Source organism: Nerophis lumbriciformis, linkage group LG25, assembly GCF_033978685.3.
Source record: "Nerophis lumbriciformis linkage group LG25, RoL_Nlum_v2.1, whole genome shotgun sequence".
In the NCBI taxonomy this organism is placed as follows: domain Eukaryota; kingdom Metazoa; phylum Chordata; class Actinopteri; order Syngnathiformes; family Syngnathidae; genus Nerophis; species Nerophis lumbriciformis.
Window position 1 is genome coordinate 15618130 of NC_084572.2, and position 61871 is coordinate 15680000.

Below are 61871 nucleotides of genomic sequence, written 5' to 3' on the forward strand. Positions count from 1 at the left end.
ACGTTTTGGGTTGCCGACCCCTGGGATAGGGAATGTCAATGCGACTTAGAGCATGTCGAAAAATGAAATTGGATTGTCACCTAAAGAGTTAAGCAAAAGCTGAAACGAATAGAAAACATTCTGTCCCAGAAGCAGTGACTCATGGAAGGAGTTCTAACTCACCAGCAGAGGTCATCATCTGCTCTTAAACTACACCAGAGCCTTGTACAGGGGTCTTCAATTACATTTGTCTATTTTTTTCTAAAGCCTGTGAAGGCCAACTTGTATTGTTGAAGAATAATAAGTACATATTAAAAAATCCTATGTACAGATTAAGTACATAGGAAGGTCTAAACATTTAGTGGTAATATAAATCTAGCCACAACTTTTACATTCTTTTCTATTGATGTTGTAAACCTAGCTACAGATAACAGAAGAAATAACCAATGCAATAGATGGCAAACGGTGTGCAGCTGGATCTAATAAAAGCATTTGACACAATTAGTTCACACCAAAGAGTTCAATCGTTGTCTCATCAGACCAGATAATTTTGTTTCTCATGGTCTGAGAGTCTTTCAGGTGCATTTTTGCAAACTCCAGGCGGGCTGTCATGTGCTTTTTACCAAGGAATGGCCTTTGTCTGGCCTGGACGTTTCTCCTCTCTCCACAGGGAAATGTTGTAGCTCTGACAGAATGACCATTGGGTTATTGGTCACCTCCCTGACTAGGGCCCTTCTTCCCCAATTGTTCGGTTTAGACGCCTGGCCAGTTCAAGGAAGAGTCCTGGTGGTTCCAAACGTCTTCCGTTTAGGAGGATGGAGGCCACTATGCTCATTTGGACCTTCAAGGCATCAGATATTTTTCTGTACCCTTCCCCAGATTTGTGCCTTAAGAAATCCAGTTTTGGAGGTCTGCAGACAATTCCTTCAACTTCATTCTTGGTTTGTGCTCTGCCATGCTCTGTCAAGTAGGGATGATGTTTGATAAGAAATTATCGAATGCGAGCCTATTATCGAATCCTCTTATCGAACCGATTCCTAATCGATTCTCTTATCGAGTACAGATAGGTTGTTGTATATGGAAAAAACCACACAATATTTGGTTTAACAAAAGCTCACTTTTATTATATAAGAAAAAAATAAAATCTAATAAATAAATAAATATTGACTGTTCCCCCCTTAAAAAAATAAAATAAAATAAATAGATATTGACTGTTGTTACCCAAAGTATATTAAGTGTTTGATTTTTCCAGAAAAACAAATATATACAGTAACACAAAAACAACCTGTCTCTGTGATCACTATAGGTGTATAAACAATAATATAGTGTTAAATAAAATCAGTCCCTTGGGCACACAACTGAAAATAATACAGCTCTTCAAAAAGTGCACTTCTGCTGCTATTTGACATAACTGTTTGTTATGATGCTTTGACATTTTTGCACTTTACGTCTTTATTGAAAGAAAATTCTATGAAGAGAAACGTTGTTTGCAAATGTGGTTACAATGCTAAAAAATGAAAAGTTAAAGCTAAAAAAAGAAATAGACTTTATTGAGTTAACATTATTTCTTTATAGGGGGAAAGATGTGATGTTATGAGCTAGGGAAAATAACAACTACACTACCCAGCATGCAACGGGAGTGTTGTTGCATGTCGCCACCCGGCAGCTAAGAATGAGGTTTTGAGCACGCTGTGAAAGTAAAAGTCAAGAACTCAGCCAACACGCCTCGTCTGCATTATTTTGGTAGAGTGGCCGTGCCAGCAATCGGAAGGTTGCTGGTTACTGGGGTTCAATCCCCGCCTTCTACCATCCTGGTCGCGTCCGTTGTGTCCTTGGGCAGGCCACTTCACCCCTTGCTTCTGATGGCTGCTGGTTAGCGCCTTGCATGGCAGCTCCCGCCATCAGTGTGTGAATGTGTGTGTGACTGGGTGAATGTGGAAATACTGTCAAAGCGCTTTGAGTACCTTGAAGGTAGAAAAGCGCTATACAAGTACAACCCATTTACATTTACATTTAGTTATAATATCTTAATCAACAAATTAGAGTGCTATGGCATTGTGGATTAGTCCTGAACAGGGAAAGCAGCTACTTAACCTACAGGACACAATATTTAAAGATAATTGAAAATAGGTCAACAGAGCTAGAAATATCTTGCTTCGTACCCGAGGGATCAATACTTGGACCAACATTGTTCAATCTTTATATAATCGATATTTGTAAAGTTACAAAGGACTAATAGGTAGTACTATTTGCGGATGGCACGACAGAATTTTGTTCAGGAGAGAACACGCAGAAGCTAATACACATAACAGAATAAATTCATAAATTAAAGAGTCGGTTTGACAAAAACAGACTATTCTTTCATCTCAGAAAAAATAAAATAAATGCTATTTGGTAACAGAAAAGAAAGTCAAATACATATACAAATAGAGTAGATATTGATAGAGTAAAAGAAAACTACATTATTGGTTGTTATAATACATGATAAAATGAACTGGAAATCTCAAAGAAAAGTGCCTGCTATTGAACCTTTTGCTCTAGTCAAGTGGAGCCATCTAAACACAATCAAATTTGCAGTGACCACTTTGTCAATGTCTGTAGGATCTTTAAGATAAAGTGTAAGTCTTATGATCTACTTCTTACTCTAGTTAAAATTTGATATGAGCAGTTTTCTTGAGGAAACTTCAACATGGAATTGATTTGTGTGTTCAAGAAAACCTTTCTAAATAATAATAAAAGTACATTCATAATTCTATATGTAACAACGTACGTAAGGTTTATGGAACCTCAACTCTTCAAGGGCTTAATGATCTTGCGTGACTGGTTGTAAAATACTGCATAGGACAGAAAATATGGCCAAATATTGTATAACACAATCTCAATAGGAAATTTTGTTTTGAAGTATGAACAAATCGGAAATTGATCAGCATTACACGACAAATCCAGTTGGAAGTTTATAATCAAGAATCAGGTTTCTCACATTTTCTTAAAATGGAAAAAAGCCCAAGAAACAACAGGGGCCATGCAATTTTCCTTGGGACAAAGGATTGGAGAACTGGGTGAAAAGCTTACAAGCTTCCAAAAAAAGGGTTTCCCGCTCTTTATTAAGGTCGTCCCTATGGAGGCTTGGGCCGGAGGGCATTATAAGGGGTGGTAGCACCTGCAGCCTGAATGCGGGAACCAGCTCTTAAACCTCTAAGAAGCGGTTGGTCACCACGGGAACGGCGGCAGGCCGTGATCGGCCTTCTCTATCCCTGCTGTGTCCAAGAGCAACTCTGTCAATCGTTTGATGACACGCACAGCCACAGTTTTACAATGTTAGAAAATCCACAAAAAATAGGACTACAGAATACATTGATTGTGCAATTTAGCATTTTATAATTAGAGCTCTTAAAAACTTTACTCTCACTCGCTTTCAGTCATTTCCCAGCTAAAGCACCCTACTCAAGATCCCCTGTAGTGACTTAAACAATTAGGCTATGTGAGGAAGACACTAACGACTCTCTCTTGTCTTTTAGGTTAACTGCAGTAGGAGGGGCAGAAGTGGGTAACATCTTGTTGGGGGGGTCAGATTGTTGTGTATTAGGCCAGGCAGAGGACACAATGTTATTGCCCTGAATAAAGACTGTATGTGTGTTGGGATTGCCTCAGGTGAGATGTGTGCTTACAGAAGTGATTATGAGAAGTGATGCTTTTACCAGCTTCATCAGCCTAGTACTAACAATTAAGTGTTACATGTTACCCGCTCTCTGTCAACGCCAAGATTGTAAAGCACTGCTTTAATCACCTCCAAGTTGTTGAGGCGCAAATGATTTAATGCCAAATATGAAGACTAACATTTTAGGACAAAGAAAACGACAAAGTAATGTCATTGTTAAAAACCCGGTTTCAAGAATTTCTATTTTCAACTCAGGTTGTTGGCTGTGATAAAGGGAAACAGACTGTGTACATTAAAAGCATATGGTGTATACTGGAGTCTTGTTTTTAAATTTGCAGGATTTTGGGAGTTTTTTATGTGGAGTGACTTTCTTGATATGATCCCACATTTATCTGGAATAAGGACCTTTAACTGAGATAGCTACAGTAGATGAACGTGTACCACAGCACTTACAGTGCCTTCATAGGCAATTGTGGATGCTAATAGTATAACTAAACTAAATGAAGAGTGGTTGTAACAATAAAAAGTACACAAGAAATACAATACATGGAAATTAAGCCTTGTCAGACTATTTCGAAATTCCAACTACAAGTTACAACCGTCTTTCTAAAACCATGATCACAGACTTGGGTTTTCCAATCATGGCAGTAGTTTATCCAACATCAATGTTCTCCTGCTGGTTTGAAAGTGTGAAGTCAGTCAAGTGACAAGTGTGCCTCACATTTTGATGACCCAGGGTCAGTGTGAGGCCACCGCTCTGTGTTTACATTTGAGGTGACGGCACACGCCTCTATCCCTTTGAAATGTGACAGGGTGAGAGGAATGACAAGATAATCTCCGATTTACGAGGTACAGTAGCTCTGAGTGGGGTGGGAATTGCCTGGTGAGACAACAATACAGACGGCGAAGTTACTGCAGCCATTTTAAAATTACATGCTAGGTAATTTGTGATAGTACTTTTTATGGGAGTTGGATATACAGTTCTTTGAATACGAGATCAACCAAACTCTGAATTGGTCATTTAGTCATTGACTTAACCTACTACTTTCCAGAGTACAGGATTGGCCTCAGGCAGGTAGAGAGGGAGGCAGGACCAGTCCAAACAACAACAAGAGTCCTGCAGCATGAATCATGGTGAGGTGTCAATGGTCAGTTAACTCTTCTGCTCTGACGGATTGGTGGCTTCTCTTTCATTCACTGAAATATTAACGGCTTATCTGGGGAATCAACATTTTGATGTCATTCGTTGTCTCCGTCAGCATGTCATCATAACGTGTATGGAGGAGTGTTCAAGTGCAAACCTGCAAGTCTCTAGATTCTTCTGCAACCATGGCAGAATGTGTTCAACCCAAATGAGACGGACACCAGAAACAACTTGCTAATATAATCACACTGGATGATTCAAGACACCCCTAAGAGATGTTCAACTCTTAAATTAATATCTCAAGACTTTGATTAATATATCAAAGCTTACAAGCCGTCTTCGTCTAGATACTATATCTTAATTTAATTTAATTAGTTTTTTTATTTGAAGCTCTGAAGCTCAAGATCAGAGCGCGATGTCTGCTGGTTTTACGACATCTTGTATTTGAGTTTGTTAATAGGGTTAGGCGAAATAAGTGTTTAACTTCAGCCTAAACCCTGTCAAACTGTAAAATTGTCAATTTATGAACTCATGGATTATTTTGTTGACCACTGACAGAATAAATAATAAATTAAACTATTTGTTTTATCTTGTAGGGTCCAACAAGGTACTATGCAAATGCCATGTATTATAATCTTACCGTTGAGCACCAATAAAGAACCCTTGACCTTGACCTTAACCTTAACACTTGTTCCTGTTTGTGTCAAGGTTTAGAACTCATGTTCAGTTATAGCAACGCAGTTCCTCATAAAAAAAGACTATGTTCCTCATACGGTATTTACTACCACTATTCCTTTCAGCAGAATAGTGTATGTATAGCCACAATGATTAAGACTACATCAAAACAACTACTGCAAGTAAAAAATGTACCAGATAGAAACTGTTTCAAATTCCAAATGAATGATTTGACTTAAAAAGGGTCTATTTTGTCCAGAAAGAATGTGTGCTACAAGTTAAAGTGACTCCTCCTCTCTCTTCTGGCAGCTTCCCCTCCCCCATTCTGTGTAAAAACAAATCTCCTTTTCTGCTCTGAGCCCGAAACTATTGAGTCAACAAATGTCACAGCAAGCAAGGCAGTGGCTGGTAGAGAAGAGGAGGGGTCTGCATCTGAGCTCAAGCTGCATCCAAAGGCCAATTATTTTCTAACCCACCTGTTAGTAGTGGCAATTCAGTAATTGCAAACAACTAGAGTGTTGGTACTTTTTTTTTTAAATGTTCTGTTGTGTGTTTATTTACTGTATGTTAAACATCAACAGAAGCTGCAACCATTGTTCAGACAATCTTAGGTCGTAGTACTTGCTCGACTGTAGCATATTTAGTAACATAGTACGGGGATTTGAAGTTTTTGGAAATATACACGGCGGTGTTTCCTCTCGGCTGTCTATCTTTTGCAAGTCCACGTGGCCAGTGTCAACAGGAGGAGGGTCTTGGCAGGCGCACTGAGCAAAAAATGCAGCCAACATGAGGGCCGGAGAGTTGTCTTACGCCCCACTCTAAAAATGAGCCAGCCAGCCAGCCGAGGCATACCAAAATAAGACACAGCCGGTGGAAATGAGTCTATTGGCAAACTGGTCACACTCCAAACTGGCCTGGTATCTGATTGTTACTGCAATGCTCTCAAAACATTGGCACTGTTACACTGTGAAAGGAAAAAAATTGCGTAACTGGTGGCTGATACGAGACAGAAAATGGAAGGAAGTCAATGCACTTAGAGTGAAAAAGGAGGGGGAAAAAAGCCGCTAGGTTTCCTCCCCGAGAGAGAAGAGGGGAGGAGACATCTACGCTGCCACAGTTAGACAGTTGAGACCAGTGCAATATTTAACAAATCGTGGGGTGTGGAGTCCTGTCCTGAATCCACTCCATTGCTTGAGGGCAGCCATCATAGTGTTCACTATTGTGTGCGGCTGAGGGAAGAAGAAAAAGAGAGGAGGGAGCACAAGGGGGGAAAGAAAACCTGTCCCTTTGTGTGGGAAAGACTCAGCAGGAAAGTGAATTGGTGACTATTTGAGTTTGCCGGCAAAGCAAGGATCTTCCCCATGACCTGCATGCACATTTTTGCCAACTCTGCGTTCCACGACTGCCTTAAACCCGAGTCGCATAGACTGCGATTCTCTGGCCGGCAAACAGCGACACCCGGCTTCTCCTGATGATGAGAGCAGACGTCAGACTGGTTTGCATGAATATTGATGTAGAGGATAGTCTGTTTCATAGAAGAACAGAAGGAGGCAAGATGGCTGCCCTTTAGGATTTGTAAAAGAGGAGATCCAGACGGTTTGTTGGAATTTCTACATAGTGGAAGGACGCAAAATAAGGTGAGGATTTGCCAAGAGGGTTAATGCACTGCTTAACCTTTTTTTCTTTAAACAGGGTGTATTTTATTTAGGAGCTTTTGCGAGCCGGGCTAGAAACAGCTAACGTCCCCCACCGCAAAAGCAAGAGCCAGCATAATAAGGAGGGGATTTTAGATTAAGCTACTTCAACATGGCTGACATTTTTCTTTCTTTTTTTTGCTTGCTTAGACTGAGAGACACGTTTCTTATTTTCTTTTGCTCACCACATTCAAAGTGTTTGGTGATTTTGAACACAATGGAACATTTGTATTCTTCAGACTGCTTGTTGTTAAGTTTTTCCATTAGCTCACACGGCTTTCTGTCGCCGGTCTTTCTGAGCATTTAATTTTTAAAGGTATGTTTCAGAGGGGGTGTATTGTATTCTGTTTGCATTTGGTATATAATAGAACATTTTTCAACAGATTGACAACTGCCCTTATACTATGTTAAATCAAGTTATCTGAAGCTTTCTTTGCATATCTCTGAGTATGTGTTTGTTAGCACAGTTTTGTGTACAGACTACGTCAGGGAGTAAAAGTCCAAGCCGGACTGTAGTAACTAGCAAATACCTTCTAGTTTTGTGCATCTCAGTGAATCAGCTTTCATTGCATTCACCGTTGAATGACAAGCAGACACAAAGGCAAATCCCTTAGAGAGGCAAGAGAAAGGACACTTTTGGAGGCAAAGAGTGCAGTGGAGCCAGGGAAGGTCAGAAAGCTGTGGCCTGTAGAAACTCTATCCGAATACACCATTAACTTAAGGCAACAGGAACTTTCCGGCTTGTTTTTCTTTTTCTAAATTTAAGATAGTAGTAAGATTTCTTTAGAAATGTATCCCAAGACACACAATTTTTACAATATAGGTTTGTATATGTATAAATCTACTTTAAAGTGTCTGTACTTATTAGCAATTGCTTACTAAAACAGCATTTGTGCTCAAGTAATAATGGTTTGCATTGCAATTAGTACTTACGATAACATGTAAATCCAAATTTGTTAACCAGTGCTAAGCCTGGCATTAACAGCAACTAGCTAATTGGTTGTTATTTATTCTGCATTCGCTAAGTGCCACTTAATGATTAACATCTGAATGACTCATTAGAATATTACAGATCTCCCTCTGGTTTGTGTATTAGGCTTGTGTATTCAGGCTACAGTTGAAATGTTACCATAATGTGCCTCGGGGAAAAAAATGCTGATGCATACTTTCTGCAAGGTAGAACATTCTGACTGATTCTAGGGCAATTTTTACAAAATTGGTTATTAAAATATTAATGTAGTAAACACATGAAGTCTTCCAGCAATGCTAAATGTAGTCCACTATCTACAGGATAGTTGACACTATCCTGTAGATAGCAACACAAGGTGCTTTTGAATGGGTGTTGGTATTTTAAGGATGTTGTGACTGCACAAAATAATATGAATGCATTTGCATTGTGATCTCTTTGACCCATTTATAGTAAATTGAAATATTATCATAAAAACCTGGCTCAGGATTTGGATTTGGCACTTCAAATGCTTTGAAACTTAAAATCCTTTAAGTAATGAAGACACGGTTATGTAGTATCTCCACAATTGGCTCCCTTTTAGGCAATAACCAAATGTGTATAATTTCCATAGTAGCCCATTTTACTTTGTTTTGTGGCATTGTGCACATTTGTATCATCAGATCCCATATTACTCGTGTCTTCATGAGATGCTGCATTGCTGCTGTTACATCAGCACCTGAAAAGGAACTGAGAGCATGAGTAGGCCAACTGGGGGCTGAAGAAGGGGGAAGGGCCAAGTAGATCAATCACATTCACATTGCGACTCTCATCTATCCACACCTAGAGATAAAGCTGTGCAGTTGGATTGCTTCTTCGTCATGGCTGCAAGTCCCCTTTATGTCACTCCCACGGCAAAGACAATATCTCCTTAAGGAAAGAATGACCAGTTGCCATAGTGTTCCACAACAATGCTGGCCACTGACAATACCCAAGCACTCACCCAGGCCTTCACCTCTGACCCTGCTATGTCCAGCCCACGCATCATATTTCCACCCAGAGGTTGTTGCACAAATAACAGAAAATCAAGCCCAGTGGCAGGTTAGACATTTCAGATCGCACTTCTTGGTGGCTGGTCAAAGCTTGACTGCTTCCCTGAGACAAAATGGCGATACAGAATGCAGTATTGATTTCTTTACTATCAATTTTCTTAGTGTGCAATTGGGGGGTTGTTTTACTGGATGGAAGAACAATACTTAAAAGTGTACGTTTTTAGAAAAGGAACTGTAATGTGTCATGCTTAAACCTATCAGACCTCCATACCACAACATGTAAAACCTGCAGCAAATCGGAGATTGGTGAATAATTAACAATAATGCATAGCAAGTGAAACTGAATGTGTGAATCATTTCTAACGAGGCTTCCTTTTATTTAAAAGTCTTAAAACACTTCTGGCTATAAAACAATTAAGACACAATATTAAGTCAACTTAGGCACAACTGTAATTACGGAGTTGAAGGTGATCAGGGTCAGGGTGAGTTACACAGGCCGTGTAAGCATGTATCGATGTACGGGTGTGAGTTAAGACAGCGAGGGCAGTGACGCAAAACCCTCCTCCGCATGAGCGCATGCACGTGGCCGCTCTGTTTACAAACACTTTCCTCACGTTTGGTAGTGCAGCAAGTGGGTGGTTACGTAACCATCCTAATTTAAACACTATCTTGACTCGCCCGTAACTAAGCTTCAACGATTCTTAAGCATAATGTTTTGACTATTTTGGTTATCTGAAGCTGGGTTTGAAAAAGTACAGTTTCGCTATCTGGATAAGAAATAGCTCTACACAGAAACCCATACAAAAAGAACCAAGTCATATAAAAAAATGTGCAAACATTGGGCTTTGCAAGAAGTAAAATCCTTAGGACCTAATTAAAAAAAAATCACAAGCATGTCAGCGATTTCATACATATGGCAATTTCAATGCTGCCCACGGAAACCTTAACAACTGTATGGGTAGGCTGTTTGTCCTTTCCCAAATGTCTGTCAGATATAGAGGGTTTCACTACTGGAAGCTGTCATTGAAAAGGTTAGGCCCCCATGCCCCCCTGTTGTCCATACATGAAGCACAAAAAAGACAGCTGGTACTCAATGGCATTCAGAAGTGTAACACAACCAAAAGCTCTGACTGACATCATCCACTACTTCGGTCAACCTTCAAGCTGTTCATATATGAGATTGGTATATTATTATTTGGATTGCCCAAAGTAAATGGCAGTGATTTTGCCTTCATGTGACATGCTCAGGCTTTGAACTCTGCTGAAGGGATTCTGCGACAACATATTTTCTTACAATGACACATAATAAATCGTGTAGCTCCTCGATGTTTGCCATTTCTGATCATAAGACTGATTCAAAGACCAGGCTATTGTTAGACATGTATCAGTGGTTTCCAGGGAGCTGTTTGAATAATCCATTCAACTCTAATGTGAGACCAAACATATTTAATAACTTTGCCAATGAAAATAGGAAACAGTCACAATTTGGAATACATGAAATAAGGAATTCAGAATGTTTAAATTAAAAATTGTCACTATGCAAAAGCGATTTTTTTGCTGGAAATTTATAGAGTAGCTCAAATATTTCATTCAGAAAAAATGTCTGGCATGTGTGCTGGGTGCCATGTTTATATTTTCCTTCCATAATATTTTAATTTCCTGTTTATATTGAAACTGGCAGTGCAAACAAATTTGCAAAATAAACACACTCATGAGTGTATCACATCTGTACACTTGAAGGCTTCTGCCTCGTGGATGAAGTAACACTAAAAGCTGAATTTGTGAATCGCTTTGCTTTGTGTACAAATGTTCTACTCTTGTTTGCAGGGAAAATGAATAGGGTCTTTATGAAGACCTGTCTTTGTTCCTATTCGTTTTCCATCAAACAACTAAGCAAATACATGTACATTTGTAAAGGTGTATATTTGGCACTCTTTGTTTTATCACGATGATTAATGTATCAAACACATGTGCACACCACAGCAAACACGCCTATTCTGCAAGTCAGTAGCGCTGGGGTAATATTTAGACCAGATGGTCTTTGGAGCACTCATAAGATGGTAACCATGGCTACCATGCAGTCTGAAATAAATTAACTTTTCTCTGTGCACAGTTCATCAAATTAGTCAGATATATTGACTGTTGCATACACAAAGAGGTTGGAGGACAAGAAGACAAGCACCTTGGAAGGGGACATGCAGTTTTGTATGGGGTTTGGGGTATGGATGCAGCATAGGTCTTAATCAGAGTATCCATGAGATAAAGCTTTAAGACAGAGGAAAAGTATTTAGCATGCATGCTTTGAAAAGAGGGGTTAATATTCATGGCATTGGTTATCTTTTATGAAAGGTGTCTTCCAGATTCAGCTGACTAAACAAGAAAGATCCAAGACAAACTGATTAATAGAGTTAGATATAGGCTAAGGTTCAACTGCAGTTTACTATCAGAAATGACCTCCTCTGGAGAACAGTAATTTTTTGGTTTGAATCTAAATAAATAAAAATCTGACTTAAGAGATGTTCTCATGCATTCTTAAAGGGGAACTGCACTTTTTTGGGGAATTTTTCCTATCGTTCACAATCATTATGAGAGACAAAAAGACAGATGTATTTTTTTGATGCATTCTAACTCGCAAATAAGTGTAAATAAACGTCTGCTTACAATGAAATCAATGGAAGGTCCTCTATTATGCCCTCTAAATAACCATCCTAAAACCGCCAACAATGCACCAATTACATTTAGTGACCTGAATATTAACCAAGTATTAGCAATGGAGACAATCTATTTATATTGGCAGCAATATTGACATCCTCGGCTGGTGACCGGCTTTCTCGCCTCGGAGCTCGTGGAAGTTTATTCTAGATAAAAAATGATGTATCTCACCTTGATTGTAGAAGGATTACAACATAATCCGACAAATCGGTCAACTTTGTCATCCAATTTATACCCGAAAAAGGCGGGAAAGACACAAAAGGCGCTTGGTTCCACCCCGTTTACTTCACGAGGATTATGAGCCTTTCGTCATTTAAACGTGAATATATCAACATCGTAACAGTCAACATCCCACTGACAGCAGATATTATACAGTAAGTGATGTTTTTCATGTTTGTTGGCTCTCAAAGTCTGCAGTTAGTAGTAATCAGTGATGTTGTCGCAGGAAAACGTGAACATTGTGATGCATTTGTGAAATTAATGTGCAAATTTTGCTCCATATGCTTAAAATTTCTATGTTACTACATTACATATATACTTACAGCATGAATATAAAACCTTAATTGAGGTGTTTGGATGTTTTTTAAAGTGTTTTATCGGCAGAATAGAGTGACTCCCGTAGGCTCTGTTGTAAGCAGACTTTTGCTCGCATTTATTTACTACTCAGAATGCATAAAAAAAAGAAAAACATGTGTGCTAGTCTTATATAAGGATGAGATAATAGATAATTATGAGCAAAATTCCAAAAAAGTGCAGTTCCCCTTGAACAGTAGTGACTTTAATGGGCTCAGATTTGGTGAAAACTCTACAACACAGCTAAAATAACTAAACAATAATTTAAAAAATAACTCTCTATGATATATAGCCGGCTTCTTTGGAACCCTAATTCTAAACATACAAGTAATACAATAAACATGATTAATTTGTCGAGTGTATTGGTTTTTTTAACCTTTCTAGCAGCAACTTTTTCAAAATTATTATTGTTATGAAAGCTTGGTCGAACCTACTTGTCTAAGTTTAAAGCTGTTAGCAGTTTAGCCTGTTCAGCTGGTTCAGGCAATTCAGCCTCGCCCCTGACAGGCACTAAAACTACTCGTCCTTGCGTCTTTACAAGGTTAAAACAAAATCAATTACCACCAAATCCACAGTGTTTTTTTTTTTTAATCAATGAGAGTAATGTCTCTGAACCTCATCTACCAAATTTTACAAAACCCAGAATTTCCTAGGGGACCAATATAATATGCAGCAAACCATTAAAATGATTTGACGAAATTGATGGTTAGCTGTACAAAGGTTTCCTTTTCTGAAAGGGGCCACCCTAAATTATTCCACATACATTTTACAAAGGGTAGTTTGCAGTAGTAGTGATGATTCTGTTTACTAACAAACACTTTATCTTAGCGTTGAATACTATGTGTAGAATAGCAAAAACGTGTGTTGCAAAACTATAAGAACTGACTAAAAACACATTTTCTGAACAAAATAATTACACAATGAAATAGTACAAATCAGCATTTATGATATAAAACCAAACAATTAACCGTGCTGGCTGTAAAGATATATATATATATATATATATATATATATATAAATATACACACACACACACACAAACTATATTGCCAAAAGTATTTGACCACCTGCCTTGACTCACATATGAACTTGAAGTGCCATCGACATTCAATATGATGTTGGTCCACCTTTTGCAGCTATTACAGCTTCATTTCTTCTGGGAAGGCTGTCCACAAGGTTGTGGAGTGTGTTTATAGGAATTTTCGACCAATCTTCCAAAAGCACATTGGTGAGGTCACACACTGATTTTGGTCGAGAAGGCCTGGCTCTCAGTCTCCGTTCTAATTCATCCCAAAAGTGTTCTATCGGGTTTAGGTCAGGACTCTGTGCAGGCCAGTCAAGTTCAACCATACCAGACTATGTCATCCATGTCTTTATGGACCTTGCTTTGTGCACTGGTGCACAGTAATGTTGGAAGAGGAAGGGGCCCGCTTCAATCTGTTCCCACAAGGTTGGGAGCATGGAATTGTTCAAAATATTTTAGTATCCTGGAGCATTCAAAGTTCCTTTCACTGGAACTAAGGGGCCATTCATCACTCCAGAGAAGGCGTCTCCACTGCTCTAGAGTCCAGTGGCGACGTGCTTAACACCACTGCATCCGACGCTTTGCATTGGACTTGGTCATGTATGGCTTAGAGAGACAGCTGCTCGGCCATGGAAACCCATTCCATGAAGCTCTCTGCGTACTGTACGTGGGCTAATTGGAAGGTCACATGAAGTTTGGAGCATTCTGTAGCAACGGGCTGTGCAGCAAGTCGGTGACCTATTTACACTATGCGCTTCAGCATCCGCTGACCCCTCTCTGTCAGTTTACATGGCCTACCACTTCGTGGCTGAGTTGCTGTTGTTCCCAAACTCTTCCATTTTCTTATAATAATGCCGAAAGTTGACTTTGGAATATTTAGGAGTGAGGAAATTTCACGACCGGATTTGTTGCACAGGTAGCATCCTATGACAGTTCCATGCTGGAAATCACTGAGCTCCTGAGAGCGGCTCATTCTTTCACAAATATTTTTAAAAACAGTCTCCATGCCTAAGTGCTTGATTTTATACACCTGTGGCCGGGCCAAGTGATTAGGACACCTGATTCTCATCATTTGGATGGATGGCCAAATACTTTTGACAATATAGTGTATATACACATACACATATTAATATATATATATATGTATACACATATATATATATATATATATATATATATGTATATATATATATATATATATATATATATATATATATATATATATATATATATATATATATATATACATATACAAACCCCGTTTCCATATGAGTTGGGAAATTGTGTTAGATGTAAATATCAATCAATCAATCAATCTTTATTTATATAGCCCTAAATCACAAGTGTCTCAAAGGGCTGCACAAGCCACAACAACATCCTCGGTACAAAGCCCACATACGGGCAAGGAAAAACTCACCCCAGTGGGACGTCGATGTGAATGACTATGAGAAACCTTGGAGAGGACCGCATATGTGGGTAACCCCCCCCCTCTAGGGGAGACCGAAAGCAATGGATGTCGAGTGGGTCTGACATAATATTGTGAGAGTCCAGTCCATAGTGGATCCAACATAATAGTAAGAGTCCAGTCCATAGTGGGGCCAGCAGGACACCATCCCGAGCGGAGACGGGTCAGCAGCGCAGAATATAAACGGAATACAATGATTTGCAAATAATTTTCAACCCATATTCAATTGAATGCACTACAAAGACAAGATATTTGATGTTCAAACTCATAAACCTTTTTTTTTTTTGCAAATAATAATGAACACGTGCCAAAGTAGTTGGGAAAGGGCATGTTCACCACTGTGTTACATCACCTTTTCTTTTAACAACACTCAATAAATGATTGGGAACTGAGGAAACTAATTGTTGAAGCTTTGAAAGTGGAATTCTTTCCCATTCTTGTTTTATGTAGAGCTTCAGTCGTTCAACAGTCCGGGGTCTCCACTGTCGTATTTTACGTTTCATAATGCGCCACACATTTTCGATGGGAGACAGGTCTGGACTGCAGGCGGGCCAGGAAAGTACCCGCACTCTTTTTTTACGAAGCCACGCTGTTGTAACACGTGCTGAATGTGGCTTGGCGTTGTCTTGCTGAAAAAGACGGCGCTTAGATGGCAGCATATGTTGTTCCAAAACCTGTATGTACCTTTCAGCATTAATGGTGCCTTCACAGATGTGTAAGTTACCCATGTCTTGGGCACTAATGCACCCCCATACCATCACAGATGCTGGCTTTTGAACTTTGCGTCGATAACAGTCTGGATGGTTCGCTTCCCCTTTGGTCCGGATGACACGATGTCGAATATTTCCAAAAACAATTTGAAATGTGGACTCGTCAGACCACAAAACACTTTTCCACTTTGCATGAGTCCATCTTAGGTGATCTCGGGCCCAGAGAAGCCGGCGGCGTTTCTGGATGTTGTTGATAAATGGCTTTCGCTTTGCATAGTAGAGCTTTAACTTGCACTTACAGATGTAGCGACCAACTGTATTTAGTGACAGTGGTTTTCTGAAGTCTTCCTGAGCCCATGTGGTGATATCCTTTAGAGATTGATGTCGGTTTTTGATACAGTGCCGTCTGAGGGATCGAAGGTCACGGTCATTCAATGTTGGTTTCCGGCCATGCCGCTTACGTGGAGTGATTTCTCCAGATTCTCTGAACCTTTTGATGATATTATGGACCGTAGATGTTGAAATCTCTAAATTTCTTGCAATTGCACTTTGAGAAACGTTGTTCTTAAACTGTTTGACTATTTGCTCACGCAGTTGTGGACAAAGGGGTGTACCTCGTCCCATACTTTCTTGTGAAAGATTGAGCATTTTTTGGGAAGCTGTTTTTATACCCAATCATGGCACCCACCTGTTCCCAATTAGCCTGCACACCTGTGGGAGGTTCCAAATAAGTGTTTGATGAGCATTCTTCAACTTTATCAGTATTTATTGCCACCTTTCCCAACTTCTTTGTCACGTGTTGCTGGCATCAAATTCTAAAGTTAATGATTATTTGCAAAAAAAAAAAGTTTATCAGTTTGAACATCAAATATGTTGTCTTTGTAGCATATTCAACTGAATATGGGTTGAAAATTATTTGCAAATCATTGTATTCCGTTTATATTTACATCTAACACAATTTCCCAACTCATATGGAAACGGGGTTTGTATATACACATACACATATATACAGATACACACACACATACATACATACAGTACATATATATATATATATATATACATATATATATATATATATATATATATATATATATATATATATATATATATATATATATATACATACATACATATATACACATACACACATACATATATACACATACACACATACATACACACATATATATATAGAATACATACATATATATATATATATACATATATATACACACACATACTGTATGTACATACATATATATAAACATAAAAACATACAGGTGTATATATACACACGTATATACAAATATATACACCCATATATACACAAATAAACATGTATATACATATACATACATACACATGCGTATATACATATATACTGTACACATGCATGTATACACATAAATACACAGATATATACCTATATCAACATATATACACACAAACACAAATATATATAGACACATATACAGACACATTCACACATATATATATATATATACATATATATATACATACATACATATTTATACTGTGTATATATATATTTATGTATGTTTATATATATATATATATATATATATATAGATATATATATATATATATATATATATATATATGTATGTACAGTTTGTATGTATGTATGTTTATATATATATATATATATATATATATATATATATATATATATATATATATATATATACAGTATATATATATATATTTATATATATATATATATTAGGGGTGTAACGGTACGGGGTACGTGTATTTGTATCGAACCGTTCGGTACGGGGTTCAATGCCGGGCTCGGGATCTTTCTGTGTGGAGTTTGCATGTCCTCCCCGTGACTGCGTGGGTTCCCTCCGGGTACTCCGGCTTCCTCCCACTTCCAAAGACATGCACCTGGGGATAAGTTGATTGGCAACACTAAATTGGCCCTAGTGTGTGGATGTGAGTGTGAATGTTGTCTGTCTATCTGTGTTGGCCCTGCGAAGAGGTGGCGACTTGTCCAGGGTGTACCCCGCCTTCCGCCCGATTGTAGCTGAGATAGACTCCAGCGCCCCCCGCGACCTCAAAGGGAATAAGCGGTAGAAAATGGATGGATGGATGGACGTTCGGTACGGGGGTTTCGGTTCGGTGCGGAGGTGAACCGAAAGAGTTTCCACACGGACATATTAAGTAGCGTACTGCACATTGTGTAAACAATACTCAAAATGCTGGACATTTGAGGCATTTAAGAAACTCCACCCGGACAGCTCTGCAAAAGAGGACATGTCCGGTGAAAAGAGGACATATGGTCAGTCTATCGTAGCCAGTTAGCTGCTAGCAAAAGAGGACTTTTACCGGACATGTCCTCTTTTGCGGGGCTGTCCGGGCGGAGTTTCTTAAATGCCTCAAATGTCCGGCATTTTGAGTTATGGTTACGTGTATTAATGTACTTTCAGGGTTAAGAAGGGGTTAAAAACAAAACAAATTGTGCGTGCAGCAGCATTCGTGAGGGAGGGGCAAAGACAGAATGAGAGAGTTATGATAAACGCGCATGCGTCGCCAGGCTCTGCTTTTTATCTATAGACTTATCAGATTTAATTGTTTATTATCTATAGCAGGGCTGTCAAAAGTGTGCTCTGGAGGCCATTTGCGGCCCACAGCTAATGTTTTAAAGGCCCACGGCACATTCTAAAAATACTATTAAAATAAACAAAAACATAACAAAAGTGAAATAAAAAAGCTTAAAGGTGAAATGTAATTTAGAAAAAGTTGCAATGTTGACTAATAAAACAAAGCTGTTTTTTTTCTTTCAAACTGTCCTTGCTCAAAACATAATAGTGAATCAAAATCAATATTATGAATTATTGACCTATCCAAGGTTCCGATTACTTCACATCAAATATTCCACTAAGAAAAATATTTTTGGTGGAAGATTTTGCAAATTTGGTAAATAAATAACCACAAAATGTATATTTTGTTGTTTTCTTACTGTACCGAAAATGAACCGAACCGTGACCTCTAAACCGAGGTACGTATCGAACCGACATTTTTGTGTACCGTTACACCCCTAATATATGTACATATATATATATATATATATATATATACACACACACACACACACACATATACGTATATACACACACATATACAGTATAGGCCAAAAGTTTGGACACACGTTCTCTTCATTCAATGCGTTTTCTTTATTTTCATGACTATTTACACTCTTGGCGTTCTCTCGATGATCTTCAAGCACATCTGTGAAGTGAAAACTATTTCAGGTGACTACCTCTTGAAGCTCAACTAGAGAATGCCAAGAATGTGCGAAAAAGTAATCAGAGCAAAGGGTGGCTATTTTGAAGAAACAAGAATATAAAACATGTTTTCAGTTATTTCACCTTTTTTTGTTAAGTTCATAACTCCACATGTGTTCATTCATAGTTTTGATGCCGTCAGTGACAATCTACAACGTAAATAGTCATGAAAATAAAGAAAACGCATTGAATGAGAAAGTGTGTCCAAACTTTTGGCCTGTACTGTATGTATACAAACCCCAAAACCAGTGAAGTTGGCACGTTGCGTAAATCGTAAAAAAAATTTAAAATACGATTTGCAAATCCTTTTCAAACTATATTCAAATAAATACACTGCAAAGACAAAATACTTAATTTTCGAACGGGAACATTGTTATTTTTTGCAAATATTAGCTCATTTGGTATTTGATGCCTGCAACATGTTCCAAAAAAGCTGGCACAAGTGGCAAAAAAGACTGAGAAAGTTGAGGAATGCTCATCAAACACTTATTTGGAACATACCACAGTTGAACAGGCTAATGGGAACAAGTGGGTGCCATAAATTGGGTATAAAAGCAGCTTCCATTAAATGCTCAGTCATTCACAAACAAGGATGGGGCGAGGGTCACCACTTTTACAACAAATACGTGAGCAAATTGTCGAACAGTTTAAGAACAACATTTCTCAAACAACTATTGCAAGGAATTTAGGGATTTCACCATCTACGCATCAAAAGGTTCAGAGAATTTAGAGAAATCACTGCACGTAAGCGATGATATTAAAGTTAAAAAAATTAAAGTTAAAGTACCACTGATAGTCACACACACACTAGGTGTGGTGAAATTAACCTGTGCATTTGACCCATCCCCATGTTCACCCCCTGGGAAGTGATGGGAGCAGTGAGCAGCAGCAGTGGCCGCGCTCTGGAATAATTTTGGTGATTTGACCCCCAATTCCAACCCTTGATGCTGAGTGCCAAGCAGGGATCCCTCAGGCGGTACTGCATCAAAAAGCGACATCAGTGTGTAAAGGATATCACCACATAGGCTCAGGAACACTTCAGAAAATCACTGTCAGTAACTACAGTTTGTCGCTACATCTGTAAGTGCAAGTTAAAACTCTACTATGCAAAGTGAAAGTCATTCATCAACAACACCCAGAAACGCTGCCGGCTACCCTGGGCCTGAGCTCATCTAAGATGGACTGATGCAAAGTGGAAAGGTGTTCTGTGGTCTGACGAGTCCACATTTCAAATTGTTTTTGGAAACTGTGGACGTTGTGTCCTCCGGACCAAAGAGGAAAATAACCATCCGGACTGTTATAGGCACAAAGTTAAAAAGCCAGCATCTGTGATGGTATGGGGTGTATTAGTGCCCAAGGCATGGGTAACTTACACTTCTGTGAAGGCACCATTAATGCTGAAAGGTCCATACAGGTATTGGAGCAACATATGTTGCCATCCAAGCAACGTTATCATGGACGCCCCTGCTTATTTCAGCAAGACAATACCAAGCCAAGTGTTACAACAGCGTGGCCTCATAGTAAAAGAGTGCGGGTGCTAGACTGGCCTGCCTGTAGTCCAGACCTGTCTCCCATTGAAAATGTGTGGCGCATTATGAAGCCTAAAATACCACAACGGAGACCCCCGGACTGTTGAACAACTTAAGCTGCACATCAAGCAAGAATGGGAAAGAATTCCACCTGAAAAGCTTAAAAAATTGGTTTCCTCAGATCACAAACATTTACTGAGTGCTGTTAAAAGGAAAGGCCATGTAACACAGTGGTAAAAATGCCCCTGTGCCAACTTTTCTGCAATGTGTTGTTGCCATTAAATTCTAAGTTAATGATTATATGCAAAAAAAAAAAAAAGTTTCTCAGTTCGAACATTAAATATCTGGTCTTTGCAGTGTATTCAATTGAATATAAGTTGAAAAGGATTTGCAAATCATTGTATTCGGTTTTCATTTACAAATTACAAAACGTGCCAACTTCACTGGTTTTGTGTATGTATATATATATATATATATATATATATATAAATATATATATATATATATATATATATACACACACACATACAGTCGCGATCAAAAGTTTACATACACTTGTAAAGAACATAATGTCATGGCTGTCTTGAGTTTCCAATCATTTCTACAACTCTTATTTTTTGTGATAGAGTGATTGGAGCACATGTTTGTCACAAAAAACATTCATGAAGTTTGGTTCTTTTATGAATTTATTATGGGTCTACTGAAAATGTGACCAAATCTGCTGGGTCAAAAGTATACATACAGCAATGTTAATATTTGGTTACATGTCCCTTGGCAAGTTTCCCTGCAATAAGGCACTTTTGGTAGTCATCCACAAGCTTCTGGTTGAATTTTTGACTACTCCTCTTGACAAAATTGATGCAATTCAGCTACATTTGTTGGTTTTCTGACATAGACTTGTTTCTTCAGTATTGTCCACGTTCTCAATGGGATTTAAGTCAGGACTTTGGGAAGGCCATTCTAAAACCTTAATTCTAGCCTGATTTAGCCATTCCTTTACCACTTTTGACATGTGTTTGGGGTCATTGTCCTGTTGGAACACCCAACTGCGCCCAAGACCCAACCTCCGGGCTGATGATTTTAGGTTGTCCTGAAGAATTTGGAGGTAATCCTCCTTTTTCATTGTCCCATTTACTCTCTGTACAGCACCAGTTCTATTGGCCTCACCTTTTCTTCTCCAAACATATTGCTGGGTATTGTGGCCAAACAGCTCAATTTTTGTTTCATCTGACCACAGAACTTTCATCCAGAAGGTCTTATCTTTGTCCATGTGATCAGCAGCAAACTTTAGACGAGCCTGGAGGTGTCGCTTCTGGAGAAAGTCTCAGTCCATGGCAATGCAAAACACGCTTGACTGTGGACACTGACACCTGTGTTCCAGCAGCTTCTAATTCATTGCAAGCTCTTGGGACCTTCAGCTGCTTTGAAATGGCTCCAAGTGACTTTCCTGACTTGTTCAAGTCAATGATTCATTTTTCAGAGCTGTACTGAGTTCCTTTAAATTTCCCATTGTCGCGTTTGTAACCGAGTCTAATGACTGCATCATATGAGCCCTATTTAAATGGGCTCAGAGAAGTCAACAGGTGTCGTCAATCATAATCACTCACAGGGGCGTGGCTAAGAGGGGAGGAGTATATTTACAGCTAGAATTCACCAAGTCAAGTATTTCATATATATATATATATATATATATATATATATATATATATATATATATATATATATATATATACACACACAGGTAAAAGCCAGTAAATTAGAATATTTTGAAAAACTTGATTTATTTCAGTAATTGCATTCAAAAGGTGTAACTTGTACATTATATGTATTCATTGCACACAGACTGAAGCATTCAAATGTTTATTTCATTTAATTTTGATGATTTGAAGTGGCAACAAATGAAAATCCAAAATTCCGTGTGTCACAAAATTAGAATATTACTTAAGGCTAATACAAAAAAGGGATTTTTAGAAATTGAAAAGTATGAAAATGAAAAATATGAGCATGTGCAATACTCAATACTTGGTTGGAGCTCCTTTTGCCTCAACTACTGCGTTAATGCGGCGTGGCATGGAGTCGATGAGTTTCTGGCACTGCTCAGGTGTTATGAGAGCCCAGGTTGCTCTGATAGTGGCCTTCAACTCTTCTGCGTTTTTGGGTCTGGCATTCTGCATCTTCCTTTTCACAATACCCCACAGATTTTCTATGGGGCTAAGGTCGGGGGAGTTGGCGGGCCAATTTAGAACAGAAATACCATGGTCCGTAAACCAGGCACGGGTAGATTTTGCGCTGTGTGCAGGCGCCAAGTCCTGTTGGAACTTGAAATCTCCATCTCCATAGAGCAGGTCAGCAGCAGGAAGCATGAAGTGCTCTAAAACTTGCTGGTAGACGGCTGCGTTGACCCTGGATCTCAGGAAACAGAGTGGACCGACACCAGCAGATGACATGGCACCCCAAACCATCACTGATGGTGGAAACTTTACACTAGACTTCAGGCAACGTGGATCCTGTGCCTCTCCTGTCTTCCTCCAGACTCTGGGACCTCGATTTCCAAAGGAAATGCAAAATTTGCATGGTTGGGTGATGGTTTGGGGTGCCATGTCATCTGCTGGTGTCGGTCCACTCTGTTTCCTGAGATCCAGGGTCAACGCAGCCGTCTACCAGCAAGTTTTAGAGCACTTCATGCTTCCTGCTGCTGACCTGCTCTATGGAGATGGAGATTTCAAGTTCCAACAGGACTTGGCGCCTGCACACAGCGCAAAATCTACCCGTGCCTGGTTTACGGACCATGGTATTTCTGTTCTAAATTGGCCCGCCAACTCCCCTGACCTTAGCCCCATAGAAAATCTGTGGGGTATTGTGAAAAGGAAGATGCAGAATGCCAGACCCAAAAACGCAGAAGAGTTGAAGGCCACTATCAGAGCAACTTGGGCTCTCATAACACCTGAGCAGTGCCAGAAACTCATCGACTCCATGCCACGCCGCATTAACGCAGTAATTGAGGCAAAAGGAGCTCCAACCAAGTATTGAGTATTGTACATGCTCATATTTTTCATTTTCATACTTTTCAGTTGGCCAACATTTCTAAAAATCCCTTTTTTGTATTAGCCTTACACAATATTCTAATTTTGTGACACACGGAATTTTGGATTTTCATTTGTTGCCACTTCAAATCATCAAAATTAAATGAAATAAACATTTGAATGCATCAGTCTGTGTGCAATGAATAAATATAATGTACAAGTTACACCTTTTGAATGCAATTACTGAAATAAATCAAGTTTTTCAAAATATTCTAATTTACTGGCTTTTACCTGTATATATATATATATATATAAGAAATACTTGACTTTCAGTGAATTCTAGTTATAAATATATATTTATTTTATTGTATTTATATATATATATATATATATATATATATATATATATATATATATATATATATAAAAGAAATACTTGAATTTCAGTGTTCATTTATTCACACATATACTTGTTGAGTTAAGGATTGAATTGTCCATCCTTGTTCTATTCTCTGTCACTATTTTTCTAACCATGCTGAACACCCTCTCTGATGATGCATTGCTGTGTGGCACGCACAAAAATGCTTTCATCAAATGCACTAGATGGCAGTATTGTCCTGTTTAAGAGTGTCACAACATTGCTGTTTACGGCAGACAAACTGCTTTACGGTAGAATAAAACATGACTGCTGTTGTTGTGTGTTGTTACCGCGCTGAAAGGACGTTAATGAAACTGCCTAACAATAAACCCACATAAGAAACCAAGAACTCGCCCTCGATCATTCTACAGTTATAACGTCATTGGGCAGGCACACCGTTTATATTGTGGGAAAGCGGACTCAGGTCCGCATGGACCTGAGTCCGGGAGATAATTTGTCCTGGGAGGTTTTCGGGAGAGGCGCTGAATTTCGGGAGTCTCCCAGAAAATCCGGGAGGGTTGGCAAGTATGCCAAAACTGATCATGTATGTTGCTGTATGTATACTTTTGACCAAGCACATTTGTCACATTTTCAGTAGACCCATAATAAATTCATAAAAGAACCAAACTTCATGAATGTTTTTTGTGACAAACAAGTATGTGCTCCAATCACTCTATCACAATAAAATAAATAAGAGTTGTAGAAACTATTGGAAACTCAAGACAGCCATGACATTATGTTCTTTACAAGTGTATGTAAACTTTTGACCACTACTGTATACACACATATATTAATGTGTGTGTGTGTGTGTGTGTGTGTGTGTGTGTGTGTGTGTGTGTGTGTGTGTGTGTGTGTGTGTGTGTGTGTGTGTGTGTGTGTGTGTGTGTGTGTGTGTGTGTGTGTGTGTGTGTGTGTGTGTGTGTGTGTGTGTGTGTATAAACACAAATGCAATGGACAAAAAGCAGCAGAAGGACAAAGACCACAAAAAGGAATCTCCCCGCCAAGTGAACTACATCTGTTTTGCATTAGACATAAAGAACAATGTCTTTCCCTTTTTTGGAGGAAGAGGAGGTTCTCCAGGGAGCAAATTACAAACAGCCTCAGCCTTAAGACTGCATACTATCAGACAATTATTCTTGTATGCAAATTGTAAGAAGAAAATGAGCATGATCAATGTGTGTATCTGGTATTTACATAATACCACACATTTATTTTTATGGTTGTTAAAATAGATACAGAACAGCCAATGTGAGATTTGAAAATATTCCAAGTTATGATTTCTCACTTACAAAAAATTCTAATAACATCTTAAGCCCGACCAGTTATCTTTATTTTTTTATTCCATTTAGCAAAATCAAAGACATACATGATATTAAAAACAGACCTGAATTTTCTTCAAGTTCAATACTTTTAGCAAGCGCTCACATAACAGTTAAAGACAGAAAAACACCATAAACAAAGAAGCTTCAGGCTATCACATGGCCAAGCTACTGTTGCATCACAATGTTAAAATTAGGCAGGTGCAATATTTGAGAAGAAACTGTTTTAGTGTACCTGACTGCAATTGTAAACCTGAGGATGTTCATGAGTCACATTTCCTCTTCCTTGGCTGTTTGTAAAGGAAACCAACAACCTGAACATCTGCCTTCCAGACCTCCCCATTAGTCTGTATCACATTGCTTGGAAACAAGGTAATCTCATCTCCAAATAGGAAATAAAAAAGCTACTAGTTACTCAACATAAAAACTAAAAGTGGTTGATCCAAATGGAAATATAAATCTCACTCCCAAGAAGCTTGGACCATGTCTTCAAAGGGGAAGAAAAAAAAAATTGAGTAACAAGTCTTTGACGAAAAATTCCCAACATTCCAACACAACTGTTGTAGATACACTTCTACCTAAAGGATAAACACATGCTGTGTTTACATGTATAAGAAATAAGGAAGAATAATCCTCAACTACAGAGTCAAATATCATAATACTGGCCCTTATTACTAAATTAAGAATGATCTATTACGGTATTACATTTAACTGTTTATTACACAAGTTATACCAAGTATATACACCAGTACATTATACAACTCCTGTACTTATTAGTATTTATTCCTTTAAACTTTTTAAGGGTATTGTATATTCTGTAGTCATTTATCACAGAGCAATGTTTCTTTCTTTTTTTTAAACACATTTAACTATTTATTTATATTTAATCGATTCCCCTGTAATAGCTACCTACAAACTGTCCACTCCAATAATACCGTATTTTCCAGACAACAGAGCGCACCAGAATACAAGGCGTACCCACAAAATTTTAGAATAAAAAAATATATGTTCCATATATTTGCCGCACCGGACTATACGCCCAAGATATGTACATTGTGAAAAAAGTTATTCATGAAGAAATATATTTTTAATGTTTATTTACATGCCTTAATTGTTTCCAAACGGTGCCTGTTACACGGGAGTAAAACGGCTGATCAAACTAAACAGAAGTCATCGTCATAGACCCACTAGCGGCAGAAGCTAGCTCTCCAATCAGCTAAACAGACTTAACTCCACAGTGACGTTTCAATTTACGAAACTGAAACAATATAAACAGAATATCATTGTAAGTTAATAATACTAACAGACACTGATACATGTGTTAGCCTATTAACTAATGCTAACGACGCTAGCTTAACTACATTATGTACAAATATGCATGAAAACTCTCCTACATCACACATGAGACAGTTTCGTAAGTGTCAATAGTTTTAGTTATATTGTAAAACTTACACACATTGCTTGGAGTGATGAAGAATTCATACAAGTAGGAACGCTATGGACGAAACAGCACTTGTATTTCCGGTTTAAAACACCAAACAAAAGAAAGTACTGTCGACGCTCACCTCGCAGAACCTGCAGTAAGTAAACTTGTCCAAAAGATGGTGCCATAGCACAACAAATAACACCTTTTCAGTGTCTGGTGAAAACTATTTCAATTCAAAACATTATAGCCGTTAGCGGAAAAAAAATCCATAAATTAGCCGCATCGTTTTATAAGCCGCAGGGTTCAAAGCATAGGAAAAAATTAACTGCTTATATTCAAGAATTTACAGTAAATATATAGAACATTTCCTTTTATCATTAGAGAAAATAGTAATTGGTATTCATTGAACATAGGAAATGAAATGTAATTGTTGTGATACCTATTTAATTAATTACTTTTTGAGCATCTTGACGTGTGTAACTGTAAACATGAAATGTACTCCAATGTAATGTAACCTTGTATGCCTGTTGGAAATAAACCAACATCATTACCTTAGAGAAATAGACATAGACGACAGGCAAGAAATTGGAAAAAAATACAGAAATCTTGGCCAAACGCGCTATTTATTTGGGATAACGCTATCATGTTTCATTAATTTAATTTCAGTTATGAATTTCTACTCCACAATATTTATTTTGACGACTGAAAGGATAGTAACTGTAGATAGAGCAGCCTTTTGTTCCCTAATAACTGCTGAGGGTATCATATGTTCATACCAACAGCAACTGACTCTGTGAGGTCCACTGTAAAGCAACAGTGTGCCATGTGACACAAATCACAAGTGTGAGCGGCCTGACCAAGTAAATTGGCGAGATGTGCAGTATGAATGATCATCTGTCCTTGCATGCCTGACTAGCAGTTGACTATCAATAAGCACAAAGGGTGACAACAGTTCTCTGTGAACTGCGACTGAGTTTGTACTCTTAAGCTGTCAAACAACTGACTTTCCTCCAAATTCTTAACACTGTGTAGACCTTATGAGCCTTGGTTTTTGTTACTAAAGTGTCATGCTACACCGCCAATCATCACATACTGTAGGTCATAATATTTAAAACCCATGCAAAAATGTGTACAGCAACTGTTTGGAGGAATCATAGCTATATATGCGTGGCCATCTGGTTCAACGTGCTAATGGAATAAAGGGTAGTGTGTAGAGATAAAGTTTGCATTGTCAGCTGGAATGCCAAGTTGTGCAAACGTTGTCATAGGTTGTGTGGTTTGTAGTCCATCTCTATATTTAGGGGAGGGATACAAAGGGGTCATATTATGATTGTCTTCCCTTGTGGTCTGCAAAACATGTAATGGTGGTGATTCAGTCCAAATGTTGTATATATTTTGTTTTACAGTCTGTCTTCAAGCTGCTTTTTGACTGTCTCTTCAGAATGCGACACTTTTGGAGCGGTCTTATGCCAAGCCACCTTTGACATCTCCGCCTCATTAGCCATGTTGTAGTTTTTAGTGCTTCCATATCAATATCAATTAGAAATATACGCTACAGCGGAGGTTTTAGAATGTATACTGGTGCTCGTTTGTGGTTTTTAATGTTTTTATGTTTTATATGATTTGGGTTTGCTTGTTCCATTCTACGTTGTCGCTAAATTACACGTCTGCACAATGATTTTACCTCCAGGGACCATTAAAGAAACCTTGACTACAAATACAAGTTAGACTGCTCCACAACAAGAGGATAGATAAAATAAGGAACTTATTGACTACATCTTTGTAAAAAATGTTGAATGTGCACAAAGGTCTTCAGGTAAACCTCTACTATATATGGAGACATCCACTGACGTAACTAAAGCAAAATATGTCACCAAAGTCTTAAATTACCAACGGCTTGTTTGGAGCAAGTTTGGAAAAAGGGAAGATTGTTCAATAAATATCTGCGCCATAGTTTGATTCACAATTTTCTGGACGTATGGGTATCCCAAATACACAAAAACAGGTAACACCAGGTAAAACAAAATTTGGGTTTTGCATAATAGGGGCACTTTTAACGGGTCACATTATGATTTTTGATTTTCTACATTTAAAACACTTCCTTGTGGTCTACATAACATGTATTAGTGGTTCGTTGATCAAAATGTCGCATGGATTATGTTTTACAGACCGTTTTCAAGTTGCTTTCTGACCATCTCTTCAGAATGCGCCATTTTTTGGGCGATCTTATTTCTGTGACTCCACTTTGATGGCGGGATGAGAATCAGAACCTCAGAGTCCGAGTCCATGGTTCTTGCTTGGAAAAGGGTGGAGTGCTACTTCAGGGTTGAGAAGAATTTACCCCAAATGGAGGAGTTCAATTACCTTGTAGTATTGTGTCAACGAGTGAGGGAAGAGTGGATCATGAGATTGACAGGCGGATCGGTGTGGTGTCTGCAGTGATGCAGAACCTGTATCGATCCGTCATGGTGAAGAAATAGCTGAGTCGGAAGGCAAAGCTATCAATTTACCAGTTGATCTATGTTCCTATCCTCGGCTATAGTCATGAGCTTTGGGTTGTGAATGAAAGGACAAGATCATGAATACATGCGGCCAAAATGGGTTTCCTCCGTTGGGTGGCAGGGCACTACCATAGAGATAGGGTGAGAAGCTCCATCATTCAGGACGAGCTCAGAGTAAAGCAGCTGCTCCTCCACATCGAGAGGAGCCAGAAGAGGTGGTTCAGGCATCTTGTCGGGATGCCCCTCGAACGCCTCCATGCGGAGGTGTTTAGGGGACATCTGACTGGTAGGAGGCCACGGGGAAGACCCAGGACACGTTGGCGATAATATGTCTCTCAGCTGCCGGGGAACGCCTAGGGATCACCCCGGAGAAGCTGGACAAAGTGGCTGGGGAGAGGGAAGTGTGAGCTTCTTTGCTTAGGCTGCTGCCCCGCGACTTGACCTTGAATAAGCGGAAGAAGATGGGTGGATGGCACTTGGACGCGGTCTTTTCCAGGCCATCTTTGTTGTAGTTTTTAGTGCTTCTATAGCTACTGAGAGATATAAGTTAGTTCAATACACTAATTTGTATTAGAAATGGCAACATTGGAGGATGCATGTGCATGTATGATGCAGTCTGCCCCACAACATGAGGATCGCACAAAAGAAGGAGCCTTTTAACCACACCGCGTACTACAATGGCGGACCTGCGCAAGGCACACTGTGTACATTTACACCAAATATACATAATACAGAGACATTTTTTTCCAACTGTCACAGGTTGTGCAAATTCTAAATGGCTCATTTGGCAGAAGTAAGAAGGAAGGCAAGATTGCTTTATAAATATTTTCGCAAGGTTTGGTTTGAAATTTTTGAGACTTTTGCTGATCCCAATTACACAACAGCAGGTACCAATAGGGAAGAAAAGTGGGTTTTGCATAATAGGGCCCCTTTAAAAAACTACAAATAAGATTACCTAATTTCATCTGCATAAGTTATTTAGGATGTGATTACACTGGCACACAAGATAAGATGATATACTCATGCCATAGAACGTATTCAAAGAGAGAATGTTGTCGGCCAAATGCACACTCACTTTCAAGTATAGTAAAATGTCCTGCATAAACATTTTGCATATTTTTGGACTATGTCCAAAAGGAGCATGAAGACTTGACAAGTGTTTGATTAATCATGTTGCTTTGAAACGCCAAGAATTTTCTTCAGCAGAAGTGCTCTTTAGCATTATGCTGCCAAGGTCTAAACCTGAATGATAGGGACTGGCGTCTCCGAGCAGCTGTTGTGAGGGGTGAATGTCACATACGGCTGCCATGTCAAGGCAAATAGCATCAACTATGGACACTCATATTTCACTGTATCTGTTAGGGAAAAACAAAAACAGAGTGTGTCTCGAATAATACACTGTTATTGATGTGCATGATGTATTAAAAGACTTTATTTGAATAAAGACTAACGATCAGATTATTGTGTTCCCTCCTAAATAGTTATACAGGATGATAAAATGGATGGAAATTGTTATATTTTTTTCAACAAGCTTTATAAATGCATAGTTATTTTAATTCAAACATGGTATAACAATTATCTGAATAATACTGATATTGCATTATTTCCCAAAAGCGATCACGCAGCGTCCAAGACTCCAACACTTACTTTGAAGGCTTTAGGCCAGGGGTGTCAGACACGCGGCCTGCGAGCCAATTGCGGTCCGCGAGACGTTATTTTGCGGCCCGCACTTTGATATGAAAATTGAATGTTAGTGCGGCCCGCAAGTTTTATATGAATGCCGCTTGACAGCGTCATACTTGCCAACCCTCCCGATTTTTCCGGGAGACTCCCGAATTTCAGGGCAACCATTTTCTCGAATGTCCGTTGATTTTCACCCAAACAATACTAAGGGTGTGCCGTGATGGCACTGCCGTTAGCGCCCTCTACAACCTGTACAAACAGCGTGCCAGCCAAGTTACATGTTTTATGAGGCTTCTGCAGACACACGTAAGTGACTGCAAGACATACTTGATCAACAGCCATACAGGTCACACTGAGGGTGGCCGTACAAACAACTTTAACACTGTTACAAATATGCGCCACACTGTGAACCCACACCAAACAAGAATGACAAACACATTTCGGGAGAACATCCGCACAGTAACAAAACATAAACACAACAGAACAAATACCCAGAATCCCATGCATACCTAACTCTTCCGGGTTACATTATACACCCCCGCTACCACCAAACCCCGCCCCCCCAAACATCAACCCCCCCCCCCCCCCCCCCCTCCGTGCGTCGGTTGAGGTGGGCGGGGTTTGATGGTAGCGGGGGTGTATAATGTAGCCCGGAAGAGTTAGGGCTGCAAGGTGTTCTGGGTATTTGCTCTGTTGTTTTTATGTTGTGTTACGGTGCGGATGTTCTCATTCTTCTTTGGTGTGGGTTCACAGTGTGGCGCATATTAGTAACAGTGTTAAAGTTGTTTATACGGCCACCCTCAGTGTGACCTGTATGGCTGTTGATCAAGTATGTCTTGCAGTCACTTACGTGTGTCTGCAGAAGCCTCATACAACATGTGACTGGGCCGGCACGCTGTTTGTATGGTGAAAAAGCGGATGCGAAGACAGGTTGTAGAGGACGTTAAAGGCAGTGCTATCACGGCACGCCCTTAATATTGTTGTCCGGGTGAAAATCGGGACAAATTCGGGAGAATGTTTACCCTGGGAGATTGTCGGGAGGGGCATTGAAATTCGGGAGTCTCCCGGAAAAATCGGGAGGGTTGGCAAGTATGTTGTTAGGGCGGGATAGCCATTCAAAGAAGGTGAATTCATTAAAAAGTGCATGTTTGATTTTTTTAAGCAATCTTTTCTTGTGGACCAGCCTCACCCAGTTTCTGCATCCAGTGGCCCCCAGGTAAATTGAGTTTGAGACCCCTGCTTTAGGCACTAAAGTAAATGACTATCTATTAAGTAAAACTAAACCTTACTATACAGAGGCTACAACCAGTCCCATTTTCAATAACAGCTAGGTTATAACTGCATTAGCTACAGTAGATCGCAGGTTCACTTGGAGGGAAGCAGATAAATGACAAATAAAACACCGCAATCTGTTGTGTAGTTACATGACAAGAGAGAGGAGGTACAAAAAACAGTGCTAAAGACAAAGGTACTGACTTCTGGAGACAAACAGCCTATTACAAGCCAAGAAAGTTGAACAATTTCACTTTGTTAATATTTCTATGTGAAAAACATCTGAATCAAAGTTAACTTCCTACAGGCACCTGATCTAATCATTACTATGTCACTAAATTAGTTTAAAGTTCTACTCTATGACAACACAATGATCACCCTGATTTTAATCAATATAATAAAAAAATCAAAAGGGTGTTTCCACCAAACCATATAATACTAAAAATGTATTTAAGTAAACTGTCAAAGCAAAAAGTCAGTGAGACATACTGTATTTGTGGGTGTAATGCCAGGGTACTTTAGTATGTATGTGTGCAAAAAGGCCCTCTTTCAGCTGGGATCGCTGGCTTTGTCCTAGGTTCACAAAGATTATTATTTTTTTGGTTGTCAGAGTGGGTGTACCCAACTGTGACACGCTGCTTGGTTCCTCTCGGTGCTTTGTAAACCCTGGAGTGTCTCGCAGGAATGGAGCTGCACTCAATGCAGCCCAGTGTTTACCTCTTGATTTAGTAGCTGATTTACAGAGCACCAGACAAAACAAAACAAAGGGAGTCACCTGGGGTTGGGAAGTGGTAGTCATCCAAATACTTAATTTTTAGTGTTATCTATATCTATCTAAATATCTATCATATCCATCATATATATATATATATATATATATATATATATATATATATATATATATATATATATATACATACACACACACACACACATACATATATATATATATATATATATATATATATATATATATATATATATATATATATATATATATAGAATAGAATAGAAAGTACTTTATTGATCCCTGGGGGAAATATATACACACACACACATATATATATGTATATACATATCGATGTGTGTGTGTGTGTGTATATACATGTATAATATATAGACATGTATAATATATTTATATATATATACATATATACACATATATATACATATATATACATAAATATACATATACAAGTATATATGTATATACATATACATACATACATATACATACATATATATATGCATATATACACATATACATATATATACATATACATACATATATATATACATACATATATATACACATAAATATATATATATATATATATATACATATGTGTATATATATATATACATATGTGTATGTATATATATATATATATATACATATACACATATACATACATATACAAATATACATATATATACATATAAACATATATATATACATATATATACACATATGTACATATACATATATATACATATACATATATATGTATATACACATATATATATATATACACATATATACGTATATATACATATATGCATACATATATTGACATACATATATATACACATATATACATATATATACACACATATATACAATATATATATACACATATGTATATACATACATATATACACATACATATATGTATATATATATATATACGTGTGTATATATATATATATATACATGTGTATATATATATATATATACATATGTATATATATATATGTATTTACATATGTGTATATACTGTATATGTATATACATATGTATATAAATATATGTATGTGTATATATATATTTATATGTATGTATATATATATATATATATATATATATATATATATATATATATATATATATATATGTATGTATGTATGTATATATATATATATATATATATATATGTATGTATGTATATATATATATGTATATATATATAAATATATATATATATATATATATATATATATATATATATATATATATATGTATGTATGTATATATATATATGTATATATATAAATATATATATATATATATATATATATAAATATATATATATATATATATATATATATATATATATATATATATATATATATATACACAATGTTCTATATTATGTACTGTATGTATATTAAAATGAAGCGTTCTACTTTGCACATTTACCACTGATTGAATATGAAAAAAAAAAAAAAATCCAGGTGACTAAATTTTTTATTTTGAATTTTTTTCTTTAGGACACATAAAGGGCAGCCTGTGAATGGACTCTGAGCAGGCCAGATGGAAACGGACCAGACCAGACATGAGACGGAAGAAAGTCTGACATTAAAACAATTTGGGACACACCACAACATCTCCAACAAACTGCAGAATGGAGGCTCATTTTCAGAAGGAGACTCTCTGCAAAACACTGACAACACAAACTGGAACAATCACAAGCCCAACACAGTTGCCAACTCCATGAAGAGACCAAACGAAAACTGCAATGACTCTGAATCCGTGCAAGGGCTGTTGGATCATGGATCCTTTATAATGAATGGAGTGCTGATGAATGGAGAGCAATTACTCACTGAACCGTCGTTCCAGCCCAGCCAGCCCAAGAAATTTAGAGCAGATTCAGAGATTGCTGAATTAAAAAACAAAACTGAATTTCAATGCAGTGCTCAGTCAGAGACAAAATTAGGGAACAGGAACTGTACAATTCTTAATGGAGATGTTTATCATCTGCCAAGAAATAAGCATGCTTTAATCACTAATGGTGCTGTCCTGACGACTTCTACAATAGAAAGCACACCAGGTGATCTTTTAGAGAAAACTTTGTCTCAATATTATCCTGAGCAGGTATCAATTGCACCACAGAGATCTGGTCCACAAGATGCTATGAAAAGTTCTCTCACAAAAAAACTGCCTGGTGAGGATATTTTACCTCCTGCTTTGACCTCAGAGTTTCCAAATTCAGCTCAGATGCTTAACTCACAAACACGGAAACCTGCGGTATCTGGTACTCTGGAGGGAGGCAACAATTACAACTCTGTTAACTATATAGTAAATGGATATGCAAACCATCATGAAACCGTTTACCAGCAGAAAAAACAACCGCCTCAACAACTGTCACCATCTAGCCACCAAGGATCTCTTCAACTCCCTGGCATGGCCCCACCACCAAATACTGCCAACTCATTGCAACAACATAAAAATGGCCCAGGGTGCTTTCCAAACAACACAAATCCTCAACGTACATATGAAAATGGAAGCCACAATTTTGATCACAAAGAGCATAATACTCACCCCCAGGGAACTAAGGCAGTATTGGACAAATATGGACCATCAAACTTTGGGATACAGAACATTGTGCAGTATGAGGAACCTGAGTCTGGTCATGCTCAACAGTTTGGGATTCAACCCAAGAATTTTCAGCGGACTCCAGGACACACACATGGAGCTGATAACATAGGTATGATGGGACCCATTATACAGCAGCCAAATCAGGCTGGATTAGAAAATAGCCTGGATAACACATCCCAGCAGACAGAGAATTTCATGTGTTCAAACTGGATGGAACAGAACCCTCTACAGCAGCAAACACATGTTCTGTCATCCTTGGCAAAGCAGGAAAACAGGGACTTCTCTATCAAGCCTTTGCTAGAGCAACAGAAAGCTAACCTCCAAGTTCATGGTCAATTTTTGGAGAAAAACCATGTACAAAGGTTTGAGTCACCTGGAATGTTTAAAGAAAACATTCATGGGTCCAACAGCATACAGCAGCAGCAACTCTCAGGCCAAACACACTGTGCTTCAGCCCAAAACAACAATAGTCCTGACTGGCAGCATGGAAGTGCTAAGGTTTCTTTAGTGCAACAGTCTCAACCCCAGATAAAGCATGATCAACAAAATGTGTTGCAAAGCCAGCAGGCAAGGGGACATTATCATACACCCATGCAGTCAGAGCACTTACGTGAACACTCTGAAGTGCAGGATGTATTGTCACCTGAGTTTTTCACAACACAACAGCAGCACTGTAATCTTCCACGCCCACTGTCCCACCCAACACAATCTGAAGAACAGCAACTTAAGTCTCCCATTTATCGACCTCACAGTCAGCCTCAGCCAGGTCAGGTTAAACTTAATCAGCAACATAGAAACAACTACTTCAGCTACAATAACACAACAGATGCTCATATACATCATCAAAGCCAGTATTCGCCAAACTCGGGCACCAGTGATTTCAGGCAATTTCAACCGCAGAGACCGAGTAACCAAATAGACTTACCACAAACGTCTACACAGTCACAGCCTCTTTCTCCACAATTTTCATTAAACCAACAGACATCAACACATATGTATCCCAAAGCTGAACTCCAGCTAAACCCATGTTCCCAGGTCCAAAGGGGATCTCAGCTTCCTCTGGCATCGGGCCTATCACTGTCAGACTTTCAAAAGCATGCTGCCCTGCGTAATCATCTGTTACAAAGGCAAGAGAGACAGGGCCCTCTCTATTGCGCTCAAAGCACTAATGATATTAAACACAGCCTGAAAAATGTAAAAATTGACAATGGACCCAGATTTCACTTGCCTGGCTCGCAGGAGCAAATGGGTGGATTGCAAATCAAGCAGGAGAAACATCAGTCCTTATGTGACAATAATAAGAAGCAAGACAACATCCTGGCCTCCATGGAACAAAGTCTAAAACAGTACCATCTTTCCCCTGTGTTTGAGAAGAAATCTTTTGTCATCAATCCAAATAAAGTCAAGGTAGAATCTTCCGGACCTGTGACAATACTCTCAACCAACACTGACATGTGTAAAATGGAAGCACCTGGAGCTGTCACCTCCAGTCCAACTTTGAAAAAAACACCCGAATCCACACCCAAAAAAGAACAACTCTTACAGAGGTTTATGGATTCCCCAATGAAGCTGTTGGATACCCCAATAAAAAGTCTCCTGGATATGCCTATGAAAACACAATATGACATTGCATCATGCCACTGTGTTGGTGAGTCACCTATCCATCCAGCCACCCATCCATTTTTCTACCGCTTAATATTGGTTATATTACTGATTAAAGTGGTGTGAACATATTAAAAAAAAACATTCCTTTATTTAGAACAAATCAGCGAAAAAGATGAAGGCCCGTACTATACTCACTTGGGTTCTGCACCTACGGTTGCTGGTATACGGGAGATGATGGAAAAAAGGTAAACAACACTTTTACAGTTAAACTGTGTTGGATGAATACAAGCACATTGATATCGCTTTTTCAATTAAAGGTCTAGTTTCAATGGTCGAGCCATTAGGATAGAGAAAGTGGTGTACACAGGCAAGGAAGGCAAAAGTACACAAGGGTGCCCTATCGCAAAATGGGTAGGCACTATTTTTGCTGTTTATTTTAATAAGGTTAATCGAGAAAGCACATTTCTTAACATATCTGTATATAAACAAATATTTTGTGCATCACGCTTCAGGTGATCCGCCGAGCCAGTGTGGAAGAAAAGCTACTGGTGTTGGTTCGAGAACGCACTGGCCACAAATGTGATACAGCCTGCCTAATCGTTGCGATCCTGGTCTGGGAGGGCATCCAACCCAGCCTGGCTGACAAACTCTACCTCGAGCTAAGCGATACTCTAACTAGGCATGGAGCACTCACCCAGAGACGGTGCGCTCTTAATGAAGAGTAAGTAAAAGGAGAATCCTCCAAAATACTAATTTCCTGCCGTGTACCTGCAATAACATTAGTGACAATTGCATATTTGTCTGCCCAACATGTTTCCTATATTACTTGTATGTAATCAATAGATAGCGGCCCCTAAACTATTTCCTTTATTGAAGGAGGACTTGCGCATGTCAGGGATTAAATCCAGATGCCTGTGGGGCATCGTTCTCTTTTGGCTGCTCGTGGAGCATGTACTACAACGGCTGCAAATTTGCAAGGAGTAAAATTCCAAGAAAATTTAAACTACTAGGAGACGACGTGAGAGAGGTATTTCTTTTTAATATATTCATAATGGAAATTGTGTTAAGTTTTTTAGCTTTTTTTAATAATGGCAATCATGTCAAATACTGTTTTTTAGGAAGAAAGGCTAGAGCAAAACCTTCAGAATCTGGCCACCTTACTGGGACCCTTGTACAAAAATATGGCACCTGAAGCTTATGGAAACCAGGTGAGGACATTTGGACACAATAGCCTACATGTCTATCAACAAAGATACATCTAAATGAACTAATTGTTACTTTTATTAATTTAAAAACAGGTGGAACATGAACACAGAGCCCCTGACTGTCGTCTGGGTAAAAAGGAGGGACGTCCCTTCTCTGGGGTGACAGCTTGTCTAGACTTCTGTGCTCATGCTCACAGAGACCTTCACAACATGCTTGGAGGCAGCACCGTCGTAAGTAGCACATACCTTTTGTAGATGTGTTTCATTTGACACACTAAACATACATGCAAAACTTAAAGGGGACTTTTGATGATTGTAATCTACATTTACCACACAGATCTAGATAGTATGTCTTGGGTATGCTTTGGTGTAAATTTGGGGCACATTTTGCTCCACAGTCACATTGATAACCTACTTTCTGAATATGTCTACCTACAAACAGTGTGGAGGCTCTCCCTTTGGATTAAAATGAAACCTTCCACATCCCACCCCCTGCAAAAGAATCAGAATATATCTTTTGAAAATGTATAGTTAATTGTAGAGTAACATCACACTTTTTTTTCTTCAGTCATGGTTGTTTTGAATTTTTTTAACAGTGAGTCAAAATTAGGTAAACCTTGTGTGACCTGCAATTCCACTCTAAAAAAAAAATCTGTAGTTAGCAGCATTTATCTCACTGCACGTCAGTGTTATGTGCACATTCCACATCCATCCATCCATTTTCTACCGCTTATTCCCTTCGGGGTTGCGGGGGGCGCTGGAGCCTATCTCAGCTACAATCGGGCGGAAGGCAGGGTACACCCTGGACAAGTCGCCATCTCATCGCAGGGCCAACACAGATAGACAACATTCACACTTACATTCACACACTAGGGCCAATTTAGTGTTGCCAATCAACCTATCCCCAGGTGCATGTCTTCAATTAGATGAAAATAATACTATATGCTATGATTCTTACCTTATTTTGTGAAGTCTTTGGTTCCTAAAACCAAGTAGTTATGCTCAATTGTGGCATCTTTTTCAGAGTTTAGCAGCTAATACAGCTTTGAACTATGTTGACAAAACAGTAACGTGTAAAATATAGCAGATTCTAGAATGCCTACATAAGTACGTCCGTCAATGTGTGACCTCACAAATTGCCTATTGTAAAAAATAAAAATAAAAGACTGCAAAACACAGCGTTCAGAGGCATCCAAAACTGCATGCAAGCTCACACCCAAATGCATGAACTTTATGCTTTGACGCTTTGGCATTGTTTAACAAGAATAGCCAACATTATAACAACATTTAGGAGTCAGAAAAAAGGAAAATTAAAATAGGTCCCCTTTAAAACCCTACCATGAATGTGCCGACACATTTTTGTATGACATCCCCATGAAGCAGCTGACTCATTCTGTTTCCCAGGTGTGCACATTAACAAGGGAAGACAACCGGGAGATTGGAAGGATACCAGAGGATGAGCAGCTCCACGTTTTGCCACTGTATAAGGCTTCCAACACAGATGAATTTGGCAGTGAGGAGGGTCAACAAGAAAAAATTAAGTCAGGTGCTATTGAAGTCCTCAGTGCCTTCCGCCGCCAGGTGCGCATGCTTGCAGAGCCCGCCAAGTCCTGCCGCCAAAAGAAGTTGGATGCTAAGAAGGCAGCTGCTGTTAAGAATGCCATGCTGGACAACGCTCATGATAAGGCAGAGAAAGTCACCCCATCCAAGTCAAAAGTGATGACTTGTGAAAACATCAGTCAAAGCACTCATATGGCAGGTAAAAACAGTTGTGCTTGGGTCACACATAAAAAAAAATGTTTTTAGAGGGCACGCTTCTACAGTAAGTTTGAATCTGCTTTCATTTTTCTTAGGTTTTATTCCAGGTGCTATTGGAGCCTCCCAGCATCCAATTCAACCAACGCATCACTTTGGAAACCATCCCCGGCAATTGCAGCAACAACAGCACGAAAACATACTTACCTCCTTTCCGGGTGCAGCAAATGCTGCCAGATACCCAAGGTTCCCTAGCCACCAAGGATCTTTCGCAAGCACTTCAAAGCCAGGGAGCATATTTCCACCTCAACTGTCAACACCAGCAAGCCCTTACCCTGCCCCAATCCATGCACCAACTTCATACATTGATGGATCTAATCGTTCGTACGTTGGTTATCAATGTAATGGAGGAATGCCTCTTGACAACTACCATTCATACTATGCTTCAAACCAAAAGCACCTCAGCATGTATCAACAGCAACAACAACAAGCCTTTTACTCAGAGCAGCAGTATACAGTACATCCACGTTTTGAGGTCAATTATCCACCAAATTTTGGTGATCCAGGTTTACAAATCAATGGTTATAATGCATGCAGCATGAGGCCAGTTCACCCCATGAGAGCCTTCAGCCCCTGTGGTCCTAATGGAGCCACAGACCCACATTTTATGGACCCCCTGTCAAGAGCGCCCTCTGTCCATGGAGGTCTTAACTACACTGCTGCTGGAAGCAACAGCAATCAGTTTGGAAGATCCCCAAATCCATATCTCTCACAAAGTCCCCAAATGTTCCACCCAGGCCAACAACCATTCCATATGCAAATTAAGCAAGAAATCAGTATTGCTAGCCCAAAGATGCTTGGCGCTCAATTAACTGGTGTGGGTTTAAACCCTGAAACACAGACAGGACTGGGTAGCCACATGCTATCAGGTATTAAGCAAGAACCCGGAACCCCCCAGACACCCACAACCCCGCAAAAGCCAGAAATGTGGTCAGACAATGAGCACAACTTCTTGGACCCTGACATCGGTGGGGTGGCCGTGGCACCTACACACGGCTCAGTCCTCATTGAGTGTGCAAAACGGGAGCTCCATGCCACAACCCCGCTTAAAAACCCAGATCGTCACCACCCCACACGCATCTCCTTGGTGTTTTACCAGCACAAAAACTTGAATGAGGCAAAGCATGGACTCGTTCTGTGGGAGGCAAAGATGGCAGAAAAAGCTCGAGAAAAGGAGGAGGATGCAGAGAGAAACGGTGGTGAGGGGACACCAAGCAAGAGCCACAAGAAAGGGACAAAGCGTGAGCATCCAGAGACATTGGAATCCCTTGGGGATCCCCCTTATAAGCGTTTTATACAGGCACTCATTGAAGGATCCTCGTCATGCACAACCAACACTTACGTCAGTACATCCCCGTATGCCTTCACTAAGGTCACAGGACCTTATAGTCACTTTGCATAAAAGACCATCAAGAAAAAATGAAGGTGCTTTATTTATGACAAGGACTACATGCAGCACTGGTCTCAAAAACACTCCTAACCTGTTCAGGTCTTTTATCTTTTTGACAACTGAGCTTTACATGTTGACCCTTGTAAGGATGTATTTATTCTTGTTTTGCAATTATTGCAGATACACACTGTTCAACCATCTGGTGCTCTCAATCTTACATGCAGGACTTTTTTTTTTTACTGGAAACAAAGTTTAATCTTTGGTGGCTTTATTTTTCTTAAAAGTTTTTGAAACACTTAAACTTGGCATGCAATGCCAATTTTAAAAACAGCAACACAACATTTAAGGTGCTAAGTCTGTGTCTTTTTTTATATTCAAATGCCATGATACCATGATTGAGACTAACTGTAGATGGCATGAAACAGGAAATGCTATAACTGGGAAATAATCTGTAAAATCATGAGCCTCAAAATGGTATGAGGCAAGTGTGTTATGAGCACTTCTTGATTACAACAATTGAATGTATTGGTATATAGGTGATGACATTGACCTTTTTCTTGAATTTAGCGCAATTTCTAAATATCCCCGAAAGAAATCTAAATAATTGCAACATTTTCAATATTATTTTGTTGGTGCTTCTTTGGCCTAAAAATTACATGTATTAAATACACGAGCCATTCAAATTGTGTATTTTTAACATTTTAAAATGAGGAAAATGATCTGAGTTTTACTGTCTGCAAATGTTCCTTTTATAAGGTTCATTGAACTACCCTGAATTGTGAAAATTACGTGTAGTTTTTTTTTGTCTGTGGTGCTTAGTTGATGTGCTTTTATTACACTGAGGAGCATGAGACAGGGTAAGCTTGGTGTCAATTTCATAGGGCAGCTGGCTTGCTGTGGGTTCTTTAATTATTGCAATCTAACTGTAAGATACAGGTAAGACATGTACAGTAACTTAAATTCCCTTTTTGGAAATACTGCTATAAATTGTGATTGTTGTAAAGAAAACTAAAAGCCTAATTCCTTGTAAATATTTGTTTCAATAGATTTGATTTCATTGGGTGCTATTCAGCCTGTTAAAAAGTACGATGTGAGACTCTAGGCAGTGAGAAGGCTTTTACAATAATGTACAGTACCAACATGTCATATACCTCAAAACCAGTTTGGGCAATAGGAAAACATATCATTCTTTTGTTTAAATATTTTTTTTCTAAATTGTTGGTTACAGTCTAACTGCATACGACCTACAAAGGCGGAGAAGTTAATTTCCTACTTTCTTACCTGCTCAGCAAGTATTACTTGAACTTGAGTTTTTAATGTTACTGTATAATCAGGGACATTTAAAAAAATAGTTTTGCTTGCATTTATTATGTTTTTTTTCCATTCAGGGACATGCAATTGCATTGTGTCCTAATACAACTTTTCTCAAATACGTCACACAAAATAATGCGGGGTGGGGTAGAGGAAAAAGTGTTTTTTTCACATTTATTTTAACCCTTTTTAGCTAGTAAAACTGTGATTTCTTAACGAAACACAAAGTATATGCACTGATGTGACTAAAGGGAAAGTATGCTTATGACTATATTAAGGGCGATGTATTTGCTTTTGCTATGAGGCAAGACCAAGGCAGTGATTATCGTTTTTGTGCCTGTGTATAAGTTCAATTTATTTATAACCACTAAGGAATTGTATGATTTTTCTCTTTATTTTTTAATTAATGTGATATATAATGGAATGACTGTAATGTTATTTGTAATAATAATTCACCCACTCTTCTTTAACAAATTTGTTTTCTGAAAGCACTTCAAATTTTTTCATGAAAAAAAATTGTTTATGTAATAAAGTACAACATGTTTTATTTAAAAATGGGTGTAAATGTGTTTCAGAAACATAAAAAAAATGTCACAATATACAGTGCATAGCAAGGTTTTACATTTCAGGACAAACTTCTAGTGAAGTCAAACTGGGCTATAAAGTAACTAAGTAAAGTAAACCAACATACTTAAACATATTTTAAATATCCGTTTTGGCCTTTTTTAATGTTATCTAAATGGACATGGTCACATTTTCCAGGAAGTCTTTGTAAATAATACAGTCACTGTCGACACAAAGTTTAATGTCAAATAATATTATTAGCTCTAATATTGAATGAATTTATATATTTTTTTGACTGCTGGGTTTGTATAGTCCACAATATTGATGATTCTTTGTACAGAGCCCAGCTACAGTAGCAGGTGAGGTTGATAATAAGAGCAGGATACAAATAAAAGTAGAGACATACTTGAAAACGCTTTTGAATCAGCATTACTTGAATAACTTTTTGGGAATAATATGAGTACTGCTTGTTCAAGCGAACAGTTCATACAAAGCACGCAGACACAAAAGGTTGAAAAAAAGTCAAACATTTTGCTGTTTTTATTTCTGAATGGACTCCCCTTGTTGTCCTGAAGTTTGGTATGCTCCCAAAAAATGAACTAAGCATAGGTATTATACTGTAAGCATTGTAATGTACTGAATGCAGTTTATTGGAAAGCTGGTATTAATATATCATTCCTGATATTGCCAAGATATGGGTGTTTTATCTTTTTTTCAATAAATTTATATTTATTTAAAGCTACTTGACTTGTATAAAAATCAGTGCTGCCTGTGTTTTAAATATAATCCTAGTTTTGAATGTGTTTGTGTGTGTATGATCCTTTAATACTCTAATTCACATGTGTCACATTTACGTCCGCATCATGTCTTTTACTAAGAAAGCAACAATTGAAATGAAGAGCTTCTGAAAATTCAAGACCCAGTTTTCATGTAACTATTCTTGAAATCAGGGAATGGTGACCCTTTTTTCTTTTGTGAAAAAATGTTATGTGACTATCAAACAAATGCTTATTATAACAGCCTACGAGTACTTGTGGATTAAAATATTTTAAAAAACGATTAAATGCTCTTGATGAACCGCTTGCAAAGATAATGGTCCCAACAAAAGGAAATGGCATGAAAAACATGACAATGCCAAGACATCTGATTGGATACACATCATAAAGATGACAAAATATTGTACAGCCCTACTTAACGATGCAAATATTTGCCAAAATGTTACCCCAGTATTCGTATGCGATAGACCCACTACTCGGCGTAACAAATGCCACCTTGTGTGCGCCTATCCTTCTGCAGAATCAATTTACCAAACAAATAATGTGATGGTGACTCAGTCTCTGTGCATTTTTAAAATTAAGTAAGACCGCCAAAAAAAAAACATTGGGAAAAAGAATGTCGCAAATGCCCGAACTTGAATAAAGGTGAGAAACACTATTGAAATCAAGAAATAACTCGTAGCAAAGAACAGAACATTTATTTTTGCATTGTTTTTGCATATATTTGTGGGTGACTGGGATGGATTAATTGCATTTACAATACTTGTTATAGAAAAAGTTATTCCAGTTTAGGTACAATTCGGTCTTCGTCTAACCTTTTGGAATGAGGTGACCTGGCTCAGATGGTAGAGCAACTGCCCAGAATATTGAGGTTCCAGGTAAAAATACAGCTTTTTGCCATCCCTGTCACTGTCGTTGTGTCCTTAGGCAAGACACTTCACCCACCTTACTTCCAGTGCAACCCACCCTGGTGCATAAATTTGAATGAATGGTTGATGGTGATCGGAGAAGCCGTTGCTGCAAATTTGCAGTCTACCCCAAAGCAGCTGTGGCTACAAATGTAGCTCCACACCATCATTATGTGAATAATATTTAACAAATTATGGGTTTTCAGTGTCATGCACTTTGAGCACTATATAAATCCAATCCAGAAACAATATTATTGTTATTATTATCAAAGGAATCCAAGGCACTACTATATGTTACATGGAGCTTTATTGTACAAACCCCGTTTCCATTTGAGTTGGGAAATTGTGTTAGATGTAAATATTAACAAAATACAATGATTTGCAAATCCTTTTCAACCCATATTCAATTGAATGCACTACAAAGACAAGATATTTCATGTTCAAACTCATAAACTTTATTGTTTTTTTGCAAATAATAATTAACTTAGAATTTCATGGCTGCAACACGTGCCAAATTAGTTGAGAAAGGGCATGTTCACCACTGTGTTACATCACCTTTTCTTTTAACAACACTCTAAGGAACTTCTCAGGTGGAATTCTTTCCCATTCTTGCTTGATGTACAGCTTAAGTTGTTCAACAGTCCGGGGGTCTCCGTTGTGGTATTTTAGGCTTCATAATGCGCCACACATTTTCAATGGGAGACAGGTCTGGACTACAGGCAGGCCAGTCTAGTACCCGCAGTCTTTTACTATGAAGCCACGTTGATGTAACACATGGCTTGGCATTGTCTTCCTGAAATAAGCAGGGGCGTCCATGGTAACGTTGCTTGGATGGCAACATATGTTGCTCCAAAACCTGTGTGTACCTTTCAGCATTAATGGCGCCTTCACAGATGTGTAAGTTACCCATGTGTTGGGCACTAATACACTCCCATACCATCACAGATGCTGGCTTTTCAACTTTGCGCCTATAACAATCCGGATGGTTCTTTTCCTCTTTAGTCCGGAGGACACGACGTCCAGTTTCCAAAAACAATTTGAAATGTGGACTCGTCAAACCACAGAACACTTTTCCACTTTGCATCAGTCCATCTTAGATGAGCTCAGGCCCAGCGAAGCCGACGGCGTTTCTGGGTGTTGTTGATAAACGGTTTTCGCCTTGCATAGGAGAGTTTTAACTTGCACTTACAGATGTAGCGACCAACTGTAGTTACTGACAGTGGGTTTCTGAAGTGTTCCTGAGCCCATGTGGTGATATCCTTTACACACTGATGTCGCTTGTTGATGCAGTACAGCCTGAGGGATCGAAGGTCACAGGCTTAGCTGCTTACGTGCAGTGATTTCTCCAGATTCTTTGAACCTTTTGATGATATTATGGACCGTAGATGGTGAAATCCCTACATTTCTTGCAATAGCTGCTTGAGAAAGGTTTTTCTTAAACTGTTCAACAATTTGCTCACGCATTTGTTGACAAAGTGGTGACCCTTGTCCCATCCTTGTTTGTGAATGACTGAGCATTTCATGGAATCTACTTTTATACCGAATCATGGCACCCACCTGTTCCCAATTTGCCTGCACACCTGTGGGATGTTCCAAATAAGTGTTTGATGAGCATTCCTCAACTTTATCAGGATTTATTGCCACCTTTCCCAACTTCTTTGTCACGTGTTGCTGGCATCAAATTGTAAAGTTAATGATTATTTGCAAAAAAAAAAAAGTTTATCAGTTTGAACATCAAATATGTTGTCTTTGTAGCATATTCAACTGAATATGGGTTGAAAATGATTTGCAAATCATTGTATTCCGTTTATATTTACATCTAACACAATTTCCCAACTCATACGAAAACGGGGTTTGTACAACAAACTTATTATACAGGTGTCCACAAATCCTTACCAGACAATTCTGTCTTCTCAAAACTAGAGCAAAGTTTATACTGATTGATGGGATGATCCGATTTTATTTGTGTTCGTGTCCATGATGTCTTTAGGTTTTCTCAGTCAGACAAAGTGCCACTTGTCCACTGTAAAAATGCAGACATGAAGTATTAAACATTAAATAAATGTTGTGGATAAGTCAAGCATTATGTACTTGCCTTCTGGAGGAACACACTGACCGCTACTGAGTTCAGGGGTCTGAGGGCATAAAAGTTACCAAATGACCAAATATCGCTAATGTACATGTTATTAGAGTAGAATGAAGGCAAAGTCTCACCAATTGGACCACGTATCTGGCTTCTTCTGCTTTGCATTTGAAAGGACTTTCACTGCATGATATATTTTTACTGAACACAAAAATCAAAGCAAAGTCAGTCACATCATTTTCATAGAACACACGTCCTTCGTAAGGTCACGCCTATGTTACCATTCAATCCCTCCACTATTCGTCTCCTTTTGCACTAGTGCCCTCCAGTGCTCATGTGTGGACTTGATCATCTCAACAGCAAAGTCCTTCAACATTAGGACAAATCAGTTAGAATAGTCCAGAAAAAGGACTCAACGTTACTACACAATGTGTTCTCATACCTTATCTTTGAATTGTGCATTGAATCCAAATTGGTTCTCGGGTTTCCCATCAGGAACTTTGTATTTCCTGAACCAGTCCACAGTGGCCTCTAAATGACCGGGCCGGCTCTTACAGACATCGTCTATGTCTATGAAAAACAGAATGGCAAATGAAGATCAATAGGGACCCTTGTTTGTCTTTGAATGAATGGAAATATGTGCTTCTCCGGTTACACTTCAGACTATGTTGAAGAGGTTTATTTTTAATAAAGAACATGAAACAAATGGCAGTGGTCTAAAAATAAAAGTCAAACTAGTCTACAGCTGGATGAATGGTTTTCTTATTCCAGGGGTGTCCAAACTTTTTCCATCGAGGTTCAAAAACAAAAATAAAAACAAGGTCACACGTTGATATTTCTTAGGATCGCCTTTGAATTGGATTAAGGCCCACTTGCTACGTGGCATCGTTTCCACAAACTTCTGTAGGGTCACTATTTCTGTCCAAAGTTGGATTACATTTTCACCAAGATCTTTTTATTGATGACAGAAGATTCAACAGTGTCCAAACTGTCTATGCATTCTTAACCCAGCTGAAGTAATTTCCTTTTGTTTTCTCATGCTGGATGAGTGCCAACTATTTTACTCTCCTGAAAACAGATTAATGTCTTTTACATGACCACAGCATGGGTTTTTGGACATGGTTGTTGAACAAATGTGATTTTAGTCACTGCATCAGTTATGGCTAAATAACTGAAAGGTATTCACCCATGTAGTGATTATCTAATAGGAGGCTCTAACCTATTTGCTTAGTTTAATCAAGGTTTTTATCATTTTTGTCACTCGTGCTCCTTTGTAATGCTTTGATACATTTCAACGTTAATTTTAGGATATGCCTCAGTCAAAAAAACAGCTGAAGGCCACCTGGGCCAGATATTTACACATGTCTAAACTTTAATTTCACATTAGATCAGACCTAGGCAAATTAAAGCCCGTTAGGATTTTTAATACGGCCCGCCCGACATTTCCAAATAATTTTTTTTGACTTTTTAGCATTGAAACTGCAGCCATTATAATGTGCAGCGCTGTTTTCAAATTACCTTAAATCTTGAACTATAGAAATATTTAAATGGTTGGAATCTGCGCTTTTGAAATTGGGAGTTAAATCACCAAAAATGATTCCCGGGCGCGGCCACCGCTGCTGCTCAATGCTCCCCTCACCTCCCAGGGGGTGATCAAGGGTGATGGGTCAAATGCAGAGAATAATTTCGCCACACCTAGTGTGTGTGTGACAATCATTGGTACTTTAACTTTAACGTTTAAGTAATATATGAGTTATTATGGTAATCTACATCACAGCAGATCAGAGGAGGCACCAAGCTGTGTGGACAGGGTTTGTTTCCATAGTGTTTACAGAGCAGCCAGCCATAAACAAAGGTGTCAGGGACAGACGCGGAAGCAGATTTTTACAGCAAAGTTCTACAGAAAAGTGATTAGAATGGAGCTCATTCAGTATCATTCAATAAAAAAGCAAAATTCCATTCCGTTTTTAGAAGAAGTGGTATGTAATAACGTTTTTAACATTCTTTCAGACATTGTTGTGAGTTTTTGTACTAGTGTTCCAGAAAAAAGGGACCCAAGCACACATACTGTACACCAGATATACTGTATATATGTGCTTTGGAGCCCCTGCTTCGAAAGAAAATAATGTTTGCCTTGGTGCCCTTCCAACGTAGTAACGCTCCTGCACACAAACTGCTACCACTCCCTCTCTTCTCTCTCGCCCACTCACTTACACACATCCCTCACCCCACATACTGCCATTCTTAAAGGAGCACACACACACACATATGCTACTCTCACAACAATCAGTTCACAAGTTGGCCAAATCGGCTGGGAAGCAGATGACCAGCTTTTTTGGCGCTCTAAAAAGAGCAGAGGAGGCAAATAAAGACAGTGCTATGAGCCAGCTGCGGACTGTGTATTACTTGGCCAAAGAGAACCTCCCCTTGTCGAAGTTCCAAAGCCTGACTGAGCTGCAAAAGTCCAATGGTGCCAGCATACCGGCAGCTTATGTCCATCACGAAGTCAGAGATGAAATGCTAGAGGCATTAAGTGCCACTGTATTAAATGACATTGAAACTAACTTGCGAAATTCTAAGTTTTTTGGCATTATTCGCGATGAAAGTGTAGATGTGGCGTTTTTTAAAGGATTGATGATCTACATACAGGTGAGAATATCCATCCATTCATTTTCTACAGCTTGTCCCATGTTGTCTGTATATCTGTGTTGGCCCTGCGATGAGGTGGCGACTTGTCCAGGGTGTACGCCACCTTCCGCCCGAATGCAGCTGATAGGCTCCAGGTGAGAATAATCAATTAAATTTGTCATATGCATGTATGCCCTGCAATTGATTATCATCATTTCATGACCGAAGCAAAAAACTTTTTACACATTTATACTACAATAAATACAACTACAATTTATTAAATAATATAGAAAAAAATCGGTAAAGTTTAGATCTATGAAGGAAAGAAGAAAAGTGAATCAATGTTCATTACTGAATAAACTTACATATGCATAAAAAATTGTTTTCTTTTGTATTTTTTTATTTTATGATTTAAGTAGCGTTTATGACAGCCTTTTTCCACATTATAAAATGTGAGATATACCAGGATGATGCATACATTTATCATTTGTTTTCAAAAAGGTTACAAAAAGTGGGACCCCCAAAAATTTACTGTGGCACCCCATATTGAAAATTTCTAGCCCCAGCGCTGCATATACACACATATATATATATATATATATATATATATATATATATATATATATATATATATACATATACACACACACATACATATACACAGGTATATTATACATATACACATGTATATATACACACACACACACATATACATATACACATGTATATATACACACACACATAGATATATATACAGTATACATATATATATATATATATACACATATACATACATAGGCAGCACGGTGGATTAGGGGTTAGTGCATGTGCCAGTGCATGTGCCTCACAATACAAAGGTCCTGAGTAGTCCTGAGTTCAATCCCGGGCTCAGGATCTTTCTGTGTGGAGTTTGCATGTTCTCCCCGTGACTGCATGGGTTCCCTCCGGGTACTCCGGCTTCCTTCCACTGCCAAAAACATGCACCTGGGGATAGGTTGATTGGCAACACTAAATTGGCCCTAGTGTGTGAGTGTGAATGTTGTCTGTCTATCTGTGTTGGCCCTGCGATGAGGTGGCGACTTGTCCAGGGTGTACCCCGCCTTTCGCCCAAATGCAGCTAAGATAGGCTCCAGCACCCCCCGCGACCCCAAAAGGGAATGCGGTAGAAAATGGATAAATGGATGGATATACATACACATTTAAATATAAATACACACACATATACAGTATATATATATACACACACACACATATATATATATACACACATAAATATATATAAATATACATAAATACACATATATATAAGTATACATATATACACACATTTATATATACATATATACTGTATGTACATATATAGACACATATACGCACATTTATGTACATATACACACACACACACATATACACACATATATATGCACATATATACACATGTACATACATATATACACATATATACACGTACACATATAGACGCATAACCATATACACATATATACTAGGGGTGTAACGGTACGTGTATTTGTATTGAACCGTTTCGGTACGGGGGTTCCGGTTCGGTTCGGAGGTGTACCGAACGAGTTTCCACACGAACATATGAAGTAGCCGCCTAAGCTAAAGTCTTAACAAGCTGCTCTGCTTTCTGCCTCGGTCTCCTACACAGCACCCAGCATTGTCCCACCCACACAACCATCTGATTGGTTACAACCATAGCGGTAACAGCCAATCAGCAGTGCGTATTCAGAGCGCATGTAGTCAGTGCTTCTGCGGTGGGGTTAGCAGATAGGTGTTTAGCAGGTAAGCATCAGGCAGCGGACTCTCCCCAAATTAAAATAAACACCTCCCAGTCAACTACTAGTAACATCACTATGAGCCCGTTGATGTTCTAGAAACAAACTGCAGCTCAGCTCGCTCGAAGTCCTGGCTAGAGGTGAAGGCTAATTAGCTTTTAGCGTAACGTTAGCTCATTTTGCGGTGTGTGTGTTAGCTCATTGAGCGGTGTGTGTGTGTGTGTGTGTGTGTGTGTGTGTGTGTGTGTGTGTGTGTGTGTGTGTGTGTGTGTGTGTGTGTGTGTGTGTGTGTGTGTGTGTGTGTGTGTGATAAAAATCAACTACAGGCTTCCCGAATGCTGTAATAAATTAAGCATGATGAGTTGACTTGAAACTGTTTAATGTTGCACTTTTTATATGTAGAAGAAAAGTTTTGTCATTCTATTTAATCTGAGCAACAACTTGAGGCAGTTTAATGTTGATTAACGTGGGCAGAATTATTATAGTGTTCCCAATGTTAAAAGGATAAAGCCATTGTTTCCAAATTTGGTAAATAAATAACCAAAAAAATTTATATTTTGTTGTTTTCTTACTGTACCGAAAAATTAACCAAACCGTGACCTCTAAATCAGGGTACGTACCGAACCGAAGTTTTTGTGTACCGTTACACCCCTAATATTTACACATACACTTATATACACATTCACACATATATACACATAAACATACACTTATATATATATATATATATTGAATAATATACACACACACATATATATATATATATATATATATATATACACATTAATACACATATGTATATATGTACACATATTCACACACACACATACCGGTATATATACAAATATATACACGCACACAAACACACGCATATATACATATATACACACACACACACACACACACACATATATATATATATATATATATATATATATATATATATATATATATATATATATATATATATATATATATATATATATATATATATATATACCTATATATGTATATACGTATATATACACACATATATATATATATATATATATATATATACACATACACACGCATGCACGCACGCATGAACGAATGCACTCAAACACACACAGGCCCCCAGACACATTTTTTTTCCTCTCAATGAGACCCCCCGAGTCAAAATAATTGCCCAGTCCTGCATTAGATAAAGCTTTACAACAAAATAGGAGTAAAATGAAAGACAATGTACAGACACATGATCCCTCAATCAAATTGAGCATTTTGATGCTTTGTTGTTCAGAAACGATTTTGGTTAAAGGCCTCTCACTTCACAAGCTACCGAAGGGAACTGACATTGCGTTTTCAAGGGAAATGTTGACAGTACGCGACATTGTTTAGAATGACAACTTCTGACTCCAACAGGAATGTAAGAGAAGGGTATGAACCCATTAGACTAGTCATATGAAAAACACCTACTATTTAAGTTTTTGGCATCAGGGTCCTCTGCATTGATAGCGATGACTTTCCAGTCCATTTCGCCTTCGTCAATCATTGCCAAAATTCCGAGCACTTTCACTTGGATGACCTGCCCAATGGAGCACACCTAGAAGAAAAGACAGAAGCAAAGGATTTCATCAAGGAAGGAATGTATTTTGAGTAATTAATTGTTGGGCCCCAATAGTTCTTACCTGTGTACCAATGTCACAGACGTCGATGGGATCGTTATCGCCACAGCATTTTGTTTCCGAGTCGGTATGGTTGGGGTCCTCCCACGTCTTTTCCAATGAATGATGTAACAAATCGAACAGTTTCACAAACATTTTAGACTGAGCAGCAGAAGCAGGGATACATTTTAAACTCTGGACTAAGTTATGAATACATTAATGTAATGTAAGCGCCATATTGGTTTGCATTTAGAGCAAACTTAACTTAACTTTTTGACCTCGGGGCCCAACTTTTCCAATACAGAGGGTCCTGGGGCCCACTCAAATATTAACACTGAATTAGTAAACTAATCTAACCTGTTTACAGTTGACAACCTTGCCAAATGATATGAAACCATGTATTAATCACAAATATTATTAATTTAACACATAAACCTGAGGCTTAGGTCAGGCTGATTAGAAAAATAAGATCTAACTAAATGGACTGCGTAAGAAGGGACTCACAAGTGACAAAATGAATGTACATACAATTATGTTGTGCTAAAATAAACAAACTAAATAAACAAATAATGAGTATGTTTCTGAACAAAACTGTCAGTAAAATTTTAAGTGAAAATGAAAATACAGCTTCATCGATTTAGTCATAATTTTTGCGGTTAAGAAGCTTTTTTATGACTTTAGCTCTAGACTTCTTCTGTTTGTTTATATTGTCATAACTGCCACAAGTGGTGAGAAAATGTATTACAACTGAGTACCGCTGCGGCTTATATGGACCACAGCTAAGAAACAGATATTTTCTGGCAGCCCAACAACGGCCCCATGGTGAAAAAACACTGATGTTTAGAGTATACTGACTGTAACAGAAGCGTTATTTCAAACATTATCATTTATTTGTCGCACTTGTTCGTATCATTTAAACAATATGATGGATGACAGCTTTACCTGTGGAATGGCTCCATAGTTCCAAATGTAACCTTTATGGGGAAATATGTTGGCGACATATCGGAGCTTGCCTTTCTTCACATCTTGCATGATGGGATTCAGAGGTTCCTGTGTTGCGATCTGAAAATTGTTGAAACGATGAAGATGCATGTATTTGTGTGCATGTGTTCGCGCGAATTCCCCCGAATGTTAATACAGTTGCATAAAAATAAAAGGCTTCAGACGATTAGGTTAATGTTATTGAAAAAATACTGATATTGATGTTTTAAAAATACAATAAATGATGTCAGGTTTGTCCAAGTTTATATACAAGTGTTTCTCTGCCAGGCAACACTATTTGCTGACTTACAAAGATGAAAATTTGGCAAAACAACGACAGAATAAAAATACTGTATATGTAGTAAGGGGCTTAACTTTTTATGAAGCTCTTTTGGGGGCAGAGAATCTGTGCCAGCATGTGGCACTATAGAGCAGTAGAACCACACATAACTTTGACTATTACAATAAAAATATAAATTACATTTATTGGCAATGTATTAACAATAACATGGCATGATATAATAAAAAAATCTGTATATATCTGTAAAAAAATATATATATATTTTAAAATATGGCTGGACAAATCATAACATTTTTATCTTGTATTTTGGCTTTTCACAATCATAAAAATATCATTGGAAAAAAATTAATTAATGGGCCATGCAGCGTGCATGCAAATTTCTGAGCTTGTAACAGTGAAACATAAGTGAGCGTACAAGTGAAAACAAGACCACGTCTACTAGAAGTTTGGAATCTCATCATGGTTGCTACTTTTTAGTTGACACAGCGCTAGTACACCTAATCAATCATCACTTAACTCGGCGATAAAGAGTAAGGCATATGATTTTTGCATCAACGTAACTGTGGACAGACTCACAGAAATGGTAAATAAAACAAACGCAAAACATCAGTGAAATTGACATAAATGTGGGTTAAATGCTGTATTTGTGAGGAGAAGGAACATTTGTTTGGGGAAATATTGTGTCCCCGGGCTACTTATTCCTTCCCAAAACACTCAACCCATACTGAACCAAACAATGTCAAGATGATCAATTAAAACACCAAATAAATAAGAAGCTAGATTTAGCAAGAACAATCCACTCACCCACAACACATATCTTCTTGTGTTGTCGTAAACGCCATCATCGATGTAAGCTTATCATATAAACAGGACAGCTTTTGCAACTCGAGACTCTCTTTTGTTTCTTTTCAAGCATCAAGCCTCGTCTCTACACGTCAAGCTCAGAAAAAAAACACAATTCCTCCTTTACAATAACAGCGCTGTGAGTAACAACTGATCTGACTTTGCGAACAAAATAAGTTTTAAAAATGTACCTTACACAAGCATAATGTAGTTAAAGCACTTGCAGTATTGATACTTTTACAATTATGCTTTGATTTATAATATTGGTCAAAATTGTAATATGAATTGCACCAATAAATGTGAGGATTTTTGCATTTAATTAACAAACATTTTATTTATGACACAAAAACAAACTATGGTGATTAAATACATGTAAAAGGTAAAAAACGGAATAAAAAAATAAACTGGGAAAAACAGAATAAAAATTTTTAATTTTACTATTGTTTTACTTTTACTTGTTTATTCGTTACTAATTTACAGTCAGTTGTTCTGTTAATTCATACTTAAGTTGAGTTTAGGTGGTACGCTAAATACTCGTTTTTTTCTAATGAATGATTGTGTTATTAAACGTGATTTAAATATCAATCAAGATAATCGTGATTAATATCTCCCATATTCATCCAGCCCTAGTTCATACGTTTAATGGAAAGTCACCCTATCCTAAAGGCTTGATTTCACAATACTAAGAAAGCAGTTATTGATGTGTTTTGAGACTTCCCCCTACCTCCATCTTTGCATTTGACCACCGAGGTACCTCCACGACCATGTTGAAGAGCACCTAAAAATACAAACGCTATTTACAACGCATGTGCACGCTGAGATGTTTTTGGATGTTAAGAAAGGAAGTCGGACCATACCTCGCTCTTTTTTGCCTTCTTTGCTGGCAAATCCTGCTGAGAGAAAAATAATAAATATTTTGATAAGATAGATGATGCACATTATACCAACGCTACGTACCTGTTCTGCCTCTGCTATCAGTGGAATATCATGGAAAGGAGAAATGTAGTTGCCTTCTGAGTTTTCTGGGGGAGGGAAAGAATAGACACAATGAAAAAAACACAATTCTGTATTGTCCAGTTCGACTCTCCTCGGACAAGCTCTGTGCATGCATAGGCTTCACATCCAAAACACATGCACTGTCAAAAGGTGTGCGTGTAAATGTCTTTAGGCTTTTATGGGTCCTAGACTGACTGGTGACCCCAACCTCTTGAGTGAAGTCAACTACCTGGTTTATTAGACCGGTGTTTTTCAACCACAGTGCCGTGAGATACCGTCTGGTGTGCCGTGGGAGATTATGTAATTTCATCTAATTGGGTTAAAAATATTTTTTGCAAATCAGTAATTATAATCCGTAAATGTGCCGTTGTTGAGTGTCTGTGCTGTCTAGAGCTCGGCAGAGTAACCGTGTAATACTCTTCAATATCAGTAGGTGGCAGCAGGTAGCTAATTGCTTTGTAGATGTAGGGAACATGGTTTGTTTTCATCACAATATGCGGGAGGCAGCGTGTAGGTAAAAAAGTATCTAACACTTGAACCAAATGTAAACAAAAGGTGAGTGCCGCTAAGAAAAGGCATTGAAGCTCAGGGATGGCTATGCAAAACGAAACTAAAACTGAACTGGCTGCAAAGTAAACAAAAACAGAATGCTGGACGACAGCAAAAACTTACAGCGTGTGGAGCAAACGGCGTCCACAAAGTACACCCGTACATGACATGACAATCAACAATGTCCACACAAAGGAGGATAGCGTCCGCACAGCTTAAATAGTCTTGATTGCGTGAACAAAGCAGGTGCGGGGAATAGCGTTCAAGGAAGACATGAAACTGCTACAGGAAAATACCAACAAAAGAGGAAAAGCCACCAAAATATGTGCGCAAGACAATAACTAAAACACTACACACAGGAAAACACCAAAAAACTCAAAATAAATTAAGGCGTGCTGTGACAGGTCGCGACAGTACACCTACTTTGAGACAAGAGCTATAGTGATGCATGCTTGGTTATGGTTTGAATATACATCCAACAATTGCGACCTTTTTTTTTGTCAATATCGGCTACTGAGTTTCATTTTATTAATGTTTTCTGCGGATGGTGTGCCTCAGAATTTTTTCAATGAAAAAAATGTGCTTTGGCTCAGAGAAGGTTGAAAAACAAAATGTGATTTAAGCGGGTACCATACTTTGTGCCCATGTGACCAACAACCGGAAGTACAGCACAGCACACTAACAACTTAGAAAGCTACACGAAACAACTAGAGATGTCCGTATCGGCCGATAAATGCATTAAAATGTAATATCGGAAATTATCGGTATCGTTTTTTTTTTATTATCAGTATAATTTTTTTGTTTTTTTTATTAAATCAACATAAAAAACACAAGATACACTAACAATTAGTGCACCAACCCAAAAAAACTCCCTCCCCCATTTACACTCATTCACACAAAAGGGTTGTTTCTTTCTGTTATTAATATTCTGGTTCCTACATTATATATCAATATATATCAATAGTCTGCAAGGGATACAGTCCGTAAGCACACGATTGTGCGTGCTGCTGGTCCACTAATAGTACTAACCTTTAACAGTTAATTTGACTAATTTTCATTAATTACTAATTTCTATGTAACTGTTTTTATATTGTTTTACTTTCTTTTTTATTCAGGAAAATGTTTTTAATCTATTTATCTTATTTTATTAATATTTTTAAAAAGTACCTGATCTTCACCATACCTGGTTGTCCAAATTAGGCATAATAATGTGTTAATTCCACGACTGCATATATCGGTTGATATCGGTATCGGTTGATAACGGTATCAGTAATTAAAGAGTTGGACAATATCGGATATCGGCAAAAAGCCATTATCGGACATCCCGAGAAATAACGTTACGGGTGCTATCACTTTAATTCCCTTTAAGGTTAAATATTAACTTTGGGTCAGCTGTCGAGGCGTCCATACTCCAGTGCCACCATAAAACACCCAAAGTGTGGGTAACTAGCAGGTGTTAATTACCCGGTAATGGTTACACACTACTTACTAAAATAAACCCGGTAATTTGGAGTGTTGGGGCTTCCTCGCTCCACCGCTTGATAGTGCATCATTTTTCTTGAAGAGTACAAATGAGACACAGCGGTTGGTCGGGTGACGAGTTTGTGTCCACAAGTGGGAAAGAACCCTAAAACTGTCCGCAAGACACTACCAGAAGAGCTTTGCAACAGCAGCGGTCTCATTGCGGAGGTACTCGCCAGTACTTCCTGCTTCCTTTCAAAATGGCAACAGACTGGACGAGAAACTTCCGGAAATGGCCCTTAAAAATAAAAGTTTATATTTCACAAATCGAGAGCAAGCAACAGTAATTTTAAGTGCTTCCTTCGTATTTAGGAAGGTTTGTTTATCATGCACCCTAAAGACAACAACATCATTCATATGAATTTAATACATTCCTTAATTAATGTTAGTCATATTTTATTTTGATAACAACCGAGAGTGGATAGAGTTCTTACATTTCCTGACACAATTAGATTATTCTACTGCCACCTGTCTGTGGAAAGACAGAAGTTTTTCCACATTTATTCAGAACTGTGGAACCATCCAGCCATCCATTTTTCTACCGCTTGTCCCAAACTTACACATACAGTATGTATGCTAACACAAAGATATAATCAAATAATTATGATCAATCTTAAACAGTAAGGCCCCGTAAAAGGAAGTTTGCAACCTTAACCCCCAAAAATGTCCGTCTCGTAAAATTAGTAAGTAAAAAAATGTAATACCGTATTGACATGATTATACAACCACCTTAAATATGAGACAACTTAAAAAACAACAAAAACAAAATATGATCACGTTTTCAATATTAATTTGAATATATATATATATATTTTTTTTTTTTTTTTACTTGTGTTGCAAGTTACCCGTGCATGAAAAGTGCAACATAAATTAAGTTTGACTGATTTCACAAAAATAGAAAATATATATAAAACTATATTTTTAAAGAAGGCCATTGCCTCTATAAAAATGGGACCCATTACCTCCCTGCTTGGCACTCAGCATCAAGGGTTGGAATTGGGGGTTAAATCAACAAAAATGATTCCCGTGCACGGCCACCGCTGTTGCTCACTGCTCCCCTCACCTCCCAGGGGGTGATCAAGAATGATGGGTCAAATGCAGAGAATAATTTCGCCACACCTAGTGTGTGTGTGACAATCATTGGTAAAATAAATAAATAAAAATAAAAATAATGTACAAATATGTAAGCAAAGATGCAAAAAATACAAAAATAATACGAAACATATATGCTTTGCATTAGCTTATCTTAAGGGTCCCCAAACTACGGAGGTCCCAAGTTAAAAAAATTAATAAAAAATTTACTTATTTATTTTAATTATATATATTTTTTAATCTGTCCTTTCTAATTCTTTTTCCCGCTTGTTACTCTCGGTGTCTCCTAGCCGCTCAGGCAAATCATATTGTCTAAAAATGCATTTTCCCATCGATAACGTGACATGATGTTTTCATACATATATATATATATACATATATATATATATATATATATATATATATATATATATATATACATACATACATACATATGTATATATATACATATACATACATATATACAAACATATACATATATACAAACCCCGTTTCCATATGAGTTGGGAAATTGTGTTAGATGTAAATATAAACGGAATACAATGATTTGCAAATCCTTTTCAACCCATATTCAATTGAATGCACTACAAAGACAAGATATTTGATGTCTAATAAATAATTAACTTAGAATTTCATGGCTGCAACACGTGCCAAAGTAGTTGGGAAAGGGCATGTTCACCACTGTGTTACATCACCTTTTCTTTTAACAACACTCAATAAACGATTGGGAACTGAGGAAACTAATTGTTGAAGCTTTGAAAGTGGAATTCTTTCCCATTCTTGATTTATGTAGAGCTTCAGTCGTTCAACAGTCCAGGGTATGCGCTGTCGTATTTTACGCTTCATAATGCGCCACACATTTTCGATGGGAGACAGGTCTGGACTGCAGGCGGACCAGGAAAGTACCCACACTCTTTTTTTACGAAGCCATGCTGTTGCAACACGTGCTGAATGTGGCTTGGCATTGTCTTGCTGAAATAAGCAGGGGCGTCCATGAAAAAGACAGCTCTTAGAAGGCAGCATATGTTGTTCCAAAACCTGTATGTACCTTTCAGCATTAATGGTGCCTTCACAGATGTGTAAGTTACTCATGCCTTGGGCACTAATGCACCCCCATACCATCTCAGATGCTGGCTTTTGAACTTTGCGTCGATAACAGCCTGGATGGTTCGCTTCCCCTTTGGTCCGGATGACACAATGTCGAATATTTCCAAAAACAATTTGAAATGTGGACTCGTCAGACGACAGAACACTTTTCCACTTTGCATGAGTCCATCTTGGATGTTCTCGGGCCCAGAGAAGCCGGCGGCGTTTCTGGATGTTGTTGATAAATGGCTTTCGCTTTGCATAGTAGAGCTTTAACTTGCACTTACAGATGTAGCGACAAACTGTATTTAGTGACAGTGGTTTTCTGAAGTGTTCCCGAGCCCATGTGGTGATATCCTTTAGAGATTGATGTCGGTTTTTGATACAGTGCCGTCTGAGGGATCGAAGGTCACGGTCATTCAATGTTGGTTTCCGGCCATGCCGCTTACGTGGAGTGATTTCTCCAGATTCTCTGAACCTTTTGATGATATTATGGACCGTAGATGTTGAAATCCCTAAATTTCTTGCAATTGCACTTTGAGAAACGTTGTTCTTAAACTGTTTGACTATTTGCTCACGCAGTTGTGGACAAAGGGGTGTACCTCACCCCGTCCTTTCTTGTGAAAGACTGAGCATTTTTTGGGAAGCTGTTTTTATACCCAATCATGGCACCCACCTGTTCCCAATTAGCCTGCACACTTGTGGGATGTTCCAAATAAGTGTTTGATGAGCATTCCTCAACTTTATCAGTATTTATTGCCACCTTTCCCAACTTCTTTGTCACGTGTTGCTGGCATCAAATTCTAAAGTTAATGATTATTTGCAAAAAAAAAAAAATGTTTATCAGTTTGAACATCAAATATGTTGTCTTTGTAGCATATTCAACTGAATGTGGGTTGAAAATTATTTGCAAATCATTGTATTCCGTTTATATTTACATCTAACACAATTTCCCAACTCATATGGAAACGGGGTTTGTACACACACATATATATATATATATATATATATATATACACATACATATATATGTATATATATATATATATATATATATATATATATACATACATATATATATATACATACATATATATATATATATATACAGCCCAGCCCCCGGCCAAATGGTTTTAACCCAATGCGGCCCCCGAGTCAAAAAGTTATACTTGTATGCGTAATGTATTCTGCAAGCCGTTCCTGTAACTTAAAGGAAAATGTCTTGCTTTATGTGTCAAAAAAATCACATACCGTACAGATATTATTAGGTTTATTGATACAAACA

At 38.1% G+C, this 61871-nt stretch overlaps 2 protein-coding genes across 3 annotated transcripts; one reads left to right on the forward strand and one right to left on the reverse strand.

Moving 5' to 3' along the window:
* Positions 1–6693: 6693 nt before the first annotated feature.
* tet2 (tet methylcytosine dioxygenase 2) lies at positions 6694–44186 on the forward strand. Its single transcript, XM_061983876.1, has 10 exons — positions 6694–7093; positions 34386–37141; positions 37253–37343; positions 37416–37509; positions 37611–37819; positions 37975–38125; positions 38217–38306; positions 38397–38534; positions 39708–40062; positions 40157–44186. The coding sequence occupies exons 2-10, from the start codon at positions 34429–34431 to the stop codon at positions 41518–41520; spliced, it is 5205 nt and encodes a 1734-aa protein (XP_061839860.1). The 5' UTR covers positions 6694–7093; positions 34386–34428; the 3' UTR covers positions 41521–44186.
* Positions 44187–44838: 652 nt separating this feature from the next.
* Positions 44839–58587, reverse strand: ppa2 (inorganic pyrophosphatase 2). Of its 2 annotated transcripts, none has more exons than XM_061983878.1 (12): positions 58377–58587; positions 56300–56364; positions 56200–56232; positions 56067–56120; positions 54160–54279; positions 53242–53328; positions 53030–53156; positions 47593–47720; positions 47432–47517; positions 47282–47351; positions 47163–47202; positions 44839–47090 (listed from the first exon to the last, which is right to left on the reverse strand). In XM_061983878.1, the coding sequence occupies exons 1-12, from the start codon at positions 58567–58569 to the stop codon at positions 47068–47070; spliced, it is 1026 nt and encodes a 341-aa protein (XP_061839862.1). In that variant the 5' UTR covers positions 58570–58587; the 3' UTR covers positions 44839–47067. The 2 variants fall into 2 exon arrangements, with proteins under 2 accessions (XP_061839862.1, XP_061839861.1); XM_061983877.1 differs by having other exon boundaries at positions 56200–56235.
* Positions 58588–61871: the final 3284 nt, after the last annotated feature.

Coding starts and splice junctions, on each gene's coding strand:
- ppa2 (XM_061983877.1), bottom strand. CDS start 58,569: ATGAGACCGCTGCTGTTGCAAAGCTCTTCTGGTAGTGTCTTGCGGACA. Junction 56,236..56,299: donor TGATAGCAGAGGCAGAACAG/GTACGTAGCGTT, acceptor TTTTTCTCTCAG/CAGGATTTGCCAGCAAAGAA. Junction 54,280..56,066: donor GGTCAAATGCAAAGATGGAG/GTAGGGGGAAGT, acceptor AACAATTTTCAG/ATCGCAACACAGGAACCTCT.
- tet2 (XM_061983876.1), top strand. CDS start 34,429: ATGGAAACGGACCAGACCAGACATGAGACGGAAGAAAGTCTGACATTA. Junction 38,126..38,216: donor TAGGAGACGACGTGAGAGAG/GTATTTCTTTTT, acceptor ACTGTTTTTTAG/GAAGAAAGGCTAGAGCAAAA. Junction 38,535..39,707: donor TGCTTGGAGGCAGCACCGTC/GTAAGTAGCACA, acceptor TCTGTTTCCCAG/GTGTGCACATTAACAAGGGA.